The following is a 71,785-nucleotide window of genomic DNA, read 5'->3' as shown; positions in this document are numbered from 1 at the left end:
TCAGGCCATTAAAATCTAGAGCAATAGCCCATAAGCATAAAGTACGGAAAAATAGGGTTCTAAATTCCTCCGAAGACCACTCCTTGTTTTCAAAAGTCCGATCATTGCACTCTTGCCATATACACCACATAATACAGATCGGGATCATTTTCCACACCGCCTTGATTTGTTGAACTCCTCTTGAAAATGTCCAGCTGGCTATTAGATCTACCACAGTTGCAGGCATAACAAAAGATAACTTTATCCATCTAAAGACTTCCATCCACAAGGCTCTAGTTGTCTCGCAATGTAGCAAGAGGTGTTCCACTGACTCGCCAGATCTCTTGCACATGCAACACCAGTCTACTCTAACTATCCGGCGCTTCCTCAAATTGTCGGTGGCCAGAATCTTCCCCAACGCTGCTGTTCATGTAAAGAAAATCGCTTTCGGGGGCACCTTATTTCGCCAAAGTCTCCTCCATGGGAACGAAATATTAACGGCTTGGGAAAGGGACTTATAGTATGATCGAACTGAGAAAATACCCATACCCGCAGAAGTCCACCACATCTTATCAGCTTGTTGTCTATCTGGCTTAAGTCTTAAGTCTTAAGTCTTATCAGCTTCCATATTTACAATCAATTACAAGTTTCCATAAGGCTTAAGTCTCCGTGTTATACCTCCATAGCCACTTCCCAAGCAGGGCCCGATTGGATATTCTTAGATTTTTTATACCCAAACCAATTGACGAGATTGGCCTACACACCTTATCCCAACTGACCAGGTAAAATTTGAATTCATCCCCTATCCCACTCAATAAGAAATCACAATACAGTTTATCAATCCGAGCAGCTACCCTTGCAGGCAATTGAAACCAAGATAAGAAGTATGTAGGTAAGTTAGAAATGATACTCTTGATGAGAGTCAACCGGCCACCTTTCGACAAGTACAATCTTTTCTATCCTGCCAGTTTCCTTTCTATCTTCTCTATGACTGAATCCCATATGAATGAGGCCCTTGCAATAGCCCCCTACGACAATCCTAAGTAGGTCATGGGAAGAGAAGCTACCTTGCACCCAAGAATACTAACTAGCTGCCTTGTCTTGCTCACGTTCCCCAATGGCACTAACTTTGACTTGTCAAAGTTAACTTTCAGGCCGGATGCTACTTCAAAACATAATAACAAAGCCTTCAATGCTCTCAACTGGTCACGATCTGCCTCATAGAATAGGAGCGTATCATCTGCAAAAAGTAAATGAGATAAAGTAATAATGCCCCTGTTGGGATCACCAATCGAAAATCCAGCCATAAACCCATGCGTAACTGCAATTGATATCATCCTACTCAAGGCCTCCATAATGATAACAAAGAGAAGTAGGAACAAAAGATCTCCTTGCCTTAAGCCACGAGAGCTACTGAAAAAACCTGTAGGACAGCCATTTATCAATACTGAAAATCTAGCCGTAGTAATGCACCAACTCATCCAGGAGCGCCACCTAGCCCCAAAACCGCACCTCCCCAACAAGTACAAGAGGAAATCCCAATTTACATGATCATATGCCTTCTCCATATCTAGTTTGCAAATAATCTCTGTGGAGCCAGCCTTTAATCTGCTATCCAAACCCTCATTCGCTATGAGGACTGAGTCCAAAATTTGTCGCCCCCTTAACAAATGCATTTTGTGGCTTCGTGATGATTTTGCCCAAAACCACCCCCAATCTGTTAGCAAGAACCTTGGACATAATTTTATACACCCCATTCACAAGGCTAATGGGTCGAAAATCCTTAACCTCCAACGCTCCAATCTTCTTCAGGATCAACGCAATAAAAGTAGCATTTAAGCATTTCTCAAACCTTCCAACCGAGGATACACTTATCTTCAAAAGGCCTTTCCAACCAAGATGCTTCCTGAGGCTCAATAGTGTCAAAGACGAGGCCATCCAACTTTGGTCTCCATTCCTCATGTTCTGTAAGCAGTTTTTCATAGAAATTCACCTCATGATCACTAATTACAAGGGCCTCCGTGCACTCTATACCATTAATATTCAGCATTTCAATAGTATTAGTTCTACTATGAGAGTTAGCAACTCTATGAAAGAACTTTGTGCTCCGGTCGCCTTCTTTCAGCCGCAATACTCTCGACTTTTGGTGCCAAGAAATCTCCTCTAAGGATAGTATTTTTTCTAGTTCTGTAACCAACTCTGTCTTGCGCAATAATTCTTCTAGTAACAGGGCTCTAACCTTAAGAATCCGCTCAAACTGATCCAACTCCTCCACCATAAGCTTCTTTCTCTCCCCTATATCTCCAAAGGATTGTGAATTCCAAAACTTAAGATCATTTTTCAAAGCTTTTTAACTTACAGGCTAGGATGTACGAGGGGTTGCCGAGAAACTGGTAAGACCACCATTGCCTAACCTTATCCACAAAACCTTCACTTTTCAGCCACATGTTTTCAAACTTGAAATAACGGCGGCCACATCAAATGCCACCACAATCCAACAAGATAGGAAAATTATCCGAGCAAATACATGGCAATCTCTTTTGGGACACCTCCGGATAGTGCACCTCCCACTCTAGTGAGATTAAAAATCTGTCCAGCCGGGACCAAGTCTGATTATTTGACCAAGTAAAAGAGCCCCTCAATAGAGGAATATCTAACAGGTTTAAGTAAAAAATATAGTCTGAGAACTCTGTCATAGCTGGGCACATCCTACTCTCACCAAATCGTTCACTAAGAATTTTGATGACATTAAAATCCCCTCCTATACACCAAGGAAGTTTCCACCAACTATATAACCCAACAAGTTCCTCCCATAATAAGCGTATAAGCGTCTATCGTTGTCTACATTAGGACCATATACACCTGCAAAAGCCCACACAAAATTATCTGCCACACTCTTAAAAGAGCATGCCATTGTATACTCCCCCCCACAAACTCCTCCAATTTCTCAACCACTCTTTTATCCCACATCACTAGGATTCCACCCGAAGCCCCATTCGATGCAAGAAAGACCCAATCCGCATAGGTACAACTCCAAACACTTCGAATTAACTTTCTAGAAACATTTTTCAGCTTAGTTTCTTGTAAACATACAATGTCCACTCTCCACTCTCGCAACAAAGTTTTTATACGAAGTCGCTTATTCGCCTCATTTAACCCACGAAAGTTCCAAGACACAATTTTTGGCTTCATAAAGGATATGCAAGCCCCTTCCCTTTTGATCTTTCACGGCTCGAGCTTCCTTCGTAATTCAATGACCACTTTAGGCGCTTAAGCTCTCACTGTTTTTTTTACCCAGCTTTCTTTGACTGTGTATGACCCTCATCAATGGCAATAAGTAAAGCCAAAAACTGCTCTTCATAACCCACACAATCCATACCTATCCAATGATGCATATCTTTCACCTTTTGAAGCATCCGATCCGATACATTCGATTCATTTGGTAGCAAACGGTTCAACGGAATAGGCTCCCCTTCACTGGAAGCCCACTACATATTAGGAATCACCCCCCTATCTTCCTCCCCAAATAAGTTTTTTCCCTCCCATTCAACCACAGCATTATTGATGGGAAATTGAGTCTCAGGAACACTCTCTACCTCATAACCAGTTCCCTGAGAAAGCCCATCATCATCACCCACATCCACCCCTACCCCCTCAAACCTTGGAACAACGTAACTCAGTTCATGGCACGGTAAAGCTTTCGAGCAGAACTCAAGATGATCCTTGAGTTGTAGATGGGCCTCCAACTGAGGAGTTGACCCTCCCAACATGGTCATCAGCGTTTTCTGGCTGCCTGAAGCTGCAGCGGTGTCGCACGATGGTGGGAACTCCACCCCCTCCATCGCAGGCCTCTCCTCACCGAGCCTCCACTAAAGGCGAAGGAACCATCAGCGCTTCTGTTGCATCGACGTCCTTTGAAGCATCGACGTCCTTCGGTTCTGTTGCATCGACGTCCTTCGAAGCATCGACGTCCTTTGAAAATGGACTCGACGGTTCAGTTGTCGTGCGTTGTAGTTCAACCAGACCAAATTCCGGGAGTATAGCCTCCGTCGGTGGAGTCGTCGCATTCACCGGGGCCACCTAAGTCTTCGCCGGCACTGGTGGCTGAGACCCCCCCGTCGATGGGCCTGAGGTAGACGCAACCCATCTCCTCCAAACAGGCCTCTTCTTTACCTGCGTCCCCCGATAGTGAGGCCCACCACGAGGGCCGGCCCTAGTTTTCCTTTTCCTAAGGCCTGCTTTAGTTGCATGGGCCCCTTCGGTTCCTGGCCCAACACAATAGCCTGCTTCCCATCCCCTTGGCCCACACCCACTTCCACTAAAACTTCCTCTTGAACGCACCGTTTTAGCATATTAATATTAGATTGCAAATCCTCTATGTGCCTCTGCATCTCCAACACAGCCCGAAGGAAATTTTCCTTATTAAGACCGACATTTCCCCTGCCATCCCTCTCCAACCTCTGAGCCCCTACTGAAACAACACCACCTTTAGACTGCAACGGCGCTTCTCCACTAATTCTGACAGGTTGTCAGGATGGGTCCAAAACCTTCGGTTTTTTTAGAGCTTCCAGGTATGAACTATTGGAGGGAGGAGCTGTCGTCGTCACTAACAGAGCCGACCCAAAGGAGTCACCTTCTCGCCCAGCATCCCTCAAAACCTCCACCATCTTCCTCCAACCCATTCCGTCCCTATCTTCAGGAATGAATATGCAGTTCCGGCGACCTCCTCTACCGTATTTCACCAGTGCCATGAAAACACCCTGAAGGTTTGAGCACCTATGTGCTATGAAGCCCCTGTCCCCTTCCCTATGCCCTGTATAGAACTCCTTTCTCCCAGCCATTAAACAATTTTCCAGGGCTTTAGTGAACCATTGAGCCATGGCCAACTCCAAACTCATCTTCTTCACCAACTTCCACCCTCTTTCGGTAAGGAGCACCCTGTGCCCATCCCTTAAAACCTCAAAAGACTTTCTTTCAATATCAACTACTCTCCTAAGACCCATAGCCTTCCCTGCTGAAACTAAATCCCACGATCAAGCTCCCACAAACACCATTGGGACAAAGTAGAAAATTGTATAAGGGATGATGTACGGAGAGAAAATTTTAAGAGAGAGACTCAGCTAGAAACTTCTAGATTGAGAAAATTAACAATCGTAAGAGCTTGTATTCTGACCATAGGATATGCTACCATTTATAGTTTTTGAGAAAATGTTTTTTTATTGGAAAAAGTAACCATATCCTAGCTACAAAAGGTCGGCCTTACTCATTTGACAGTTTATCCAATCTCACATAAACATATCCGCGAGGAGTTGTCTTGAAAGCATAGAGTTTCATGTCATCGCCAAACTGCAACAAGACGTCAAGGGCAATTGAGAGAGCCCCCTCACCCCATGGGACATCTTGCAACACAACACCGCCACCATCACCTCCATCACCAATCTATAAACCATTTTCATCCACTAAAATGTTAACTTTGTGTAGCTGAATGAAATTTGAGATGTAGATCGTTGAAGCCAGAACACTGTACCTCAGGCTCAGCCTCCTCCTCCTCTTCCCATCCATCTGTGGATTCCCCCTCTTCATTTGTCTCACCTGCAAATAAAAAACAAAAATTGAGCGAGGATAGCATTACAGTATCTATGGCCAGGAAAACAGAAAGCTGGAACTGAGAAGTTTACACGGCTACTTCTACTCATGAAGTCTAAGCATGCATCAAGAGCGAAGATTACATCTATAATTTCCGCATTGAACATGAGGAAAAAGACAACCATTGAGTGCCGACTCTATGTGGCATATATGTGTAATACATTAAAGAACTGTGTCAACAGCCAGAAATATAGCTATGAAGCTGAACATAATTGGTCAAATCTTAAATCCTTCAATGAAGCTGATGACAAAACATGTATTGTTTTTTTTTTCCTTTCCCAAGATTTATATTTCAAGGAAATTCAGAAAAAGTACTAGTATCCCAAGATCAAAATTAGTATATTTAATAGTACAAGACTTTTAAAATGCCAAAAGTATAAAACCCACAGCATGGTTTCAAATCTTTATAAGCGAGAATAAGAGATAACTTAATGGCAAATAAACTGGTTTATATATGTTTCCAAAAAAAAACTGGTCTATACATATCCGGAGTATTGGATTTTTATCATATACCGGAATAACATGCCGAAGAGGTACATATCAAGGTTCTCGAGTTATTTCCAAGCCTTCAAACCCATCATACAACAGCGCAAAGCAGCATTTTCGTTCTCAACGAATTACATGAGAACACTAGAGCTCTTTCTGCTCGATGTAGGAAAACAAACCAAAAGGAAAAAAGAAATAAAGTAAAGTAATTTCAAAATGTCCCGAACCCAGAAACAAAAAATAGAGGCTTACATTGAAATGAGTCTTCTTCTTCGTTGGCCTCGAACTCAATATCTTCTTCCGAGGACGAGGAGCTGTTAGTGCTCGCAAACCGAAGAGTAACAACAAACGAAGAAGAATGGACAGAGGAGTTGGGTTTGAGAGGGAAGCGAAGCAAACGAAAATGACAAGGGTTTGGAAGAAACTGTGTCTGGGGAGGGAAGGAGGCTAAGAAAGAAAGCCTTTTTACAGACGACAAGGATGGGGAGGAAGATGAAAGCGAGCTGCCAGTTCTACGAAGAAGAAGTAGAGCCTGAAGGGTGCTGCACTTCATTGTCGTCGGGGCCCTCCAACTCAAAGCGGTGCTTTCCAGTTTCCAGTTTCCAGCGCCTCTAAAAGCATTGGGGCGGGCTGGGCTCAGGAGTATTAGGGCAGTTTGAGAGAATAATTTTGTGTTTTGTTTGAGTGTTTAAAATATTAAGTTTTAATATTATTATTATTTTGAGATTTAAAAAAGTTGAATTATTTATTATATTCTATATGTGAATTTAAGAAATGTGTAATGATGAGATGAGATGATAATTTTGTATCTCATCTCACATCCCAAACTTACATCTGCGTTTGGATGTTGAGCTGAGCTCAATTGAGTTAAATTTTTTATAAATAATAATGAGTTAAATAATAAAGAAAATTATATAAGACACATCTAAATTGAGTTTAAATGTTAAGATAAGTTTAGTACTTTTTATGGAAATTTGAAAAAGGATGTGGATCACACGTATAAAGATGTTTTAAGTTGAAAAAAATTGTAGATCCCATGTGTAAGAATGTTTTGAGTTAGAATAAATTTAGTAATTTGAGAGTTAAGTATTTAGATATTAGACTCAATTTAAAATTAGACTGAACTTAATTGAGCTCAATAACCCAACAAGCCTTAGTAATCGTCTAGTCATTATTTAAATTTAAAATTTGATTAAAAATTGAAGTTGTAGCTAAAGTGAAAACCATTAGAAAGATTAATGAGCGGTCCTACTCTGCTGCTCAGACTGCACCGCTCCATCTTAACGTTAGTTTAATTTTTTTTAATTTTTGTATTCATATTTTTTTATCATTTTAAGACATTTTTAAAAAATATAAAAAAAAATATACTAATAATCACTTTTTTAACTATTAAATTAAAAAAAATTAAAATCCATAAGGTATCAAAATGAGGAGGCAAATGGAATGGACTAAGTAACATTTTTCAAGATTAATTTATATTGAATTATCTATCTAAATGTCAAAATAATAATATAATATTATATATTTCAATAATAATTTTTTATATTTTACAAATACACTATATATTAATTAACTGAAGTAGCCATTGGGAATATTTTTAGTATAAAATTATTATTTCTCAACTTTTTTTTTCCTCAACCTAATTATCTAATAGTAGCCAATGAGGATTTTTAAAAATAAAATATTATTTTAAAGATGAATAATGACTGATCAAATTTGGAGAAAATGATAAATTTATTGTAGCTCAAAAGTGGGGCCTTGAAGTTTTGACTATTCCAATATAGACCACTTTTGAACAACTTAGGTTGCATTTAGATAATAAGGTGATTTTAGATATTCTGTGAATGGTAATGAAAAAGTAATAATAGAATATTGAATAGTAATAAATAATAGAATATTAAATATTAGTAACTAATAGTGAATAATAATAAAAAATAGATAAATAATAATAATAAAATAATAAATAATAGTAAATTATCCAAACTAGCCCTTAACCAAAATTTGACTAGACACTTACATTTAGTTAAGCCAATACCAATGCTCACCAGATTCGGCGAGCTGATCATAAACCTTATTATAAATATTAATTGCATCAATTTTTTCATAAAATAAATAATTTTTATATAATAACGTTATAAGAATATCATTATTTTATAAAAAATAATTTTTCCATTTAAACTTTCATATTATTCTTATAATAATACCATTTTCAAATCCAAACCTCCCTCTATACTCATTCAAGAATATTATTAAAAAGATTATTAAATATATTCTTCAGAGACCAATTATTTTATTTTTTTAATTTTATTAAAACATTTACCTTTTTTTTAACTCTCATATTTTTTTGAAATCTACAACCAAAATTCGATTAAAAATTTAATAAGATGAGAAGACACACTGGCCAAGAAAATAAAAGAAATAGAAATCGGAAAAAAATTATTGATTAAAATTTTTTTTCCAAATCCTATTTACCCACAACCTAATAACACAGTTTTCTCCCTTTCAAATAAAAAAAAAACCACAAAATTATATAAATGAAGAAACAGATTTTCTTAAAAAAAGTACAGAAGTGGTAGAAATTTGCCTATCTACAACCGCAGAATAGTTCTAAGAGTATCACAGAGATTTTGAATGGTCTGCTGCTCCTCTGTTGCCTGCAGCTCCTGAAGTGGCACGTGAAATTCATAATTTCTATGTTTATAATTTATTGTTTAAATAGTATTATTTTATTTGTGTTATTTTAATTATGTTGTTTATATTCTTGATATTTTATTTTTAAATGTGTTATTTTATTATTATTTATTTTGGTAATGTGGGGTTTTTATTATTATTATTTTTATTAGTGTTACTATTTTAATGTAATTTTATTTGAAGTGGGTTTTATTTATTTGGACTTTTTATTTTTAAATTCTGTGTTTTAATGTTGCTGGGCCGTGTGTGTGTGTTGAGAGTGTAGCCCAGCCCAATTTTGACCCAGCAGCCAGCCCTGCACCCAGCCCGTATATCATTTAGAGCCCAGCCCGTGCGGCTCGTGTAAAGCCCAGCCGTGCGCCTGAAGACCAGCTCGAGCGAAGCAGGGCCCAGCCTGTGTGAGAAGTAGCCCTCCCCTTTTGCTAGTGGAACGGCATCGTTTGGGGTTCCATCTCTTTCTCTGCAGCGCCGTGTACCAGCAGCCTCATTCTTCTCCTTTCTTCTTCATTTCTTCTAGATTCTTCTTGTTTCTTCTTTTTCCACCGAGCTCCATCCTCCACGCAGCTGCTGCCGAACGCGCATGGTCACGCATCTTAGCCGTGAGCCACCTCCTCCTTCCTTCTTCTTTCTCCGTGTCGTTTCGGTAGTGGCTCCAAAAGCTAGTTGTCCAGCTGCCCTTCCACGCGGCCATCTTTGTCCACCTTGAGCTTCATCAGATGTCTCTGTGTCCTTCGGCAAGGCCTTCTCGCATCTATTGTCAAGCCTTCGCAACCCGTACTGCCACGGCTTGTGTTGCCGTGTTTCTCCTCTTCAAACCGTGCGACACGCAACTCCTCTAAACCACCATTAGTAGTCTATAAATAAGCCATGATTTCTATAATTAAACCTTCCGAAAATCTTCATTCAAGCTATTTCCTTTTGGTAGTTGAGTTTGAACTTTGATTTTTGTTTGTGAAATTCGAAAGCTCGAGGCTTTGGCAGTGTTTGGTTTTGTTTTAAAACTTGTGAAAAATTCAATCGGTTTGTTAGTTGTTGCCGTGTATCAAAACCCAAGTTTTTGGACACTGTTTTACTGTGTGCCGCCGTTGTGCCGCCACCTTGAGCAACAACATTTTCGAGCGATCTTTCAGATTTATTCCAAATCTTCGTGTGTATGTAATTTTTCGATTTAATAATATTGTTGTATTTGTCGTTTATAAACTGTTGATTGTATTGGTCTGTTGGAATTGAGCCTTGAGCCGTTGAAGCGTTGGGTTATAAATTGTAGTTGTTGGAATTGGGCCTTGGGCCGGATTGGAGGACGAGTTACGCGTGTAAATATACAACTGTACTTATGTATTTATTTAAGATAATTAATTGTGTATTCCAATTAAATAGTGAATTGTATATTTGTCGTTTTATTAAATTGTGCAGTGATGTCACGTTGTCTGTTGGAAATTGATACTGTTGCGTGAGTGCGTGTGTTTCACGACCCCAAGCCGAGATGAGGCATTATCTCGGTGGAGCTCCTCTGGTCACTCAGGAGTGTAACAGACTTACGTGACGTCCCCTGAGTTGTGGCAGGGCGACGACGGGAACGGACGAGATGGTAACGCTCTCGTACCGATTCCGTGACCTTTTGGCTGGCGAGGTTAGAGGATGCTTGGCCATGTACACGCTGAGGGTGGAACTGGGCATCGCTCATTACGAAGTCTCATGCACGGACGTTACCAGTAATGTGACGAAGAGAGCTAGGTCGTGCGGACGTTCCATAGGGGAGACTGTGGCACATGCTTAATAAAATAATGGTTATGATTGGACCAAAATGAGATTTTTGGCGTGAGTGGTTTAAAATGGTATTTTGGGAAAAAGAAGATGAGATGTTGTTTTGCATATTATGTCTGTATGGAGACGTGTGTTATTTTTTTATATCTCTTGGATGTTATTTTGATTAATTACTTGCTGAGATGTCATAATCTCATTGTGGTATTTTACCCTACGGTTCCGTCTTATGGTGCCGTAGAGTCTGACGCAGAGCCCGAGTTTGAGCTTGAGGGATCAGCTCTGCCGGAGATTTGATTTGCTGAGTTACTGTTCAACGTTATGTGATTCGTTTCCCTTATGTTATTTCCTGTATTTATTTTATCTGTCGAATGACTGTATAAAATTTCTAAACCTTTTTACAAATTGTTTAAATTCTGGTACTTAATAGACTTAATTATCTGCTGTGTTTTTATTGTACATTATTGCATGTGCACACACATGGCACTATCGTTGGGATGTGTGACCGTGTTGTCATCATCCTAGCGTCTCGATTCTCGTGTTTCCTTACATGGGGGTCGGGGGCGCCACATGGCATGTCTTCATAACACCTGTCACCTGCAAACAGTTGCCCACTAAGAAATGCAGCAATTTATGTGATTGTCGGTTTTAATTCTAGTGGTAAAGAAGATAAAAAAGAAAACAAAGTAGGAAAAAAAGTAGCAGTGGGAACTGACTAGCTGTAGCCAAATTTCTCTGATCGCACTAAATAATTGCTCTGCTAGAAGTCAATTGGACCAAAAACATGCAGCAAGTATGGGTGGCAATATGTGACACGACCCGTTAACCCAATACGAACACGACACGATAAAAGCGGGTTAGGGTTTAGTCTTAACAGGTTCGGGTCAAAACGGGTTGACCCGTTAAGACACGATTGCTTAACGGGTCACTAACAGGTCAACCCGTTATGACCCGTTAAGAAAATTAAATTTACCTTTATACCCTTAGACCTAAAGGGCAGGGAGGACACTCCACTTCCTTCTTCAAGTTCTAAATTTGTTTAGATCTGTGTTTTTAATTTTTTATTATATTTGAGATTGTAACATTAATATATTTACATTGTATGTTTTGTTTATTATATTTGGGATGTAATTTTAATAATGAATATTATTACAAATTGTGTGGATCATATTTGTTTAGATTGTAATTTTAGACTTGTAGTTAGTTTTTTATTTTTTATAGATATTATTTATATTTAAATATTTATATAAAATCAATTAAGTCAAACGGGTCGTGTCGTGTCGTATCGTGTATGTCCAACCCATTAACGTAAACGGGTTGAAACGGAACGGGTCGTGTCGTGTCATGTCATGTCAATTTATTTCTTATTCATTAACGGGTCATAACGGGTCGTGTCGTGTTAACCTGTTATCTTATCGTGTCGTGTTCGGGTTTGAAATTTTGACACGAAATCCTTAACGGGTCGTGTTCGTGTTGACCCGTTAAGTGTAATATACATACCTTGACACGACACGAACACGACCCGTTAACACGATTTGACACCCCTAGCAGCAAGTAATCAGCAACAAATATAATTGGAAAAGAGAAGCCATACATTGTGTGGTATGCTAAAGCCTGTGCCAAAATCAGTAGGGTAGAACTTGAAGTGAGCCTTTGGTAAACACTTGGAGGCAGTGGCATCTGCAACACATCAAATGTATAAGAAACCCATATTCCAACGGCAGGGAGAGGAGAGAGAGACAGAGAGGTGTAACCTCATTTTGTACCCTTCGACCCTTTCTAGACTGCCCATCACCAGTAAAGAGCTCCTGCAATGCCTCTACAGCGACATTTCCGTTGTTATCCCACTGCATGCTTCCGAGCGCATTGTCTGACAAGAGAGTAATAGGGGATATATCAGCAGCCCTCAAGAATGGAATTGGTACTGTATTGCCAGCTGTGTATATGGACCAAAGCTGAAATGGCATTGACAAATAGAACTGAGGTTAACAAATCAGCCACAGTAATAATAATTTCAAAGGCTCTAACAGGAGAGATAAATAGCCTAGTCAAACAAGCAAGAAGTCAAGCAGAAGGCCAGAATCCAAAGGCATGAGAAGCACACTACTTTCAAAGCAAATGATATAAAAACATAAAGGAAGACAGTAAGCCATCTTAATGTGAAATTATACTTATTCTAAAAATTTAAACTGATAGAAAGAGGTAGATTTTATTATTTATTTTATATCTTAACACTTCCTCTCATGTGTGGGCTAGACTCTCTCTCAATAGGTGGCCCAACACGTGAAATATTTAATTAAATGAGATAGAGTATAGAGTCAAGGTTCGAACTCAGGACTTCTGCTCTGATACCATGTGAAATTACTATTTATCCCAAAAGCTTAAACTGATGGGAAGAATTAGATTTTATTATTTATTTTATATCTTAACGCCTAAATCTCCAAACAATAAATTCTAAACAATGCATAATCTGTATATCTATTCTAATAATACAACTAATCACAATAACTCGAATCTTTTCGAAACTTTCAAAGAGTTATAAAGTCATTGCTTACCTCTAAAGCAGTTATAGGATAAAAAAATACAAGTCATTTTATAAGTTGGGTAGATATAAAAATTAGAATAAACACCACCTTATCTTGCAATGCAAAAGCTTTTTGGCTAACAATATCATTGTTCAATGTGCTCCTGATTATACTACTGCCAACTTCGAGCTTTGTCTGACAAAGACCTTTCGTCTTGAGGTTTTGCTTGGTAGAGCTAGATATGGTGTGAGGAGATGCCTTATTGGCTAGTGTGACAAAATTTGATTCTCCTACTAAAGTGGGCTAATTGAAAAGAGTTGTGCTACATAGAAGCCTCATACCCTACACACCACTTAAAAATATATGATTTTACTTTTTTATCCTCATATTTCATATTGAAATTCAATATGAAATATGAGGATAAAAATGTAAAATCATATACTTTTTAAGTGGTGTGCATGGTGAGGGGCTTATGTTTAGAATTTTTCAATTGAAAAATGCTTCTTGTTTTATAGGCTGAGAGACTATAACAATCATCGGATGATTAAATACATTAGCAGGTAAGCAGATGTATAGGTTCTAAAACAGGTTTCCGGATTCAATAAGTATAAATGGTCCCTTTCCAGGTATTTTTTTTATCATTTCAGAAACGGGAAAGCCATTAGTAGTACAGTTTCAAAATAACTTGCGTTCTGTTTTGAAACCCGAAGGTGACATTAACATCATACAGCAGACTAGTAATTATCACTGATCATTCCTTGCGATGGCAAGTTAAAGCATGCAATCAAACATTAGGAAGGATCCAATGCTATTAAAGAAATATGAGTATAGGATCTTTTATTTCGAGGATTGGTTGTATTACAATTTTTTCTCTGCCACAAGTAAGGTTTTTTCAAAATAATTTCAGGGCTTCGACTAAAAAAGACGCCATTAAAGAAAAAAAAATCAGTTCTGTAATAGTTCATCACAAATGTCCAATATACTTCAAACGAGGTTTTTTCTTCAAGAAGTAGTGACTCCATGCCCCATGAAGAAAAGAAATGAAACTTCACACAACTCACAGACCCAGATTGACATATGGTTGAAGTTTCATTTATAAATTAGTTTACATAGTTCCATTTACTTAAAATCCTCAGGTTCAAGTTTTTTTTTTTATAATGAGAGAATTTATTCCAAGTAAATAGGCGTAGCCCAAGTACACAAAGGAAGTATACAAATGGTACACCTAAATACAAGCTAAAGAAAAACAGAACCAAGGCAAAATATTACAAATATTCGCATCCCTTATAAGGTTTTTCACCCAAAAACTTATAGCGTCAAAGAAAAAATCCCTGAATTCCCCCAGAGAACATTCGCAATCTTCGAAACACCTCCCATTTCTCTCTAACCATAAGCACCAAAACAAACACAAGGGGATCATCCTGCACACTGCTGCACTACCTCCACATCCCACTGAACCTTGCCAGCTAGCCAAAGAGTCCACCACACGCAAAGGCATCACCTAAGCAATGCCTACTCTTGCAAAAATCTCATTCCACAACTGGTTAACGGATTCACAAAATCACTACACGCAAAGTCACCACCACATAATGAAGGAATAGATGGTTAATAGATTCGTCACTTTTTTTTTACACATAAAACACCAATCAATCACAAATAAACTTATTTTTCTCAAATTATCCGTGGTTAATATTTTCTCAAGAGACACCAGCCAACATAAAAATTCAACTTTACTAGGTAGCCTTGCTCTCTAGATACATTTCCAGGGGTATACTTTATCACCATGACTATACTTTATCACACACTTCCCAATCCTGTAAATCTCTGGTAAATTCCACATTCCAATGCAACATAATATTAGAAAATTGAGAAGAGTCAGCCACTGCAGCCCCTTTGTTTCTAGCAATCCTAAAAAGATTAGGATAAACATATTTAAGAGTTGAATCCCTAATTATCATGCCAGAAATAAATATTTGTCCCGTCCCCCACTTTGAAATTAATGTTGCTGACAAAATCCCCCCATCCCAATCGAATGGACTTCCACAAACCCACCCCATACACCTCTTTTACTTCATTAGTACACAAATTACCTCACATCCTCTCATATTTAACATCCACAATCTGCCTCCATAATGCATTACTCTTGTTGTTGTACCTTCAGAGCCACTTTCCAAGAAGAACTTTATTGAAAAGCTTTAAATTCCAAACTCTCAATCCTCCACATTACACCAGGATACAAACCTTGTTCCAACTCATCAAATGAAATTTTATTTCCTCCCCATTACCGTCCTATAAGAAATTTCGAAAAATCTTCTCAATTCTTGTAGCTACCCCTGCAGGTAAAGGAAAGAGGGAGAGGAAATATGTGCGTAAATTAGACAATGTGCTTTTAATCAATGTGACTCTGCCCCCTTTTGACAAATAAAGCTTTTTCCAACTTGCTAACCTCCTCTCAATCTTCTCAATCACCCCATCCCAAATAGAAACTGATTTGTGAGGGGCATCCAAAGGTAACCCAAGATGTTTCATATGTAACGAAGCTACCTTACATCCCAAAATATTGGTTAGATCCAAAATATTTCTAACTGTACCTACTGGAATAATTTCAGACTTAGTTAAATTAATAATAATAAGGCTTTTAAAGCTCGAAGATGATCCTAGTTGGTATCACTGAAAATTAAAGTATCATCTACGAAGAGTAAATGTGAAATAGTAATGCTGCCCCGTGAAACATCACCCACCATGAAACTCGACACAAAGCCCCCTTCCATAGCCGCTTCAATCATACGACTCAAGGCGTCCATAACTAAGACAAAAGGAAAGGAGATAAAGGATCTTCTTGCCTCAAACCATGGGAGTTGTTAAAAAATCCAACCGGAGAGCCATTCACCAATATAGAAAATCTGGCTGTCGAAATGCAATGTCTTATCCACGAGCACCACTTCTCCCCAAAACCAAATCTACCTAGCAAGTAGAGTAGAAAATCCCAATTAACATTGTCAAAAGCCTTTTCCATGTCCAATTTGACTAAAATTTCATATTGCCCCATCTTTTTTCTACTTTCCAAACACTCATGAGCAATTAAGATCGAATTAAGAATTTGTCTTTTCCTCACAAATGCATTTTGAGACTTCGTTATAATTTTATCCATAACGGTTAGCTATGTCAAGTTTGGTCTAAATACCTCTTCCATTAGGTTTCTTTCATTATTTATAGAAAAAAGTTACAACTTGCTAGATATTTCTTCTGCTAATTTCTCTGTAACACGTTAAGTCTATTTATAGTTAGCCTAATTCTCTGCTATATATAGAAAGACCTAAATTATATTCGTAACATCCCCCCTCAAATTGATGCCGGTAGATCCAAAAGCATCAATTTGTCAACCAAGAACTGATGATGGTGCCGAGAAAGAGCTTTAATGAATATGTCTGCAGTTTGACGTTTAATGGAAATGTGAGGGAGAGTAATCACATGTTTGTCAAAAGATTCACGTATGGAATGATAATTGACTTTGATATGTTTCGTACGCTCATAGAAGACTGGATTAGCGGCAATCTGAATAGCACTGGTATTATTAGCATGAAGAGGAGTGGGATGCAGAAGAGGAAAACCAAGTTCATCTAATAACCCACGAAATCATGTGATCTCAGAGCATGCGGAAGACATGGCACGATACTCAGACTCAGTAGAGGACTTGAAAACTTGATCTTGCTTTTTACTCTTCCAAGAAATGAGTGCATTGCCTACGAACATGCACCAGCCGGTAACAGAGCGACGAGTATCCGCACATCCAGCCCAATTAGCATCACTATATCCCACCAACTGTACGGAAGATTCTTTATGAAAGAACAACCCGTGTGTAGAGGTGCCCTTCAAATATCAGAGAATGCGGCAGGCAACGGCTAAATGAAGATGTCATGGAGCCTGCATAAATTGACTCACTTGTTGCACAGCAAAAGAAATGTCAGGACGAGTAATCGTCAAGTAGTTCAAACTCCCAACAAGCTACCGATACAAGGATGGATCTGATAGAAGCTCTCATTCTTCCTGAAGAAGTTTAAGATTTACCCATAAGGAGTAAAAACAGAGTTAGCCGATTGGAGACCACCCAATGAAATAACGTCCTGCATGTATTTGTGTTGGTGTAACAACATACCAGTTGGAGTAAGCTGCATCTCAAGGCCAAGAAAGTATTGCAGGGGACCAAGATCTTTCATGTGAACTGAGGCATTGAGATGCTGTTGTAATTGTTTAATTAACTCAATATCTGAATCAGTAATCACAATGTTATTGACATATACGAGAAGCAATACGATTCCTGCAGAAGTCTTGCGAAGAAAAAGAAATGAATCAAACTGACTTTGAGTAAAATGAAAAGCAAGCAGGTTAGAGTAAAAAAACTTTCTTGAAGAAAATAACTTCAATCAATTAATATAATAACGTAAATTAATTTAAAATAAATTCAATTTTTTTTTAAAATTAACTTAGAGTAAAAAAATTTCAAGTTTTATAAATTTAAATTTATTTGTAATTAAATTATATAATTACGTCAGTTAATTAAATGTATTTTCTTCTAGATTATAAAAAAATGTCATGTTCTAAGATTCAAAGAACAACAAGAAAAAAAAATAGTTGGATGGTAAAACAGTAGTAAAGGAGGTATAGGGGTATCATTACCCCTATGAAATAGGGTGGCAAATTGTGTTTTGGAATTGTGTTCGTCTCGTGTTAAGTTATGAATATTTGATAATATAAGTCAATCTGAACCCAACTCGTTAAGCTAAACGTGTCAAACTTCTAAATCCTAACTCAACCTATTTAAATAACGAATCGTATCGCATCATCCATTTTGACCAGTTTAATAATTAATTAGAAATATATTAACACGACACGACTCATTTAAACTCATTTGTTTAATGTAAATGGGTTGAATTAAAGCGCATAACTCATTTGATCTGACTAACATAATTTCACATAGAAATTAAAATCTATATTTATTAATAATTACAATATCTTAAAAAATATATATCAATATTTTTAAAATTTTAATATATAATAAAATCAATATTACAAACCATTCAATTATAAATATGAGCATAAATCTAAAATTATACTATCAATAATAAAAATAATAAAAACATAAATATATTGAAAAATATCAATATTACAACTTAATAATAATAAAATTTTAATTTTAAAAGAAATTTTAAACGGGACAAAACGAATTAATTTCATGTTAAACAAGTGTACTCGTTTATAAATCGTATCTTAATGAGTTAATTCGTTTTGATTCGAATTTATTAATATCAAACTAAATCCTTTAATTTCGTGTCGTATTCCTATTGAGTTGACAAATCGTGTCACATATTATTATCCTTAGAATATTAAAATAAAAGTTGAAAATTCAATAAAAGTTAAAAGTTAAATATTGAGATGAAAGTTACATATTGTCATTAGATGAATTAAGGTAAAAATTAAAAGTTAAATAAAATATTATCAGAATATTATATTTTAATATCATTATTATTTTAAAATTTAAAAAAATTAAATTATTTATTATATTTTACCTGATAATTTATAAAAATTTTAAAAGAAGAGTGTTAAGATTTCATTTAGTAAGTAAACTCATCTTAACTCATTTTAATTAATTATTATAATTTTTTAAAATTTCAATACAAAATATAATAAATAATTCAATTTTTTTAAATTTTTAAATAATAATAATATTAAAAAATAAAATTCTAATAATATTTTATCATTTCAACTAAACTTTTAACGTCCAAACGCAGCCTTACTCATAATATTTCTCTCTCACTCTTCATCTTTAATGCGCGACTCGCCGCCCGGCTACGGTGATCCTGCCACCAGTCGCGCCACTATAGCAACATCAAGCTGCTTTCTTCCCAACTTGAAATCATTCGCACTTGCACCCAAGGTGAGGTTTCTGTCACTTTGTTATCGATGGCTGGTTTCGGTGTGAAGCAGGGAAAAATGCATTGGGGTATTTTCCTTGTATGAATATTCAATAAGAGATTTGATGAGGAATCCTGTGAGATGGAAATAGGATTGTCTCTCGTGTGGAATTGGTATATCTGATTTTTCTTTTGGATTTTGAGTGAATTCTGGTTATGGTTTTGATCTTTGATCTTTGTTTTTGTGCTTTTGACCTCCAAAGCTTGCCTGGGTTGGTCATTTTGTTGGATTAATTGGTAAAATCTGTTGTAATTTCGAATGCGTTTTTGCTTGACGAAATTCAAGTGTCTAGTATTGAGATTTAGAAATGATCGACGGAGATTGTGATTAGTCAAAATGGGAAGCTTTGAGTTTTTTTTTTTTTTAACACTTTCAGTTCTGGTTTTTGTGCTTTGATAAAATCAATTAGGTGGGAATATGGTTGGTTGGTCAATTTTTGGAGCTTTGGAAGAATGGGGAAATTTTCTGGTCATTTAGGTTTGGAGACAATAATGAGAGAGAACATTGATCTTGCTTTGCGGGAGAAGAAAATTTTGAGGGGGTTGAATAGCTTTCCACTAAAGTCATGGGGGTTTGTTTTTAGTAATGGAGGTTGAGTTGGGAAAAGTTTGAGTTTTGTAAATTTGTACAATGTCTAATTGCGGCCTAGATTTTAAAATTTAAGTTTGTCATCTGTTTAAAATCTCTTCCCATGTATACCCAAGTATTTAAAACAGCATACATTCCATAGCTTAAGTCAGAACCCTAGGTGTATTTACATCCCTGGGTCATTTGCATCTATTTGTTTATATTCTTCTGACCAAAATCTATATACAGAAAGATAAGTGCTATTCATCATCCTTTCATCACTCCCCAATGTGGCCTTAAATGATTATCTTTTACTTATTTCCCAATTATTTGATGCCACATTAGGTGGATGATAAAATGATGCTGGTTAAAATGCTTGATATAATTTAGTCTGTCCAATCGTGTGACTTCCTTTTAATATTCATGTTATTGAGGTATTGAATTTGATCTTTTTTCCTTCTTGTTTTGGTTTAGGTTTTGTTCAAATTTGAGAGTCAAAAGAACAGTGAGGATGATAGGAGGTGGTCGTATCCGGCTCAACAGATGGCAGCAGGCAGCTGTTGCTGTTGGTTCAGCGGTTGGTGCATTGCTAGACCCACGAAGAGCAGATCTGATAGCAGCCCTTGGGGAGACTACCGGAAAGCCAGCTTTTGAAAGAGTGCTTGAAAGAATGAAGAGGAGCCCGGAAGGCAGGGTAAGACTATTCCCCACTGCTAATGATATACCTTATTCTTTTTTATTAACGGTGACATTGAACTAATTGGATGGCATGTTGTCTATTTAACTAAAATGTCGGAAGGTTTGGCACATTGGTGGAATATTGGATCAGAATTGTGACTGGCATGTTGATTGATTGTGTTATTGACATTTGTGGCCATTTTTCTGCCTAATCAACCCATTCGTGTTCTTCTGTTTGTCCAAAGTTTTATATGGTTTCTTTTAGTGACCAACATGTTTATAAAAACTTGCTTGCTGGTACCTTTGACATATCCTGGTAAATCCCACGTGTTACTATTAAACTTGTTTAAAGGAGATGCAGATATCTTATTTATTTTTGTTTAAAATATTTGATCGTTGATTGTTTCTGATCCTGCGATGGAATTAGCCCCCCCCCTCCTCTGTGCCATTTAAAGTGTTCCCCATGATGCTTCAATATACACCATGCTAATGCTGATCAATCCATGATCGATCCCTTCTTTCATATGCTGAGGGAATGAGAACCAAATTCAAGTGCTTGTGCAAATGCATTGCTTTAGATTTATCTCCATTTATAACTGACCAATCTGTACGGTTTACTCCGTTTACCACTCATGAATAGACAAAATGGACCCAAAGACAAATTTTGGGAATTTAGTTTTCCATGTGAAACTACAGTGAAGCACCTAGACATTGTCTTGTACTATGGGCAGATAAAAAATACATCATCAGTGGAAAGGATAATTTTCATAATGTTGTCTGTTTTCCCTTTTACCTAGCTGATCATGCTTTTCTCTCTTTTCATTTGCTGCTGTTATCATCAGGACCTGAAAATTCCTTTGGCTGCAAGGATTGGCTTTAGTTATTTTGTTCATAACTAAAACTATTTTATTTCCTTGATAGGCAATTTTGCAGGATCAACCACGTGTGATATCTGTGAACGTGGGGCATGCATGGGAACTACCGCCCAACACATTCGGTGCTGCTTATGCAAACTTCATGGGATCAAGGAATTTTTCCCCGGACGACCGACCACCGGTGCGGTTCATGGAAACAGACGAGTTGGCATATGTGGCCATGCGGGCTCGTGAGGTGCACGACTTCTGGCACACCCTATTTGGCCTCCCCACCAACTTAATTGGCGAGTCAGCACTCAAGGTGATAGAGTTTGAGCAAATGTGCCTTCCCATGTGCCTGCTCTCTGTCTTGGGGGGCACAGCAAGATTCAGCGAGAAGCAGAGGAAATTGTTCTTTCAGCACTACTTCCAGTGGGCCATACGGGCTGGCATGGAGTGCACTGACCTCATGTGTATATATTATGAACGACACTTTCATGAGGATTTGGAGGATGTTCGAAGGAAATGGGGGATAATTCCTGCTCCTCTCGCTCCTAAAGAAAATGCTATTTGAGCAGTGGCGGCAGTGGCGGCAGTGGCGGCTAAGCTATAACTAGTTGGCCAGATAGAAAAACCGGTCAAGATGTATTGCTGAGAATTAAGCGATAAATTTTCTGCAAAGTCCTGCAAATGCCTAGTTGGGAAAGAGACCGATTCTGATTGCCAACGAAATAATCTTGTTAATTTTCCATTTGTTGAAAGTTGAAACTGATGCCGTGAGAAGGCTCATGTGGCCAGAGGATTGTGCTTCACGGCTCAAAGAAACAGAATGATTTGGAGAGATAACAAGGAAAAGAAAATTTACTAAATTGCATGAAAATTCATTGCAAAATAAAATTATTTCAATGGCGATAAATCTAAAACAGTGAAGGGAAACCAAAGGTAGAACACACGGCTACCACTCACCGTCCCCAAAGAGTATGTTTTTGGTGGTCCTTCAACTGGATTTTCTTAAAATTTTCCAATCGTTTTGTTCTCTATTCTTTAATTTTCCTCTATTTTCCTTGTGTTTTTTCCCCCGAGTTAAAAATTCCCGATATGTCATTGTCTACCTACCCACAGCCACCATGCGTTGCAACCCAGATCCAGATGCCTGCCAATACTCCCAACAGTTCTTATTTCTTTCACAAGGGACAATCAAGTCAAGTGCATAATTTTTTAGCACAATTAGTGGGATGGCACCAAAAACCGCCTCTTATGACGAGAATTTCCTAGATTATGCCAAGAAATACAGGCTTAGACCATATTTTTTGGACCATTACCCTTCTTTTTATTGTATGTTTATTACCTTGTATTTGTTTGTAAAGCATGTGAAAAGCGTCCAAAAAGAGAGACCCCATAAGTATGCCTACCTACAAGTCTTTGTTTTAGGCTCTTATCCCAACCAGTCTTCATTTGATAATGTCATATCTTGAGCAAATGGGCATCGAGTGTGATGCAGTCCCACTCTTAACTTGATCGTCTCTAGCCTGTCACCAAACACAGTTTGCCATAACATGAGACAAAGGAGTACCGCCGAAATCTTCCCTTCTTTTCATAAGTCCAAATCCTATCCATTTCATGACAAGTACCCTATAATATGTAGGATGAAAATACAATATGGTACTCTCTAGCTCACAAAACACATGCAAAACTGTCTACACAGATGGGAAGATGCCAAAATACAACCAAATGTATTACAGCTACACAAGGGGAGCAATGCCATATGCATGGACATGGTTAAGACAGATTGAGGTACCCTGACCAGACATGCATGCGATATACATGATGCAACTTACAATCTGCCCCCCCACAATCTGCAAGATACTGTACCACCGAGGCTCTGCTGCACAAGGATTCCTAGACTTGCTTTGATGACATTTGCGCTATCTCTACCAGTATTTTGTGTAGGGACTGAGGCCTCGAGAAGAAAGGTGCATGATCAGAACCTTTTAGCCAAAACACCTGCTCTGGGGGATTTGTTTTTATCATGTTCTCTTGCAGAGAAACTGATACTGCACTGTCTTCTTGAGTAACTAAGTAAAATCTCCTAACAGAGCCATAGTTCTTATCAGAAAGCACGAGCTTCTCCATTACTGGTGGAAAAGGGATTGGCCTCATTGAAACTAATGCCAATGTGATATCCTGGACAGAGGAGAATAAATTATAAAAGCTTTCATATCAGACCTGATCCAAGAATGTTTAACTCCAGTCACAACAATATGGTGGACATACCTTTGCGGGACTTTGATTGAACAATAGGTCTCTCACCAATGTTTTGTCAAGATCAATAGCAGTTGGAGGCTGACCTTTGCCATTAGCATACAAAAACATCTGAGCCTGCCGCATCAGATCATTTGAACCTGCCTGCAATATCATGCACAACCACTTTAGTATGACAGTCTCATGCTAGCAAACAATTGTCGAGAAACTAAACTTAAGAGTTTCATACTAAATTTTAATGAATAATGATATTGACAACTATTTTACAATCCATTTAACAACCAACCAATGTGATAGTGTCGTTTCATAAAAAAATATTTAAGTGCTTTTTCAAATTTTGAGTTTCCCATCTGATTTGAATTTTAAATTTTGCATAACCGCTTTCCATTATACACAAGAGTTACAAAATGAGTTGTATTTGTATCATTACTCAATTTTAATTGCAGATGGATGCAGCCTATTTCAAATGAATATAGAGTGGACTGAAACTACTGCAATTGCAATTAACAATAAATTGGAGTGTAACATTAAATGAGCAATGCACTTCTTATATTTGGACCGCTGGTATTTAAGTATATTGAACTAAGAATTAAGGAATGAAGAAGGAAGCAGATTAAGGAGGCATATGTTGTAAACTATCTAGAAAACAGGAAAGCTTGGGAGTCACCCGGAGAAATTAGAGCAAAGCTTTCCCTTAATTATATGGGTGACATTATTCTCTATTTTGTTTCTACACTTTCTCTGAGCCCGATAATTATGGAGTGGAGGCCAACCTGTTGGGAAAACATCTCGAGGGTACTCTGCCCACTACTCAACATTGCTGCAGCTATAAAAATTGCTTTTGAGATCTTAGATGGAAACAACTCCATTACATATGAAATACAGGCACCGCCAAAATCATGCCCCACCAACATCACCTGCATTTAGAATAAAGATTTTAGTTCTAGTACATCTGAATGAAACATTACCAGATGTATTACCACAGGTTTACTATGATCAATGCTAGTTACTCTCAATTATTCACGGGAAACTGGAAAGCTAGCTACAAAGTTTCCTAATTTTATAGAGGCATATGAACTGTCAGTGAATATCTTGTCCAACTGTATTGCATAATGTTTGTTTGGAATTAAAACGTGAGAGTCTGAGAGATTGGAATCTTAAGCATGAATAGAAGAGAGTAATATGATAAGGAATCTATACACAAATGAAGAATAAAATAGAAAATGAAGAATGATAAAGTGAGGATAAGCTTGAATAGTCCCTTTCAGTGTTAGTCATCTCCATATGAGATAAAAGCAATCTGAAAGTGTTATCCTTATTGCAATTGAGAGTAAAAAACCAAGACTAACTTGTGAAAGAACACCAAAGATCTCAAACGTACACAACTTTTTACCCTATAAGCATATATGAACGCAGACAAAAATAAACACTATGATTATTTATCTAACACGCACACAGAGGAAGAGAGAGAGAGAGAGAGAGAGAGAGAGAGAGAGCGAGAGCAAAAACCTTTTCGCCATCTCCAAGTTTCTCTAGGATATCTGTGAGTGGCTTTACATACTGTGCAAGACTGGTGATGTTGTTTGTGTCATATGAATGAATTCCAGCTCCAGTTAAGTCAACTGCATCAACTTTGTATCCCCCTTCTTCCAAAAGCGTCATAATTTTATACCAACACCAAGCACCAAAGCCACCTCCGTGAACAAGGACAAAATGATTGGTTTCCAGACCATCAGCCTTTACATCCTAAGGGATTAAAATCAGAAAATAAGATGATGACTGATATATAAGAGGAAGAATTTACTTTCTTGGATGACAATCATCATTTTTTCCACCTCCTATTGAACAAGCAGAGTAAAAGTACAAAATCGAAATGACCAAGTCCAAGTATTTGAGCAGCATTAGAGTCCAAAAATCATGGAGATGTTACTGCATATCCATACATAATGATAGGAAATAGATAAGGTGAATTTTTCACAAACTCAATCAAATGCTTCCCGATCACTAGCTAACTAAATCCATTAACCCTACTTATTCAGTCCATCGTGCATCAAAACTACAGTCAATTATATGCATACTTTCTAAGCACTCTCATTAAATTTAGACTCCTGGAGCCAATAGAGAGTTCTCTGTTCTATTTTTTTCTTTTCTTTTGTTACATTAGACTGTAGAGTTGGGAAGGATCCTACTTGCTTGAACACCTGAACTTTGAAGAACTGTATATTGATTAATTCATCAAGGTTTATGGATGGATCTCTCACCCATAAGGAAAAGCGGTGGCATAGTTTTGTGGGTAAACTTGTCTCTTTTGACAGGTTAGAAGGAAGCTGCTTTATCCAAGCCCAATCATGTTGTAAACGTCAAGTAACTTTTTGGCAAAAGCATAGTGATCAAAGGGTAATGGACTTCGCATCAACCTTTTTTATATCTTTGAATCGTCAGTTTTGGCAACTCTTCGCCAACAGAAAGGAGTCCGTAATCATGGAATCCATGCATCTTTTCAGCCATAATATATGATATCTCCAACTAAAGTTTGAATTTCACCAAACCCGTCCAATTTTAGTCGTTGAAAAATGCTCGACCAAACAAGCCATGTAAAAAGATGAGAACTCGTGGCGTAATTAAACACTAAACAAACGTGATGGAATGTGATTATATGGCATATTTTAATCATATATATATGAAATAGGATATTATAATTTATGCCGAAAACATAATCGTCCTATATAGAATTAATTAATGGCCAGCAGGCTCGGGCTGCACTTTGAACTGGTCTTTCCATCTTACTGATTTGACCAACTCAGTCAGACAGCACTATTCCTAAGGATGCAGGCAATGAAATGAAGATTAACTAAAACTCTAATTCCTATTCTTTGACATGAGCTTCAGATCAAAAGGCTCACACACAAGATATAGTTCCCAAAACAAGAAATTGAGTAATAATAGAGTTAGACTGGAAGATCAGTTTTCACAAGGCCAAGGGAAGAAACCATTTTGAAGAAAAAAAGAAGCACAAAACTATGATCAAATGTAGGAAATAATCTGACGCATAGAACATCCAAAAACCATAGAAAAAAAAAACCAATTTTAGGGAAATTTACGCAAACCTTATTGATAACAAGCTGATGAGGCTGAACGAGAGAATCAGAGCGTGAACGCTGCCTAGAACTCGAACTCTTGGGAAGCTTTTTAAGAACACCAGGAGATGGATTAGGATAAACGACAGAAGTGGAGCGGTTAAGGGGCAGAGAAATGTTCTGCTGATGTTGGCGGAAGAGAAGAGCGGCGGCAATGGCCTGCTGTCGAAGCTGAGCATCTTCATCATCGAGTTTATTCCCCTGCTTGTTCCTGCTAGGGGAAGAAGAAGACGAAGAACCGGTTTTACTCTTGCGTAAAAAGTTGGGTATGCGTTTGGAGGGTTCTCTGGTGAATCTGACCTCCTTGGGAGCGAAGCATGTCCACGAGTTTCCCATAATTGAAATAATTAACGAACCTCAAATCACACGAACCAAACCTTTTATGGCCGGATACTGTGTTTATGTTCTCGATCAGACTCTACGTGCAAGTGATCAGAATTCGAGAGAGAGAGAGAGAGAGAGATGAAGATTAATTGTTGTTCAAGATTGCTCCTTGCAAATAAACGTTCTTAAAAGGCAAAGCCGAGGAGGAGCACATGAGGCATGTAGTAACAGCAACAGGGTGTCCTTCCTCGGACACTGCCGGCAAATAAAGGTTTGTCTTGTAACAGTTACAGAACTGTACTTTCAATTCTACGCGCAAACTGCAAACTACTCGTTTAAAGAGAAAATATACTTACAACTGTGAATTGCGTAATCGCCGTGTAATCGTTTTGAAAAAAATGAATAAAATATAGGACTCACATGAAAAAAAATAATTTTTTAATAGTGGATCCCACTCTTTTTCAAAACGATTACGCGGCAGTTACGCACTTCACGGTTGTAGGTAGAATTACTCCTCGTTTAAATGCTATGGCTTTCTTTCTTTCTTTTTTCGTCAAAGTTGGCTGCCCCGAATTAAATTTTATTTATTTGTTTCGAATTTATTATTTTAAAATTACTTAAATATTTTGTTTCAATCTATATCATTGAATATAATACGTTTAGGAATGAAAATCATCATTTTTTATATCATAATTTTGGAATTATTTTATACATTTAATTTAATATACGAGAAATGAATAGTGAACTTGATTTGCATTTATCACACTTTAAGAAATCAAAATTTTAGGACTATAACTATTTTCATCCTCAACAATTAAAAGAAAAAGAAACTAAAATTTGTTTCAGACCTCGTTTGTTTTTAAGAAACTTCTCAATTTATCTTATTTTATCTCATCTAATCATTATAATTTTCTTAAATTCTCATACAAAATAAAATAAACAATTTAATTTTTTCAAATTACAAAATAAAAATAATATTAAAAAAATATTTTATAATAATATTTTATTTAATTTTTAATTTTAATCTCAACTCATTTCATCTTATTTAGGAAAAAAAATCGAAAAATGGGGATTATTTTTGCTTGTATTTTTCGGTCTCCAATGTTTGGGGCTAGATCAACTTATAAGATGTAAATTTTAAATATTTATCAATATACTACAGTTTTATTTATTTTTATTTTTTATGAGGTTGTTATGTTATTACTCATTAACCATCAGATAATCTTATATTTTAGAATAACAAGTTCATGGATTAATAATTTCAAATAAAATTGGAGTGAATGATACAAATAAAATCCAATACTGGACTTGAGACTTGAGAGTAGTCGGTAGCACAGACTTGGACAGAAGCTGACGAACCCCGTTACCGTGAGCACCACTCGCTTCACTTTTATATGGTTTATTTTCTTTTTTCTTTTTCTCGAGTAATTCTATGTATATTTGTAGTGTGTAAATCGTTTTAAAAAAAAATAAAGTTTATTATTAAAAAAATAATTTTTTTTTTTATATAAATTTTATATTTATTTATTTTTTTTAAATAAATTATACGATACTTATACATTTTATAATTTTAAATATCATTTTTTTATTTTATTTTAAAGGAGATCTGTTTTAAGCCACGAATTTTCCTTCTTGGTTCTTAAAAAATAAAAACAAGAAAAATACAACAGCAAGCCAGTCCTCTGGGTCGTTGACAAAAAGGTTTGGTGCGCAGAACATCGACGACTATCTACAAAAAGGGGTTGAAAAACGATGTCCATCTGTTATGAGACGATCACTTGAAACTCCCGCTTCAACGTTGAGACACAGAAAATTGCAGCAGGAAAAAACAAAACATGAATAAATAAATCAATAGAAAAGAACAGAGTAAGACTTTTTTTCTAACACCTTGCACCACCGGTGGCCTTCGAAGCTTTGCATACAATGAAAGCTAAAATGACTGGAAAGAAGGGTTTCATAACACTGAAATTAAATATGAGCAAAGTCTATGATAGATTAGAATGGAGCTTCATCAGAGCTGTGCTTACCAATATGGATTTTTGCAAACAATGGATAGAATTGACGATGAAAAGCATTGAGACAGTATCATATGCTATCCTAGTTAATGGAACCCCTCAAGATTCTTTCCATCTAACTAGAGGGATTAGATAAGGAGATCTCTTATCACCTTATATTTTCATCATATGTGCTGAGGCACTTAGCAGTCTGATTAGGAAAGCTGAAGAAAGGGACTCATTCATGGGGTCCCTATTGCAAAAAACAGACTCAGAATTTTCCAATTATTTTTTTTGCTGATGATTGCCTTCTTTTTTGTAAAGCTAATGCCACTGAATGGGGCAGACTTTTTGGGTTATTAAGAGCCTATGAATCAGCCTTGGGTCAAAGGCTTAATTTGGAGAAAACCTCTATCATATTTAGTAAGAATACAGCAAGGGCCACACAACAGTACATCCTATCTATTGCTGGGGTGAGGAATGGTATGTCATATGAGAAATATTTGAGACTGCCCTCAGTAGTTGGAGGGAATAAAGCCAAGACTTTAAAGGAATACTGAATAAACATCTGATTAAAAATCAGTAATCATAGAGTCAAAGTGCTATCTCAAGCAGGGAAAGAGATTTTTATCAAAACTGTCATCCAAGCTCTTCCCACCTACACAATGTTTGTTTTTAAACTCCCTAGTTTCCTGCTCAAAGACATCAACAAGGTTATCAACAACTTCTGGTGGGGCAATACATTGGATTTCATGGAAAAATATGGGAAAGGCTAAATCCGAAGGGGGTATGAGCTTGAGGGATTTTGAAGCTTTTAATAAAGAAATGTTGGCTAAACAATATTGGAGGCTAATCCAACAACCTGATTCCCTTGCTGCTCAGGTGATTAAGGCCAAGTATTATCCAAGCTCCACCTTTATAAAGGCAAAATTAGGCTCGAAACCTTCCTATATCTGAAGAAGCTTCTTAGCAGCTAAACCATTAGTAGAGGCAGGATCATATTGGAGAATAGGAAATGGTCATCATGTTTAGGTTTGGAATGATAAATGGATATCCTCTCCTAATCCTAGCAAGGTCCAGAGTACTGTTAGTGTACTGGAGAATAATGCAACAGTTTCTACTCTAATTGACCCTATCATTAAGCAGTGGAAATATGAACTGCTGCAGTAGATTTTCAATCACAGAGAAACTGAGTCCATAATTAAAACTCCCATAAACTACCTCAATAACAGAGATAAACTTGTTTGGCTAGGCACAAAAGATGGTGAGTTTTCAGTTAGGAGCGCCTACCACAAGGAAATTGAGAAAAGCCATCATGTTTCTAGTCAAGTTTCAAGTAGTTCTTCCCTCAAAGGTTTTTGGCAGCAACTATGATAGTTAAAAGTGCAGCCTGGAGTTAAAGTTTTCCTTTGGAAATCTTGTCTAGAGGCCCTCCCAACTTAATCTAATCTCTTTAAGAAGAAGGTAGTAGAACACCCACTATGCCCTATATGCAACCTGGAGGAAGAAGACTCATTTCATGCTATATGAGGGTGTGCCAAGGATGTATGGAGTCAATGTTCTAAAAGGTTACAAAAGTGCCATCTACCATACATGTCAATGCTTCAATTCCTCGAAGCCTTATTTCAGACTATGGAAAATAAGATTATCCAAGAGTTTGCTGTGGTGGCCAATAAGATATAGTGGAGAATGAACAATCTAGATTTTAAAGGTGTTTTTGCTCACCTAAAGGTTATTGTGCAAGAGGCAAGAAGCATATTGGACGTGTTAAATGAGGAAGCCTCCAATCAGGGTTGTAGATCCAGTAACATCTGTATTTCTGCAGGTTTGGCAAGCTCCTCCATCAACCCCAACCCCAGTAGTTGCTTTTGGATCTATAGTAGAATGAATCTTAGATTGTACAACGATAGATTTTGTACAACATGCAGGGGAGGTTAGATTTATACTTTTAAGTACGTTTAAAATATTTAATACATTACCTTTTTATATGTTTTTATCCTTATAGGAGGACCCCTCATATATATAGAATATTGCAAATAAAATCCAAGATAAGGAATGGACGATAGTCTTGGGCGCACTTATGAACAAATTTGGGAAATTGTGCCAAATAAACTTAATGTATTATCTGTTAATAATGTGCTAGGCCCTCTCTATGCAGGATGGAAGCGGAACGGGGTAGCGGGGGCGGGGCCTCGCTGCCCACCTCTATTCATTCTTGTCTCAAAAATCTCTGTCCCAACATCTATCTTCCCACTTCAGCCCCTTTCTTTTTCTCTCTTGTCTTCTTCCTTCCTTTCTCTCTGTTCCTCTCTTCTACTCTCAGGTGGCTTTCCTTGTCTCCAATTTTCGCTTGTACTCTCAGGCGCACCTAGGCCAACAGCAACACGACAGTGCCGTCTTGCGTATCTTAACTTCGCATCACTCGGCCAAACAAACAAGAATCTCTACTTTCTCTCTCTGTTTCTTGAATTTTTTTACGAATGCTTACAAATCTGAAGGTTTCCTTTTCACATGTGGAGCATTTTTTTCATTTTATTTTATGCGCTAGGCTGTTGTGATAATTATTTTGGTTGCAATTTTTTTGTTTTTTGAATGGTTATAAATCTTTACCTCTGTGTTTCTTATTTTTTGATTTATTTTTTATATATGATTTTCTATTGTTTTAGCATACTTTTACTGTATTTGATATTTGTTTGGATATGATCTGAACATGTGTAATTCGTGGGTTCTTGAGTTTTTTTTTTTGTTACTATCAGTTTTCTTTTGAGTTTAACGAATATCTGTAGATGTACACGTACTAACATATTTTGAGTTTTTTTTATTTTATTTCTCTCATGTCACTGCAATATTGTTTCACATCTGAGTATCTTACTTGTATTTTGTTTTTGAGATAAAAGGACTCAGAAACAGCACAATAAGAAATGGAAATCTGATTAGATTCAGTCCTCCTCGACTAAATTTAGTCCAAATACTCCATGTAACTTTTTTATTTCTTAACTATTGCACGTATATGTAAATAACTGAAGAAATAATCAGAAATATTTAAATGAACATAAGTTAACTGACCTGTGAAACTGGAGAGCTGAGAGGCAAATTTAGAACCCTGAGTGAACAGATTTTGGAACGTTAAAACGGGAGCTTTTAATTTTATCAGATAGCAAACAATAGGAAATAAAGAAGATGAAATTTGCTCTTATACGAAGTGGCAAGCGGTTGAAGCGGTAGAGAAAGACAAAACAAAATTAGATTCTTATAAACAAAACAGCAGAAAATAAAAAAAAATGAAGATAATTCTTGTACAAAGGAGAAAGCGGTGGAAGCAGTGAAGAAATCTAAAAAAATATTAGAATCCGATAAGAGCAAAACAGTGGAAACGGGGGGTAAAAAATCTAAAATCTGATAAATATGAAAAAAATTAAAACGGAATTCGAGAAGGTGGTGGAAAACGGGAGAATAAAAATTAATTCAAGAAGAACAAAAGAAAGGATAAAATCGTAAATTGACTAAGAATGGCAACAGGGACAGAAATAATGTCGGACGGAAACACCTAGGGAGAGGATAAATAAATAAAACACGAGGGATAAAAATGGAAAAAAAAATGGACGCAGACCTGCTTATTGACGCTTATTATATATAAGATAAGATAAGATATATGTAGAGAGAGAGAGAGAGAGAGAGAGAGAGAGAGAGGCACAAGATACATCACAGCACTCAGGCAGCAATTTCCCTATTCCTTTAAATCAGAATTATGAAGTATCTAATAATATCAAAGTCTCTTGCAAACCCTTGTGACTGGAGACTATGGTTACTCATCAATGCTCAAGGCTGCCACAACCTGATCATCAAGATCAATAAAAACTTCTGCAACGAACTGAAGTATGCGCGTATCTCTAAGCAAGCAGGGGGACCCGAGGAAGCAGCAAATTGTTTGGTCTGCTGAGATGCCTTAGAGCAACAGCCCTCCTGGTCTTTATATATTATGATACAGAAGGCAGGAGTAGTGAAACATTGCCTTCAGTCAAGTTGATGGAAATTTCGATAGATAACTGGGAGCCACCTTCGAAAGAAACTCCTCAATGTAAATAGACCCAGAAAATATGCACCAGAAAGTTAGAAACCCCGCCCAGACAAGCTTTTTTTAAAAGAAAAATAAATATCTGCTACAAAATTCCAATTCTCCATTCACCTTTCACGTTGCAGTAGAGGAACCAAAACATCAAACTGCAGCATCCAGCATGATTTAGAAGACAACGATTGGCATCAAGAATTGTTTTCTGAAAGAGTGCTTTAAGCAAGGTAGCTCATAGAATAACTCCAAAACTTTTTAAGTTGCTGCATCTAAAAGGTAATGACTTGATTGGTGCAATATATGTGTTGAACTAAGTTTGTCTTCTGATATTGAAAGCCAATATGGTAGGCAACATCCCATGTCAGCACGTGTTTGTAAAAGTACCTTTGAGTTTTGCTTCAACCTGATTCATTCATGCGAGGACCGAAGCAGATAGAACATCATGATAAATTAAGCATTCCAATGGGTGAGATATAAAAATAACAGACCCAAAAAGATAGTACAAAAATGATCAAATGGACTTACCAGCTAATAATATCAAAACCAAGATTTAATTTTGTGTGCAATAATAATGAGGAGCCAGTTCAGATAGCCACAAGTAATCGATTCTACTAATGTTGCGGATGTACTTATGATTAGTTTGGACTAGTTCGTTGAAAACTATACACTCTGGTTTTGCTCGGAATAATACAGAAGAAGGGTGGATCTGCACCACCTGACCACTTGCTAAAGCCCTGTCATTTAATTACAAGTGTTAATATTCCAATTAACAATGGAGCATCATATAAATTAACCAAAATAACCTTTTTGAAGGGTACAAAGACTAGTGGAACCCCTTAAGATCTACCAGATGAATTCCATAAAGGATTCACCTTGATAAAGAGTAATTTGAGATCTACCAGAGGAATTTCAAATACGATTCACTTAAACGTTACATTCAATACCTATATGTTCCCTCTGGCTGCCTCAAAGCTGCATTGAGGAAAAATGAAGCAGCGAGACATCTGCGGAACTGAAGCATGTCATCTCCACAAGAAGCAACACGAAGACCCATTTGTTCAACATGACCTCGAATTTGACTGCAATAAGCACCTAATAAATTAGGGGTGGAGATCTGGTGGAAACTTCAATGAATCAACTATTAACAATCTTTTATGGAAAATGAGACCTAAAAGATACACACATAAACCCAACAAGGATGACAGACAACCAACCTGTGAATGTCACGAGCATGTCTCAAGGAACGACTATTGATGAAATTTTCCTTGCACCACTTGCTCAGAATTTTGTCCTTTTTCTCTTTGCTGAGCCCCACCATTCTCTTATCCAATAACTCATCAGAGGCATGGTACACGTTAACCAAACTGAGGTGGTCTCCCTCTGGACTTGAAAAGCGTCTCATTGCAGTTCTTGCCTGGCCACATGGGGGACAAACTTGGCAGAATAACTACGAGTCCAAATGCATAACAATTTTTCTACAATGGTCCTCTCTGTATTGAGATAATATACACCAAAATGGGCGATAACAGAACAAGATAACAAATTCCACAACTTATTTACTCAGCAAACTATTTCAGTTCGCAATTATTGCGCATACTGCTGTTCCATTACTCATTGAAGTATTAAACTCCCACACAACAGATCTACAATATGTTTTTTTTTTATAATTAAACGATTATATGAATAGTAATACGAATAGGCATAGCCCAAGTACACAAGGGGGTATACAAGAGATAACACCTATTTAGGAAGAAGAAATAGAAACAAGAAAATCATGAAAATCGAGGCCATTGAAATCTACAGCTTTGGCCCAAAAAAACAATATTCTAGCAAACAGATCTGCACGATGTTACTGTGCCCTTCAACACCCTTTTGCTAATACTCATCAAATTTAATGCCTAACCAAACTAAACCATTTAAATATAGATTAAATTCTGCTCACTAGCACTTGCTTACAAAACTTATCATCTGACTAAAGCAGATAATATTGAAGTATCATTCAGTCACGTTCATATCATTGCCTAGCAACAAAACCAATACAAATATTGCCATGAATCATTAGAAGCTGCAATTCATATGCACTTACCTCTTCTAACTTCTCACGAGGGCCATAAAAAATAGATTCCACTGAGAGCATCGCTACAGTTATCAACATTTCTTCCAAGCAGTTGAACTGACTAGCCAAAATAAGAGCTCTGGAATAAACAGGGTCTAAGGGGAGCTGAGCCATTTGACGGCCTACTGGATCTGACAGTTTACATTCATCTGTTAAAGCACCTAGCAAGAATAATTGCTCCAATGACTTGACAATAGATGCCCTGTTTGAAAGTTCAAAAATGTTAATGTACCAAGGGACATAATTGAAAGATAACAAGCCTTTGTTTATTGGTATAAGGCAAATAGAACAGGATATTAAGTGATATCATTAAAACAGCTCAAGCCTTGCAGAAAACAATGCAGTTTCTGCAAGAGAGGATATTAAGAAACAGAAGACTACCCATAGCATTTCTCTGAATCTACAACCCTGCTTTCATGAAGCCAACTATCAAAGACAATCACTTAATGATTAATGATGATACTCATAATCACAAGGTACAGTTAATCCACTCCTGCAGGACTTGAACCAATTTTATTTTTTATTTTTGACAAGTAAACGATTGTATTAATATGAATAGGCATAGCCCAAGTACACGGGGGTATAGATGAGGTAACACATATTTAGGTAACACCAATTATAATACATAAACAGGCAAGTTTACACCTCCGAAACCAACAAAGGATTTATATTTTTCACTATATTTTATACTTGCTAAAATTTTACATATGTTTTCTTTTTTTGATAAGCAATTTAACGTATGTTATCCTAGGAAATTTAAAAGGTTGGCCTTGGGTTTTGTGTTTAATGGAGTTGAATGAGAAGATCCATGTGGCCAAGTATAGCCATTCAGGTCATCATAATAGACAAACATGCAGAAAACCCCCACATACAAAAAGTATAGCAAAATGATGAACCATCTACAAATATTGACCTTGACGGTTTGTCCATGAAGTCAAACCCAAGAATATCATCGACACCCAAAGCCTTGAGCTGCAAAATGACATTAGAGAGGTTGCATCGTTTTATCTCGGGCTTTGTTGAATCCTCAAGTTTATCAAATTCACTCTCCGGGTAGAGACGAAAGCACTTTCCAGATCCTTCACGACCTGCTCGTCCACTGCAGTAGGAATTCAGCAGTCATCGTAGATTATTAGTTTGTAAACATCCTTCTGAGAAGCCAGGGGTATACCAAACTAACCATGGATCCTAACATAAAGAATGGAAGGAAGAATACAAGGAAACGCATATGGAAACCAGGCGGAGAAAATAATAAAGAAATGATATCCATTGTGTGTGTACAAATTAAAACTAATAGTGCAAGTGACAAGCAATGTCACAAATTGTTTGGCATAAAAGCCTTATACTAACTGAAAATGTATGATTTGTGCTTTTAGGTGTTATAAGCTAACAGATATTAAAAAGGCGTAATTGATGGTGACAGGTATTATTAACCAACAAACAATACTTTCTTATTTAAGTTGAAAATTGACATTTAATCATGAGTGAATGATTATGTTAACTTTAGTAACTAAGCACTCAAGAGAAAAGAAAGCTCAAAGTTAAAGCTCTTAATAATTCTTCAGGATTATCACACAAACTCAACTTCCTCAAATTCGTATGTAATTATTCAACCATAACTGTCAAGCATGATCAACTATGCTTACCTCCTTTGAAGAGCCTGTGATTTTGATATTGGAACAATGATCAAAGATTCCATTCCTTTGACCGGATCATACGACCGTGCTTTTACAAGTCCAGGATCTATAACATACTTGATTCCAGGTATTGTCACTGATGTCTCAGCAATATTTGTTGCTAATATTACCTAAAATAAACAGCGAAAGGAAAATGATTAATGGTTAGTCAGATGAAAGAATGCCTAAATTTTTCCTGGTAGTTAACATTTTACACTACATAAACCACCATCATTACATTCTTATCATCAGCATAAAATGCAGTCAGATAAATGATTGAAAAGTTAACTTGAGAGTTTTATTCATAAAGATAGGAGTTTTTTTTTAAAAGAAAAAATTGAAGTACAGCTGCAAGCTCATCTCAACATTTTTTAACCTATATTTCAAGTATAGTTTGGATTTTTGTACTTGAAACTAGGGGTGGGCTCCGACTCCGACGGAGTCGGAGTTGTCGTTTCCGACCTCCGACAAAAGTTGGAGCCGAATTGCCCCTCCGATTCCGACTCCGAACTGAGTCGGAGTCCGATTCCGATCGGAGTTCGGAGCTCCGACATCCGATCGGAACTCCACGTGCTCGACGTGGTGCTCAAGCAGAACCCATCCAAAGAGGTTCGCTCGACGTAGCGCTCGAGCAGAACTCTTCCAGAGAGGTTCGCTCGACTTCCGCTCGACATATCGCTCGAGCCAATGTTCAATACAACGTGCGCTCAACTTGCGCTTGACAACTCGCTCGAGCGCAAGTGTTCAATATAAAAAAAATTTCGGAGTCGGAGCTCCGATTCCGACTCCGACTCCGACTCCGAATAGTTATTCGGAGCTACTCCGAATTCCGACTCTGAGTCGGAGTCGGAGCGGAAGTCGGACGGAGTCGGAATTTTCGGAATTTTGCACACCCCTACTTGAAACAATGACAAAGAAGTAATAGCATATTGAAATATATTATATATAGGAGAGATGAATCAGGTTGTCTAACCTCGTACTCTTGAACATATATAATAACCTCTTTTATTTCCAAAAGATTTTTTTTTATAAGTAGAATGAAATTTTATTAAACCAAGTAATTAGGCTCTTTTAATTTCAAAATAAATATAGTGCCCACAACCATCGCAGCGGTGTTAGTATAGATGGTGGTTATAGCAACGCTGATGGTAGTGATAGTGATTGTAACTACTTATAAGGCTAGGAATCGTCTTGTCCTATGCCAACACTACTACGACTAATACCTAAAGGGAGTTGTTTTGTTAGCACTCTTTTTCTTTGGGTCACAGCTGTAGATTGTCGTGGCCCTGATTTCCATGATTTTCTTGTTTCTATTACTTCTCTCTAACTAGGTGTGACCTTTTGTATACCATCTTGTGTACTTGAGCTATGCCTATTCATATCAATATAATCGTTTACTTATAAAAAAAAAATGTTACAGCATGAATGTGCACCATAAAAAAGAATGGTCATAAGATATTCTAAATAAAAGCTGACATGGAACGCTAAATACCTTACGGAAACCGGCTGGAGCATGTCTAAATGCTCGCATTTGCTTTTCTGAGGGAAGAGCTGAAAATATGGGAACGGTTAACAGCTTTCGACTGCCTTCAGGTAACTGTTGAAGTCGCTCTTTTACAAGTCGTTCAACTGATTCAATCTCCTCTTGCCCAGTCAAAAATACAAGTATATCACCAGGGCCTTCCTCCAGATGAATCTAATAAGATGCAAATACACACATAAGAAGCCATAGATGAACTCTTAAATTATCTTAGGAGGTCAAAGAACAAACTGATGTACTTCAATAATTTCAGAGTTGAACTTCATGACAAAATAGGAAAAATATAAGTTTCCAACGATCCTATTAACCCCAATCTTGTAGGTTGAACTTAACTCTACACGATACTTTCACATCAAAGTACAAGCACAGAAAGTAAAACCATACAATATATAAGCATAATTAGAACCGAACTCTGATACTTTGATATTGCAAAAATACTCATCGTCAAGATCTATGATAATTGAGAAATCGCCAAAGAACCTCATCAAAAACATTAGAGCAACTCGCATGCAGAAGTTGGGCTATCGGAACACAAAAGAAGATATCTATATAACAACCTGGAATATGGTAATTAAGGCTGCGTCTAAATAATCCGGCTCAGCATGATGGGTGTAAAATGTATCCACGGGAAATTGTCGCCCTTGGACATGAACAGCTCTTGCACCGCCGAAGTACTCGGAAAAACCACGTGCATCTAAACTCGCAGACATGATAATTAACTTCAATGGAGGAAATTTTCTGCTTTGGCATTGCTTGAGAAAAACACCATTGTCCTTATCCGACAGAGTGCCATTGTTTTCCTTATTTTTTTCAATATTAACACGGTCATTGAAAGATTTTGACCTTGCTCGTTGTATATTTTTAAGCAATCCCAGCAAAACATCAGTGTGGACAGTCCTCTCGTGGGCTTCATCAACAATGATGACTGAATATCTAGAGAGATATGGATCTAACAATGCTTCCCTGTAAAAGAATCAAAACTCAAATCCATTCACATATGAGAAAAGCTCATCAGAGGTCTTGCAGATAAACCCTATTACAAGTAAGAGATGCATTTAATAATTTCACCATCCTCAGCCATCTTCACATCATTTTTTTTTTTGTTCAATAAACAAAATTTTATTCAGCATGAAATAGACAAAGGCCCGAATATACAGGACATATACAAATCCTTATTTACCAAAATCACTTACAAAATTCTCTGTCCTCCAGTACTGGTTCTTAATAAGCCTCCTTTCACCAATCTCAAATTGATCTATTTTTTAGAAGATCTCATGAACTATACATATTTTTATGCTGTGGACAAAATAGTATAATCTGAGAAAATTTGAAAACTTCTTCTAGCATATATCTTTTATCCACTATTGCCAAAATAGTATAATCTGAGAAAATTTGAAAACTTCTTCTAGCATATATCTTTTATCCACTATTGCCTTCCATCAAACGTAACATGCAACAGTCAAAATCTCTACAAAAATCAAGGTCCAAAATTAATAGGCAATCAATATCCACTCTGACTTTCCAAATGGTTGAACCAGCAAACAAGCAATATGTTTAGTCAAAATGATCACAAAATATACAGTCAAAAAATAAATAAAAACTTATCAATCAAATATGTAATGTCACAATGACCCATAAAAAATAGAGCAAATCACACTTTCTAGTTTCTACCTTAGTAGCAATCCATCTGTCATGTATTTGATCCTCGTTGAGATGGAAGTCGCATCCTCAAATCTAATGGAATACCCAACCCTTTGGCCCAACTCCACGCCACATTCCTCAGCAACCCGTTTTGCAACAGTAACAGCCGCAACACGTCTAGGCTGAGTAATCCCAATAGTTTTCCCATCCCGACAAAATCCCGCATTAAATAGAAACTGTGGCAACTCTACAAAGTATATCCCAGTGTAAAATTAAAGAGGAAAACTGATCGCCATAAAACTTCAAACATAGGAGAAGGGGTATGATAAAACATACGGGTAGTTTTTCCACTTCCAGTTTCACCAACAATAATCAAAGTATCATTGTGACGGACCTCATCCATAAGTCGTTTCTCGACTAAGAAAAGTAAAACCATTGATAAGCAAATTTCAAGGAAAAGAATAAAAAAACAAAACAGAAAAAACAACCAGAACCAGTCTTAGCAAATACCGGAAGCGATCGGAAGAGACTTTCTATGTTGCGCAAGATTTTGCTTCCTGCAATATGATCAAAATCAAATTAATGTTTCTTCATTCTAAGTCCATACAGTAAAATAGAACTAAAAATTCGTATACTTTTTTACTGTCTCTAAAGAGTTATCCGTTCGGCTAAGCGTAACAACAATACAAAAACTGGACTTAATTGCCACAACAATCAAACAAAAATCATGCAATGTTTACAAATACAAATACATATACAAAGATTTTGAAGTTTTCTCCTTACCCGGAAAAGGCGTCGAGCTTGCGGTCGTGAAGTTTATTAGGGTTTTCGGTAGGGTCTCGGAGTCGTCCTCCTTGAGCCATTGAAGGCATCCTTATCAAGTATCAAGCTCACACAGAGAGAGAGAGAGAGAGAGAGGGAGAGGGAGAGCTTCTCTATAGGTTAAAAAGTCTCAAATAGGCCAAATCGCAATGTTCAAGGTCGGCAAGCTTCGTGCGGTGCTTTCCTCTGCTCTGTTCTTAAAACCGCGGTCCGTGTCTTTGTGTAAAGGGATAAGAAGTCTAAACCTAGCCGGAGATCTCACCGGATTAGTTTTCGGAGTCGGAGATTTTCTTTTTGTTCCCAAATTTTAATTTTCACCTGGCTTTTCGGGTTATACCAATTGAATTCGATCGGGGCAATGATTTGGGTTCGGGTGTATACTTGTGTTTTGTCGAGTCTAGAAGTGAAGTTTAGGATTGTAGTCGGTACAGACCGATTTTAAATAAAATTTAGGATTGAATTGAGATGTATGGATTTTATATTTTTAAAAATTGATTATGCATCAATTATTTTCATAAATTTCAGTTTTATAATTTCTCGATCTGGTTTAGTTCAATTTTCATTTTAATAAAATTTAAATTTGTTATAAAAATATTTTTATTAAAAAAAATTATTTTAAAAAATCTGTTTTATTAAAAATCTATTACTATTTATAAAAATTTGCTATATAAAAAAAAATCTATATAAAAAAAATTCTATCATAAAATATCTATTTTATAAAAAAAAAATCTGTTATGCAAAAACAATTCTGCTATAAAACAAAAACCGAAACAAGAAGTCTGCTATAAAAAATAAATAAATAAATAAATAATCTGTAATATGCAACTTTAATAAGAAAAGACAAACAAATAACTAAAAGGAGAACCGTAATGGAACAATTAACAAACAAATTATCTGTATTCTTTCGGTAAACTTTATTTAAAATATTATAAATTGAATCAATTCATAGTTTTAATAATTAATAAATAACATCACATTAACAGTCTAAAGTACTAAGTACTAAGAGACTTAATTAAAATGAAACGAGGGTAGTAAGTTAGTAACCACAGACTTTTTTTTTTTTCCCCTCAAACCAACCGTATATTAAACAAAAGGGAATACAAAGTTATAGAGTTATTACAGAGCATAAAGAAAAATTATGGGGGTCAAATCCAATATGAGACCAATAGAGAGTCATGAGTAACAGATCCTGGATAATACGTAATGAGTTAGCAACTCTTTGAGTAAGCTCATGTGCCTTATGGTTGGCACTTCTGGAGACATGTAAGGATCTCCAATCTGTGAACTGACTGAGGTGATGTCAACAATTCTCAATGATGTTTTGGATGGACCAATCAATGTCTTCGTGGCTATCATTGATGGCTTTGTGTACAAGTTGAGAGTCGCATTCTAAGAAAATAAATTGAGCTTTGAGCACCAGAGTAATTGCCAGTAATGCTGCTTGAGCTTCACCATAGAGAGGGGTAGATGTTTGGATGCTTTTTGCCCATGATTTAAGAATTTCTTCTCTTGAGTTGCTGCATATGCCTGCAATAATGGTGGATTTTTCTCGGATTGTTGCATCATAACTGACCTTCATGAAGCCGAAAGGAGGGGCTGACCAAGTTGCACAATTGGGATTTTTTGGCTTTTGTTGCCAGGCTGTTATGTGTTCTATAGAAAGGTAGTTGACTAGATTTGAGATCTCTAAGGCTGAAGGGATTGTTTGTCCAAGGTTGGCTTTGTTGCGATACATTCAAGTTTGATCCATGGCTATGGAGGCAAATATTTGGAAGGGATGGGTTTGGTTGGGGGCGACATTTAGAGTAGGATGGGGGAAATTATCAGGTTGATCCAGTTTTGTATGGGTTGAGTTGAGAAAGTTTCAATGTCGAGGGGTCATGGGGATTGATGCCAAATAACACGGGATAAATGGCAACTAAGGAAGGTGTGCTCTAGTGTGTCGGGGGTGGAGTGGCATATTGGGCAAAAGGTATCAGCTATGATTGGAAGGTGAAGGCAAGAGGCTATATTGGTTTTTGTGGAGAGGGAGTTCCAGTTGACTTTCCAGAGAAGGAGTTTGAGACGAGCTTGTAGTTTGAGTTTCCATAATTTTTTCCATTGAGTTGCAGGTAGATTTAGGTTTTAAGAGGGTATTGAAATGCTGGAAATGAGATTGTATGCTAATTTAATGGAGAACGTTCTTGAGGGGGATGGCGCCCAGATGAGTTCATCATTGTTGTCATTTGCAAGGAGATGAATGTTGAGAATTAAGTTAACAATATTTGGTTCAAAGGATGAGAAAATTTTGTGCCTATCGCATTGCTTTGGATGGTGTTGGATGAAAATAGAAACAAGCATTGAGGAGTCTTGATTGTGGCGGGGGGGTAGGTGGGGAGGAGTGGGGGATCCAATTATCATGGAAGACCTTAATGGATCTTCCATTTTTTACCAAGAAGAAAGCACATTTTTTATGGCAAGTTTTGTTTTGCTTAAGCCTTTCCAAAACCAAGAATCTGAAGATTTAACCTTTGAAACCAGAAAATAGTTATTTTTCATATATTTTGCAGTGATAGTTTTGGCCCAAGCTTGTTGGAACTGGTAGAGAGTTGCCAACTAAGTTTGGAGATGAGTGAAAGGTTTAGTGAACGCGTCTTTCGATTCCTAGACCTCCTAAAGGCTTAGGTTGACAAATTGAGTCCCAGTTTTTTAAGAAGAGGTGCTTTGCATTGTCATGTTTGTTACCCCACCAAAATTTCATGAGCATGAAACCAAGAGAGTTGCAAAGGTTTTTAGGGAGAAGGAAAGAAGACATATGGTATGAGGGAATGGTTGAAGCCACTAAGGTGATGAGTGTGGTTCTGGCTGCTTGAGAGAGGACTTTTGCTTGCCAACTTTCAAGTTTGGGAATGATGCAGTTTTTTATGGCTTTGAAGGCTTCATTTTTGTTTTTGGAGAGGAAGAGAGGTAGTCCAAGGTGTTTGGTTTTTGCGGGTAGTTTTTTTAGATGTAAGATGTTGAGAAGAGCCAAAGTGGTTTTAGAGGGGGTGTTCTTGCTAATGAAGGCCGTTGATTTACTATTATTTTATGCTTTGTCCAGACCAGACCATGTAGATAAGGAGAGTTGATTTGATGATGTTTGCTTCTTGCAGATTTGTTTTTGAAAAAATGATGAGATCATTTGCGAAGAGAAGGTGTGTGATTGGGAGACAAGAGTGAGCTATTTTGATGCCATGAAGGTGTTTAATGCTGTAACTTTGATGAGTAAACGGGATAAGACTTATGTGCCCATGATGAAAATGAATGGGGATAGTGGATCTCCTTGTCTGAGTCCACGAGTGGGGGTGAAATAACCATAAGGAGAGCCATTGAGAAGAATAGAGTATTTAGGCATGGTGATGCATTCTTTGATCAACTGAATCCATTTTTGGCTGAAACCAAGGCATTTCTTAACGTAAAGGCATTCCATTCTACCAAAAGCTTTCTCCATATCCACTTTAATGGTCATGCTTCCGTTTTTCCCTTACTTTTTTGTAGATTTTATGGAAGATTTCATGAGTTATAATGGAGTTTTCTTGGATAATTCTACTCGGGACAAAAACAACTTGCAAAGGGGAAATGAATTTGTGAAGCACCTTTTTGAGTCTATGTACAAGAATTTTTGAAATAATTTTGTAAGTAACATTGTACAAACTAATGGGTCTATTAGGGATGAGGGCACTATGGGTGTGATTCATTTCTTTGAGAAGATGACCATGTTGAAAGAAGTACTTCACAGCTGCTATGGTATCTTTGCTTGTAATCTGCCAATTGGTTTTGAAGAAATTTGCTGTCATTCCATCTGGTCCTAGGGCTTTGTGAGCCCCCAGGGCAAACAGTGCCTCTTTGTCTCTTTTGATATGGCAGAGAGACAGATTGTCAGTAGGGTCAATAACAGAGGGAAGGAGATTTGCAAGATCATTAGGAAAATGTGGATTGCTTGATGAATAAATCTTCTTGAAGTGCTATAAAAAAAGTTCTCCAATGTTTGTACGGCCTGTTCTCCAATTGCCTTCTTGATCTTTTAGCAAATCAATTGAGTTCCTGCAGCACCTGATGACAGTACAAGCATGAAAATATTTTGGGTTGAGGTCATTGGAGGAGAGCCATTGCTGGCGAGACTTTTGTTTCCACAATGATTCTTCTCTTTTTAGTTGCTCATGGTGAGCTAGGCATAGAGCTTCCTCTCTTGCTTTGTTTTCTCTAGTGGGGTCCAAACTCTGAATAAATTCTATTTTTGTGTTGAGTTCTTTGATTTGTTGCCTTATATGACCAAAGTGCTTGTGATTCCAATCCTTGATGAAGTTTTTCACCACCTTGATCTTTTGGGTGAGGACAAAGAGTGGAGATCCATTAATGGGGTAGTTCCAGGCAGCTGCTAGTGTTGTTAAGCAACGTGGGTCCCTGAACCAGAAATCTTCAAATTTGAAAGGTTTTTGGAGATTTGAAAGAGTTCCATTGGTATTGAGTAGGAGGGGGTGGTGATCAGAGGAAGTTGCCGGGAGGTGGGTGATATTGGCGTTGGGAAAAATGATTCTCCATTGATCATTTGCTAGCCCTCTATCTAGTCTCTCTCAGATGTTGGCTTTCTCCTCCCTTTTGTTGGACCAATTGTATGGGGAGTTTTGAAACCCTGAGTCAATGAGGCCTTCATTTTGTATGAAATCAGTGAGATAATTTTGGATTGTGGATGGGGAGGGGCACCCCCCCTCTTTTCTCATGATGCGCACAAATTTCATTCATGTCGTCTATACAAATCCAAGGCCCTTGATTGATATTAGAGATGCTTGTCATATTTTTCCAAAACATTTCCTTCTATTTCCAATAACTAAGTCCATAAATAAGAGACATCCAATAACTAAAAGAAGTGACACCATAATACATCAAAATATTATTAGTATTACTGGAAATGTTAATCACATCAAAGTGAAGACCAGGTCTCCTAGTAAACAAAAGCCCTCCACATTTACCTATTGGAGGGGCATATTCTAAAAAAGTGAAAACCTATGCTTCTTACAAGTTCTTCAGTGTTTTCAGTTGTGGTTTTTGTTTCACTCAAAAAGATAGCATTTGGATCATAGTTTCTTATTATTGCTCTCAGTGTTCTTGTTGCCGAGGGACAAGCTAAACCTCGGCAGTTCCAGGATAGAACCTTCATGAGTCTGTTGGGGCCTTTTTTTGGCTTGCCCCTACCATTTCTTCGGTTGCTTCCCATTCCATTGTTGTCCTTGCCTTGTGGGTGAGGACCACTCCTTTGTAGTATTGATGTGATTTGCGTAGGTGTTTTTTTCCAGCACCATTTCTCTTCTTTGCTATATCTTTCTTGATGTTTTGGAGGAGTTGGTCCAGCGGTGTGCTATCGAGTTCAAACTCTGACGAGTGCAACTTCCGCTTCTTTGTGGCAGAGTGTGGATATTCCTCCTTTGGGACTTTGAGTTGCTGAATTTCTATAGGATGACTTTGTGGTTAAATGGAGGATGGGTTAGATACTGGTTGTGGGGCCAATCTCCTATGGAAAGGGGCTGTTCAAAAAGGGGAGACGGCAATTCATTTGCTTTTTGAGGGGGTGGCTCTTCTACTTCCGTGATGGAGAGGTGGATTGGGTCTTCAGGTAATTAAAATTAAAATGTAACAAAAACCTCTTAGAAATACCTGATTGGGAATATATAAATTAGGAGGATATTCTAATTTAGAATATATATATATATATATTTATATATAACCATTTAATTAGATTAAACTATTAGAGTAAGTAGTACTGCCTCGTGTGAACATGTCATGGAAGAACTTCCACGTGATAGGATAAAGTAATGGCCAATGGCAATAAATTGGTGGGTGATCATAGTGACTAGGGCTGTACAAAAAACCGATAAACCGACCTAGACCGACTCAGACTGGCCGCCGGAGCTCGAAACCGGCCGAAACCGGTGAAGAACCGGTCGGCGTGCGGCAGAAAATAGTATAAACCGATATCGGCCGGTTCGGCGTCGGTTCGAACCTGGTTCAAACAGCTGAACCGGCCGATTAAAGAAATTTTTTTTTTTTTTTTATATATTCTGTATTCAAAACGACGCCGTTCCACTTAAGTTTAAGTGGAACGGCGTCGTTTTAAGTCTGCAGTTGTGTTTTAACATAACTGAAACGACGCCGTTTGGTATTAAACTAAACGGCGTCGTTTTATTCTTAACGTATTAAAAAAAAATTAAGTAGAACGACGCCGTTTGGTTTAGACCAAACGGCGTCGTTTTGAAATTAGGTCGTCTTCTTCCTCGGGAGTCTTCTTCCCAGTGACGCATCGCCGTTTTCATCCCCGCTCTCTCTCCTCTGCGACACACTCTCTCTCTCTACTCTCTCAGACGAAACTCGCCGATGAACCGACCGTGAACCGCCAGAGAATTGCCGGTGTCGAGACGGCCGGTGTTTTTCTCCCCATCGATCAGTTTCGGCCGGTTTCCTCCCCCAAAAATAAACTATCGGTCGGTGTCGGTTTTACCCCAAAACCGCGCCGATACAGTCGGTTTTCACCCCTAATAGTGACAACTTCAAACAAATTGAAGCAAAGATCATTTTGATTTATAGATCTAATAAATTGGGGCAACACCTTTTGAATGGGCGGCATCAGTCATGATAGTGTGTGTGTGTATATATATATATATATATATATATATGCAATATTATTCTAAATATAAAATAGAAAATTAACCCATCATTCAAACGTGAAATGTCCCCTAAGAAGAAGACAATTTTTTGTTTAAATATTCAATGGGTGACATGAGTCTTCATTTGACCGTTGGCCTAACAAGTCTACAAGTATGAGAGATTGCTTGCTAAAAAAGTGAGAGAAGCCCCAATTGATCTCATATGTCTAAAGAAAAAGCATATGGGCAATCTCTCACCAACCATATGTCTAAAGGAAAAGCATTGCCCAAGAGATTGCTAATGCTAACTTCTAGTACTTTCAAGTTTATATCCTGGTAAGACGAGAGAGAGAGAGAGAGAGAGAGAGTATCGTGCAGGGACTGGAGTATGTAACGAAGGCACTGGGCTACTGGAGAGGAAGGGGGATGCGCAGCTGCGCTAGGGTTTTTTAGGAGAGAACTGAAAGTGATTCACTATTTTTTCCTTTTAGGATCTAAGTGATTTAATACCATATAATACTATATTTAGTATATATATAAGTGCGAATAAGCAGGCAGAGTCGTCGACACTTTTCTTTTCGATTTTGTTCTCCATTTTTTATTCATTTTCCCGCTTTTTTCGGAGGGAACGAAATCTGAGTGATTAATACCATATAATACTATACCTACTATATATATAAGTGTGAATAAGCAGGCAGAGTCATCGACACTTTTCTTTCCGATTTTGTCCTCCATTTTCTATTCATTTTCTCGCTCTGTCCTTGACTTTTTCTACGTTCTGAATTTTTCTTCGGTTCTACCATTTTTTTTTTCCAATTGTTATCTTTTTTATCACCGCCTGTACTGACTGGTTTTAAGTCTAAATTTAAGTTTTTTAGACGGAAATGCCCATAAGATGTTGCGTGTTTATTCTAGATTACATTTCCGCTGTATACCGCTTCGTATAAAAAATCACCACATTCACTTTATATTGTTTGGTAAAATTTTGAGTCGTTTGGTTCATTCATCTTCTCAAATCAGCTTCTTTGCTCCTCACTTCGAAATTATCTTCTCTGTTGTTCAATTCTTTAGCTCTTACAATATGTTTTCTTATGTTTATTGTTGCAAATAAAATATTTTTGATAATTTCTTCTGTTATATATTTACACAGAGTAGTTAAATCTAAAAAATAAATAAATAAATTCTTGCTATAAAATAATTTTGGATGAACGAACAAAATATATAAAGGAAATAAGGAGAAAACAAAAAACAAAATAAACATTTTTGCTTCTACTACTATTGCTGACTCTTTGATTTGGGATTTTGAACTTTCGATAGCACATATAGACTGTTTCAGCTATGCTCAGATTTGGAAGAGAAAACAAATAATGTTATTTATTTCAATATATATCCAAAAAAATTCAACTGTAAAAAAGGAAATAAACCCCAAACAAAATAAGATAATTAGGCTATAAGAGAAAAAAAATAGATATGTTATTAACATCTCAGATAACAACATCTCAGATTTCATATTTGAGATAATAACAAAAAAGGAAGAAATAAATCTGCACATCTGACAAAACAAATAACGTAAGATATAAAATGAAAAAAAGAACTAAGATTTTCATATGTGAGAAATAATATCTGACATCTGTGTTTCTTCCGAAAAGAAAAATCTAATAAATAAAGCACATATCCAAACATCTACAAAACAAAAAATAAAATAAAAAAGAAAATAGAAACTTTTACAAACTCATTGGTTCTACAAAATGTCAAATCACAACAAAACAAAAATGATACAAGAAAATAACAAAATTGATATATGCACACGATAAATATCTAAATATGTGTTGAGATCTAGCAGGGAAAAAAACGCAACAAAAACGAACAATATCCATTCATTCTCTTTAGATTCACGATAGAAGAAAAAATAAACAAAACAAATGTCAAAGATAAACAATAAATAAAGATCAATCGAGAGGCAAAAAAAAAAACTATGAAATCTGAATACGATGTCTTCAAATATATGAAGATCTGTTGATATTTATAGGGAAATAAAATAACAGAAAATTAGACAACAGAAAAAAGAGAAAAACAGAGAAGATCATAGTGAAAGGTAAAAACAAATTAGGCACACTCAGAAAAAAATGTAAATTGAGTCACATTTGTAGGAAGAAAAAAATTTAAACACATAGAAAAAAATTTCAGCTCTTTTCCTAAATTTCTACATCAACTCAGATATGTAGGAAATGAATAACGTCTATACGTTTATCTACAGATGCATGATAGAAGAAAAAAAAAACAAAAAAAGAGTGAAAGAACATAGAAACAAGAGCAAAAAAAAATTTGAGATCAACAAAAAAGTAAAAAAAAAACACTAACACCACTCAGACTTGAACACGATCTTTTCAAATATATGAAAATATGTTCAAATCCATAGAGAAAAAAAAAATCACAAATAAACCAATTTCAAAAAAATATACATCGACTCAGATTTGTAAGAGGAAAAAATTTACGTGTAGATGTACAATGGAAGAAAAAAAAACAAAAAAAGAGTGAAAGAACAGAGAAAATGAGAGCGGAAAAAAATTTAGAGGTCAACGAAAAATTAAAAAAAAAAACTAACACCACTCGAATCTGAACACGATCTCTTCAAATATATGAAGATTTGATCAAATATATTGAGAGAAAAAAAAATACAAATAAACCGACTTAAAAAAAATATACATTGACTCGGATTTGTAGGAAGAAACAAATTTAAACACACTGAAAAAAAAATGTCCTTTGCTGTATACACAAGAACCATACTCTTTTCCTAAATTTTTAATCAGCTCAAATCTGTAGGAAACGAACAACGTGTTCATTTACCTATAGATGCATGATGAAAGGAAAAAAAAAAAACAAAAGAGTAAAAGAACAAAGAAAACCAGCGTGAAGAAAAAAATTACAAATCATCAAAAATTAAGAAAAAAAAAAAACTAACAACTCAGATTTGAACACGATCTCTTCAAATATGTGAAGATCTGTTCAAATCTATAGAGAAAAATAAATTCAGAAATAGACTAACTTCAAAAAATATATATATCAACTTTGGATCTGTAAGAAGTCGTAAGAAAAAAAACTATTCTACCAAAAAATTAGAGCCGAAATCTTAATATTCAAAAAGAATAAGGAGGAGCAAAAAAATCCTCCAGATCTGAAAAAGAAACCTTCAAATTTGTGAGGATTCGTAACAAAAACTCCTAAAGAATCAACAAACACAAAGTGAAAGGGAGATGAAAGAAATGAAGAGGTAGAAATTATTTTTTTCTTGGCCGAGTGATATGGAGTCAAGCTGTGCAAAACTGCGCTGCTGTGTTGGAGTTACCCTTGATGTGTCTGAGAGTAGAAGCGAGACATGGAGAGAGAAAGAGGTCTGAAGGTGGAGGGAAAAGCAAAAGAGAAAGAAAGAGAGAAAAGAGAGGAGAAAAAGAGAGCGGCGGAAGAATAACATTGGAGAAAGAACAGAAAAGAAAAAAAAGAGATAGGGAAAAGGAAGAAGGGTCTGGAAAGGGCCGTGAGGTCTGTGGAGATTTATTTATAGGGGAGGGGGAAAAAACCTAATATTTGTTCTAACAAAACGGCACTAAAACGGCACTGTATGGATTTGAAGTTAGGAAAGAATAGGTGGGCTGCATTGTTGTTGTTGGTTTTTTTTTTTTGTCTGACAATTATAGTTTTATAAAAAATCTGTTTAATTTAAAAAAAAACAAAATAATATTGTACAACTTTTTATGTTTTTTAAATATATATTGTATTTTTATTTTATTAATCGATTTCGTTTAATGATTTGTTTGGATATATAATTTCAAGAAAATAATTTTTTTTCATCTTGAATCAATTTTTTCCTTTAACAACAAATCTTATATTAATAACAAGTTTGATATTTTGAAGATTTAATATTGATTGTTGATTGTTGAATATTGAATTTTATATTAATACGAAATATGATATTGATAATACTATTAACATTTTTATTAATAACATTGTTAATAAAAAATTACATTCCCTCCAGTCTTTTATTCTGTTTAATTTTAAATTCTATAAATATTGAATTTATTTATTATATCTGTTATTATTCTTAATATATTAATATAGTGTTAATTAACAAATATTATATTATGTTTGCTACAATATTATATTCTATTCAATTTACAATTTTATAAATGCTTGTCTTATTCATTACGTCTGTTGGCATTATTAATATTTTATTATAGCGGCATTCAATAAATAAAATTCTAAATTTATTATATTTTGTTTCTCTATATGTTCTTTGTCATGGATTAGTTGATTTTGTTTTTATCTTACTCGGCGACATTTCACTACTTGTTCATCTATACTATTCCCACTGTTCATTTATTTATCCTCTACTTTTCGATAATTTTTATGAGAAAATATATTTACAACTGTGAATTGTGCAACTACCGCATAATCCTTTTTAAAAAAATGAATAAAACATGGGATCCATATGAAAAAAAATTATTTTTTTAACAGTAGACCCCACTCTTTTTCAAAACGATTACGTGGCGGTTGCACAAGTCACGGTTATATGTAGAAGTACTCAATTTTTATCTCTTGTACTTGAAGTGTGTTTTTTATATTTATTTTGTAATATTTATTCTGTTTATCCATATGTCATACTTAGATTGGTTAATTTAATATCTTGTTTAGAGACTTTTTTTGAAATATATGTGTCTTTTTTTTTTCTTTTGCTTTAAATATAAATAATTACTATATCGTCTGTGTTTATATTCTCATATCTTCCTATTACTTAAAAGCATCTATAATTGTTACTGTTTATTACTGTTCATCAACAGTAATGAACAGTAAAGAAGCTTTTTTTTCCTTTGCATGTTTTTTTCCGCATATCTCTATTACTGTTCATCAATAGTAATGATGAACAGTAATGAGTTTTTTTTTTTATATTTTCGCATATTTGTTTAGGTTTTTTTTTTTGTCCGTGTGAATGCCAATGTGCGACGTAATACCACAATCGTGAGTGGAGAATGAGAGAGAGGGAGAAAGGAAAAGTGGGAAAAAATATTAGTTTTTGGATTTTAAATTTCAACCCTTCATCTTTAATCTTCAGATTTAATCTAACGGTAGAAGTTTAAATATTGATTTAAAATAACATAAAATAAATAATTAAAATATAAATATTCTATTATACACTTAAAATTAACTTCAATATATAAAATACTAATTTTTCATCATTAAATAAAAGATAAGTTTTACTGGATATTTTTAAGAGAATAATATTATATCATACACTAAAAATCAACTTTAATTTATAAAATACTAATTTTTCATAATTAAATAAATGATGAAATTTTATTGTACATTTTTAAAAGAAAGAAATTATCTAATTAATTTGAATTTTTAATATAATTTAAATTTCATAATAAATGATAAACATAAATAAATAATAATTTTATTCTTATACATTAGACTATTTTAATATTCAAAATTATACTTTATTTTTTTCTTCAATTTGATAGATGCGGCAAACGTGCTTCCTTAAAAAATTTTTGATCAAACATGCTTCATTCAAATTGAAGCACATTTGATCAAAAGTGCTTCAATTTTTTTCTTTATGTATTTTTTTCATCATTATAAACATTTTTAAAAAAAATAAAAAATTCACAACATCATTAAAAAACACTTCTTTAATCACTAAATAAAAGAAAAAAAAAGTGAGAGAGGGAGAAAGAGAAAGCGAGATGAAAATGAAACTTTTTAAAATTTAAATCTAACCATTCATCATAACTCTCCAAATTTGATCAAATTGTAAAATTTAAATACTGATTTAAATTAATTTAAAATAGATAATTAACATATAAATATCATATCATAAATAAATTATCAAATTTAATTTATAAAATACTAATATTTCATCATTAAATAAATGATGAAATTTTGTTAAATATTTTTAAAAAAGTATAACTATATAAATAATTAGAGTTTTAACATAATTTAAATATGATAATATTCTTAATTAACTAAAGAGAACTGTTACAACTAACGAAAAAGTAGCCCGAAAATATATCCTGAATGTGTATTTCACTTTTTTATTTTTCTTTTCTTTTCTTTTTTTCATATATTTTTTTAATCATCATAAACATTTTAAAAAAAAATAAAAAATTCATAACATCATTAAAAAAACACTTCCTCAATCACTAGATAAAAGAAAAAAAAATTAGGCAAATGTCCCTTGGACGTTACCCTACTACTAGTATATATATATATGCATGCATATTTGTATGTTTGATACATTTTTATTTAATTCTTAGCTTTGTCTGATAAATTCGTGCAATATCAGTAATTTGCCGTAAGAAATGACAATTGGTGGGACAATATTAGTAGCAAAAAAAAAAACATTATACTACATTTTACAAATATCATCATTGTTATCTTTTATATAAATTTTCCTATTAAAAAAATTTTAAAAAATTAAAAAAAATTTTAAAAAAAAACTCAAAGAGAAATTGATATAATATTCAGTTGAAGGAGAATAAAGAAAACGTTTACTTGAAGAAATCACTTAATATGTTTGATGTAATGTTATTTAATATAGTTTAATAATAAATTTTATTTCTTTTCTGAGTTTTTTTTCCTTTAATTCGTACTTTAATAACTAATCCAAAATTAATAACAACATTGAGAACTTTTAAAATTTGTAATGTATTACAATTTGTTCAAAATGTTTTTTGTAGTTATAACTGATGAAAACTTATATTATAATTATAGGATTAAATTATTTAACACTTAGTAATGTACTTTCTAAGTTTAAAATTAACACACTATATATTTATTTTGGAAGTAATAAATATACGACATATACAATTGACTATAATTATTAAAACTAACAATAATAATAATAGTTTAATAAAGTGTATTTTATTAATAGATTTACTTTATAGATTTGCTGCTTCCGTTCTTCATTTACTATTCTTCAAGCTGGTTATTGTCAGTTTCTTCTATTTTCACTATTCTTTTACTTGTCCTCTACTTTCCGGTATGTTCTCTTCTATATCATCCGAGAAAATGTTATTCAATTTTTTTATACTTATATAAATGCACTTGTAGCTAAAATCAATTGTTGACATTATATTTTTGTAATGTTTCAAATTTTTAACTATAAACGGACAGAATTCTATCTGTATTTTTTTTTATTTTTTATTTGTTTATAATACATTATATATACGATATGCATAATGTTTATAACTATAATACAACGACTTACAAGAATCAAGTCACAACTATGTAAAGATATTTTTAAAATATATATTACAAGAGCGATAAGTTTCAAACGGAATATTTGAAACATTCAACTTACTATCTCAGAAACGACATTAACATAGAGTACATTCAGCTTGTTTCAATTGGATGAACTGAACCACACAAGACCAATGAATACTTCACGTCGGAGCTCCCTATAATGAATGCGATCGACTTTTATAATCGTCGAGCATCCCAACCTGGGTATCAAAGCAGCTGAATGGGTTTTGCTCCTAGTTCTCGTCGTCCCTATTCACACCAGAGTTCAGCTGGTTGGCTAAATGAATAGCTATGTAGCTACATACATTTTTGGTGAAATTTAGAACGTACTAAATTTGAATACTAACTAATAATAATCTCTTTGTTAATTTTATATGTCGAGTGTATTTCGAGGTGTATGATGTGGCTACATAGCTATTGATTCAGCTAATTTACTGAACTCTGGTGTGAATAAGGATGGCGAAGACCAAGAGCAAAACTGATTCGGCTACTTTGATATCCAGGTTGGGATGCTTGACGATTATAAAATTCGGTAGCATACATCTCAAAGTTTTCATGTTAAATTCATGTCCATGCATTCATTTATCTATAGATTGCTATTATTTGTGGTTTACTTGTATATGTCTGTGATAATATGTTGTATGTTGATTGTTTACTTGCTAAGATTTATTGAAATCTCATTGTGGTAATTTTCACTACCATTCCCCATCCGGAATGATAAAAATTGTTATAGGCTTAGACAAGGACCCTAATGACCAAGCAGAAGAGGACTATACCTCGTCAGGAGAGAATCGTACCTAAGATGATCATGAGTTTGCCCGAGCTTTCCATCTTAGAGCACCTTGAAACTATTGATCAAGTGATCACCGAGATACTCCAGTTTATTGAGGAATTCAAACGGCTCAATAATCGAGATAAGGATTGGACCTTAGAAAAGCGAGCGAAGCTTGAGCCCTTTTGACAGACAAAAATAATAAAAGAACAAAAAAAGAAGGGAGAAAAAAAAGGACCATGGAAATAGGAGTCAAAGAAAAGACAATGAATTATGATTTTTGTGAAACAATATTTTGATGGTCCGTATGTTTTGGGAAATTGTTTTTGTAAAACTGTAAGTTGAATGTTTCAAATATTCCGTTTGAAACTTGTCGCTCTTGTAATATATATTTTTAAGATATCTGTACACAGTTGTGACTTGGTTCTTGTAAATCGTTGTATTATAATTATAAACATTATACAGATCATGTGTATAATATGTGTTGTAAACAAAAAAAAAATCTAAAAATATAGATAGAATTATGTCCATTTATAGTTAAAAATTTAAAACATAACAAAATTGGTCAACAGGGCAAACATGTAGCACACATTGCCCTTACTAGTATATATATATATGTATAGTTATATATATATTTTTATAGTGATTTAACGTATTAAAATTTTTTTATAGTGATTTATATCTAATACTATAGTATAGTATTAGTAATAGTGATTTAGTATAACTATTTTAATATAACTATAGTCTATATTAGACTATTAGTATAGCTATATATTAGTATTAGTTATAATGATTTAGTATAACTATATTAGTATAAGTATAACTATAGTTTATATTAGACTATTAGTATTAGTATATATATTAGCATTAGTTATAGCTATATAATATATTAGACTATATAATAGTATTAATATTAGGCTATTAGCATAGCTATATATTAGTATTAGTTATAGTGATTTAGACTATATATTAGTATTTGTTAATTGTTATAGTGAGTTTAATTTATTATAACTATAGTATTGATGATATTATAGTGATAGTATTAGTATAGTAATTTATTATAGTGATAGTATTAGTATTACTATATCATTATTTTATATGTGATTATTTAGTATAGTGATTTATATACTAATGTATATATAGACTTAAAGTATATTACTAATAGTAATATAGTAGTAGACTATAGTATTATTATAAATATTAGTATTAATTATAGTGATTAGAATAACTATATATTAATATTTGTTAATTTTTATAGTGAGTTTAATTTATTATAACTATATTATTGATAGACTATAGTGATAGTATTAGTATAGTAATTTAGTATTAGATTACTATATCATTATTTTATATGTGATTATTTAGTATAGTGATTTATATACTAATTTATACATAGACTTAAAGTATATTACTAATAGTAATATAGTATTAGACCATTAGTATTAGGTCATAAAATGTAAATTGTAATTAATATAAATCATATACTAATATATATTAGTATTACTAACCTACTAATGTCTTTTGTACTTATAAAAAAAATATTGAGAATCTATTAGGCCATCAAAATTTAGTAATAATATTTGAGTGATTTTCTTTCTGTTTTGGTTCTTACTTCTTATGATAAAGTGTTATTAATAATTTTATATATATATATATATATATTATGTTTAAAGTATATGATTAATTAAATTTTCATGTTTAAGAACCAGTCTGGTCCGGGCCAAAATGTCCGGAACTGAAACTGGATTCGTTCCGGCCGATTTTTCAATTCTGAAAATCGATTTTGGACCGGGCCTGTCTAGACTGGTTTTTCGGATTTTTTTTACACCCCTAGTGAGGTTTGGATGAAGAATTAAGATGAGTTATGAAAGTTAAAAATCAAATAAAATATTATTAAGATATTATTTTTTAATATTATTATTGTTTTGAAATTTGAAAAAATTGAATTATTTATTATATTTTGTGTGGTAATTTTAAAAAATTATAATGATCACATGAAATAAAATAATTTCATTATCCGAACGAGCCAATGCTCAAAAAGAATTTAGAATTAGTTATGGACTGATTGATTGAATTAGGATACGTTTGAATGCCCTATTTTAATTTTTAATAAAAGAAAAGGGACAAAAACTCCTATTAAATTATACTGCAATTTGCAATACCCTCCCAACTCTCAATTGTGTCAAAAAATCCTCAAACTACCAAGCAATTATAATATGACCCTTTTTTCCTTACAAAAATAAATATTTAAATATTCAAAGAATTTAAATTAATAAAAGTTTTAAAAAAATTGCTCTCTATTTGTTGTGTTTATATATATTTGTTTTTTTTAATTTTTAATTTTTAATTTGTATCGAGGATATTTGTGTCGACATTTCATTCAAATGTTTTTTTTCCCCATCGAATATCCTCAGGATAAAAATTCTTAATATATAAGGTCGTGATAATGGTATTATTTTCTGCATAATCACAAACTCACTCATTTTTTTAGAAATACTCAAACACCAAATTAGGCAAAATTACAAATGCCATCAAACTCAATACAACCCGAGTAGACTAAAATCAATTTGAATCAACGGATTAAATAAGTTTATAAATTAAAGTAGGAAACGTATTTCTTGAACAAATTTAATGATCCTCAGCCCCCAACTTTCTTCAGTTTCTCCTTATTGTTCTAATTCGTCGATTAATTTGTATGACCATCCTCTTCGCCGCGGAGAAGTGGAGGGATGGCTCACATAGGAATATTGATCTGAATATCAGTAAGAATGGCCATACATCGGCTGCAGAGTCATTGAAGTATGGGCACAAGGGAGAAAGATGTGAATTATGACCCCAAAAAAAGCACACTGCTTCAGTGAACTCTTCATGTAGCAGCTAGTTTATGTTGGGTTTGACCTGTACGTTCGAGAAAATATTTAGCTGCAGCAGCAACTAGTAACATTAAGCTTACAACACCAATTTTAACTGAAAACAATGGACACATCGATTCCTTTCTCTGCTTGCTTTCTTGCGCGACACTTGAGGTGGTCACAGATGGGGTCTTCAGAAACGATGAATATGAATCAATTTCTGCCCTTGTGAGTGCCGGTTTCAATGAAGCCTTTACCGTCTGGAAATGACGATCACACACAACAGTGGCGGCAATATTTTCCCTCAGAGCTACAATTCCAGCTTCCCTACACAGTCCTTCCAGTTCAGCCCCTGTGAAAAGCTCAGCATCTACTGCTATTCTTCTGAGATCAACATCGTGGCTCATTTTCATGTTACGTGTATGTACACGAAGTATCTCGTACCGAGCTTCCAGATCAGGTGGTGGTACATAGAGCACCTGAAATTTCATCAAAGTAACAAGTCAACCTGGGACACTTGGCTAACTCCTGGAAATGTAGCTATTTAGCAACAGAGGGCACTTTGTTCTTCCCCCCGCTGTGGGGGACTAGAACTGACAACAGTATATCACACTAAAAAATTCCCTCAAAAGATTTTTCTTTTTTATTTGTAATTTAGTGCTACATCATGCAAGAAAACATGGAGGCAAACCAGATTCACCAACTCGCTACTAGGAAGCTCACAACCCCAGAGAGAGACTGACTTTACAAGTATAACGTTAGATATGCGAACAAAATTTCCTTACAAGATCAAAGCGTCCAGGGCGCATAAGTGCAGCATCAATTGCATGAGGACGATTTGTAGCAGCCAAAACAAGTATTCCCTTGAAAACAAAAGAAACAAATGAGCGTGTACTGGAATCACAAGAAGAAAGTGAAAGCTGTGTCCACTTTATCGTACATAAAATATTAAGGTCACTGGAAGATAAATAACCATTTGGATTTAATGCTCACTTTAGCTTCTTCTAAACCATCCATTTCAGTCAGTAGAGTAGATAGAAGCCTCTCTCCTACTGTGATGTTGCTGCTTGAACTCCCCCCTCTGCCATTAAAAAATACATATAGAAAAAAGCGGTTCTGTGTTTTGATTTTTTTTTTTACAAAAAAAATCGATGGCGTGGCCATCATGTGACAAGGCCACGTCAATGGGGCAACTTCATCAGTACACTTCAGATGGCAGAGTAGCAAGACTCAACTTACAATTAGTCAACTATTTTACCACTCTATTTAAAGTGAAGGGTAGTTAAGTAAAAGTGGAATTAGTTTTTAATGAAATGTCACAATTACATTGGTTGATTTAAACTGAATTGTAAAATAGTTATAAAAGAGTTATAGGTGTATCGTTACCCAACACATAAACAGACCAACTAACATCGTACTTAAGCCTGTGAGTCGTGAGACCAGACTAGCCAGAAACATAGCAAAAATCCTTATCCCCATCAGAAACCTGGGTTTTGGAATTTTGTGCACCTACTGCCAGTATCCAACCACCTAATTGTTCGGGTTCCATTTCAATGGGCAAGCACATACATGTATATTAGGAAAATGATTTAATATTTGGTGCCCTTGAATCATAGGGGTTTTCAGGAGACACAAGTAATCAGAGTGATTTCATCCTATCAGCAGGGTTCTAGAATCCTTGATAACCAATCACAAATGCTCAGGTTTGTGTTTTTCATGAGTTTAGACTCCGCAAAGCACACCCCGATACTGTTTGGTACATGCAAACTTCACATTAATGTCAAAACCTGAGGTCAGTTCTTTGAGCATGTACATACAAGACAAATGAATCCTGATTGAATATATACTAACCGCTTAGCAGCAACAACGTCAGCTTCATCGAAGAATATTATGCTTGGTGCGGCGAGGCGAGCTCTCTGAAATGTATTCCGCAACAAAGCTTCTCCCTCTCCAACATACATCGAATACAATTCTGCACCACTGTAACAACCATAAGCCAAACAAAAATCAAATCATAATCTGGTAAAGGATCAAATGTCAACACATATTGTAACAACTAACAACATGCATTTCCTAATTACAGCCCAGCAGTCCCGATGATATTCCAAGCAAGCACCATAAATTTCCTAATTACACTCAAATGCTCCTGTTTACTCAATGTACCCTATGTAGTGACCATGAAAAGTCTGAACCTCAAGGAAAAAAAAGAAGCTTGGGCAGCATGAGCTGCAGCTTTAGCAAGGGTGGTTTTTGAGCATCCAGGAGGTCCATGCAGAAGAATTCCACGCACAGGAGATATCCCCAGCCTCGAAAATGCAGCAGAATGTTTGATAGGCCACTCGACAGCTTGCTGGAGCTTTTTCTGCCCATGGATAAGGAATCCTTACAAATCCCACGAGACTTTAAATGCAAAACAAGAAGTCTAGGATACAAACCTTCAAATCTTTTAATCCCCCAATATCTTCCCAAGTTACCTTTGGGATTTCCACAGTAACACCTCTTGTTATGCTTGGCCCAACTATGGATTGTGCATGTTTCCAGTCTCCCATTGTTAAGCTGAGCACGCCAACACTTCCATTTGCATCAGAAGACTTTCTAACTGCAAACATGGTAGCCTCACGACATAAAGCTTCCATATCAGCTCCAACATAGCCATTGCAAGATGCAGCTATGGCCCGTAAATCAACACTGGGATCCAAAGGAACCTTCTTTGTGTAGAGCTGGAGTATTTAACACAAATAATGTTACAGCCTTGAGCTGATAATAGTGTACTTACCTATCATACATTCTATTAGACTAGCCACAAATAAAGGCAAAATAAATTTTCACCCTTCCAAGTCCATATTTGCTATCAATTTGGTTCCTGCAATGGCAATCCCAACCCTAAAGTTACTGATGATTACCATGGCCATTTCTGTCATTATTTTTTTTCAATAAACAATTCCATCAACATGTTTCATTATATGACTATCAGGTCTATATCCAGTTCATAAGATGAAACAAATAAAAAAGTGGAGAGAATTCTGGGGAAAAAAAGATAGAGATAGAAAGAGACAGAGATTGAAGGAGCCATGATGAACAATGCTACAAATCATCCATATACGCCTACCCCCCCCTCCCTCCTCTTTATTTGTTTATCATTTTATCTTACCAATACAGTGTAGCTTTCATGGTCGTGTGCAGCATTATGACATTTAACAGCAGCATATCAAGGAAAATAGAACAGAATGATAAAATTGACAGAAATCTGAAATTTTACGATTGAGATTGCCAAGATTAGAATTACAGAGGCCAAAGTCCAGCACTTTTAGAAGCTGATGTTCAGGGACGCTGCCAAACAACAAACCAGGGATGGCTTATAAATTTAGCAGATTCATGATTACCTTGAGAATTTGAAAGCGCTCCTCCTCAGTAGGTGTAGTAACTTCAATTTCAGCATCAAAACGCCCTGATCTTCTTAGTGCAGGGTCAATTACATCCACCCTTTGTACATATAATAATAGTTAAAAGCAAATCCAAAGTTTTAGGCAAACAGTGGAAAATTAAAAATTAAATAAAATATATAAAGGAACTGGAAATTAGATGATTTTTTTATCGATAAACAAAATTTTATTGAGCATGAAATAGACAAAAGCCTGACTATACGGGACAAGCTGGAAATTATATGATACTAAACCTCTAGTAGTGTTAGTTGAGCGCACTATTAGCAAATGAATAGCTACTAATATCGGCAAAAGATTAGCTAGGTAATTAATTAGTATGGTCTTCACATGGAATTTAATGGAAAGCATCAAAAGTTTAAACCACAACAATATAACAGTTATATCCGTCAATGAGCATGCAGGACAATGTACATTTCAAATTTTCCTTTTTATTTTTTTTTTGATGACGGGGGAATTACCCCACGGCAGAGCCCTTAGGACTCACCCATCCATGGAACCTAAACCCCCCAAGAGACTAGCACAGCAACCCACCGCCATGGTCTCCCACTTAAATTGCAGTTTGATCCCAGGGGGAATCAAACCTGTGACATGGGGCTCATGCACACAAGTTCGCCCTTACCCTTGGGCTACCCATGGGTGGGTTTTAAAATTTTCCATGCCATTCGATAATTGTGATTAGCAGGATCAATATGGATCAGAAGAAAAGCACAAAATTGAATTTAACTAGAGCTGGAAAGCCACACAAAAATGTGATAGGGAAACCAGCGTACATGTATTTCAAAATGACATCAGATATGGTCTTTAAGTTGACATCTAAATATATCACACGTTGATGAAGTAAAACTCGAAGAAGAAGTCTTATAGATATACAATAGTCAAGTTTCATAGGAAAATAGAGCGCAGAAACTATACAGATATGAGAGAGACAATAACCTGTTAGTGGATGCAACTACAACAACCTGTGGTACAGAAGTTGAGGAAGGTTTATTGGAGTCCATTAGTGTTAAGAGTTGAGAGGCCACCCGAACATCTTGCTCCCTTCTGCATTTGAAGTATACTTTATTGCATGTGTTGCAAATCATTATCAAAGGTTTACAACTCAGCTACATTACATGTTCCACATTACCTTATATATAATAGACAAGCATAGCCTATAAATTTGTTTCTGCAGTGTGCAGAAAATTTCAATGCAGATGTGCCCACACAGAACAGTCAGAAGAGAAGTATTGCAAATCATATAGAAATCATAAAAGCCTGAACTTTCGGCCTCAATAAATTTAATCAACATTTCATCAAAAATATCACCACGGAGATGATACTTACAAGCATAAGACACGTTTGGCTAGAGCTGAACAAAATTATAGTAATGAGAAAATCAATGCCAAGTCCAAAGGCTAGGAAACTCAGATGAACTCAACCTGACAAGGCCTTGACTGGCAACTCTCCTTATGTGCCCCGTCAGAGCCATCTCACGTCAAGCATCCCAACCCAAATTTAACAACAATAATCTAATAATGCTCCCCATGTTCTCAGAGCACATCTAAATTTCTCAATTTCTACACAATATTTACTTTTTCTCGTGTATTAATAGAAAGCACAATCTATGAAGTCCAAAGATTAAATGATGCAGTAATGGAACATCCATGTACTCCTTAATGCCACATCCATCTTCTCCATAACTTGCCTGGAATCACGACGAGGACAAAGTGCATCTATTTCATCGATAAATATAACTGATGGCTTGCCCATCACTGCCTGAGACGATGCCTCTGAAAATGCCTCCCGCAGAACCTTCTCACTTTCTCCAGCATGTGCTCTATGAACAGAATGCGGACTGCAGAACATACCCACAAGAAAAATTCAAAAATGATGAAACAGATGAATAAAGCATAAGGACATTAGTATAACCTATAATAGTTGAAAAATAATGAAACGATATAAAAATCAATTGTTTCAGAATCATCATAAACGGCAGTCTGCAAAAGTCAAAGCAAATAACAAGCAAGGTGATAATGCAGTACCTGATAATGGTTAGATGTGCACCGCATTCCCGAACAACTGCCCGCACCAAGCTTGTCTTGGATATGACAAAAATATAAAATTAGATAATATTATGACTTTTTAATATGCGGACCAAACGAAGCCATCATTTCGCCAACAACTATGAGCTACTCAGAGAAATTCAAGTAGAATGACCAACCTAGAAAGACGTATCATGTGGGGAAAAAAGGAGAATTTGAATTCAAAACATTAAAACCAAACCCTGTCATCACCATTCGCTGTGTAGAGTAACCCTCCATTTTTTTTTAGCAACAAATTCTTAGTACAAATCTTCAATTCGTTTTTCGTTTCTCCTTTTTCTTTCCAAGAACCAAATATAACTAACACAATTCGAACATACACACAGCACGCTACAACACACGGAAACGCATTCATTTTACCACGAATCCAATAGCAAAGCAGTAGGAAAAACATTCCTCAAACTTCACCGTAAAGCAAAACGCAAAGCAACTTTTTTTTCCTTTGGACAAATTAAATGGAAACCAACTTACAATAGAAAGTATGCAAGGTCGCAACAAAATACCTTTCCGGTACCCGGTGGACCGTACAGGAGCAAACCTCGGGGCCACTGGAAGCAAACCCAAAAACCAATTAGCACGAAACTAAAGCTAGTTCCTAAGGTAACCATCGAATACGGAATGAAAGATTGAGTGCGTTGTTGTTACTTTAAGACCGAGTTTCTGAGCTTCGCGAGAGTAATAGAGAGGGAAAGTGATGAGCTCTCTGAGAGCTTGGAGAGCTTCTGCATTTCCGGCAATTGCTTGCTCTGCTCTCCACCGGTTCTGGCTGTCGATGTTGTGGCTGCTGCTGGTGCCTTGGCTTTCCATTTGAGCGCCAACTGCTCAGAGACGAGAGGCTTTTGAGGTTTTATTGGGAGCTCAGAGGAATACACAGTTCAGAGTTGGGTCATTATAGTCATTTCTTACGTCAATCGAAATTTGGTCGGCACATAATTGCCTTATAAGTTATAACAAAAAAATCTTTTCAAACAAAAAAAATATGGAACGTAGAGTATGGTAGAGATTGTGTAACAAAATTCTAAGTTAGAACTCTTTTATAATTATAACTACGAGGGAAAAGTATCCGATTCTCCAATTATTTGAAATCTGAAAAAAAAAATAGAAACTAATATTTTCAAAACTTCATAGAAGGTGAGTGCTCGGACCTCGACGAGCGCAAAATACTAGTAGGTGAGCAAAAATTGCTCGAATCCATGAGCAAGCAAAGACTACTCAAAATCTGGAACGAGAAAAATTGCTAGAACGCAAGAGCGAGCAAAACTACTCCAACCCAAGGGCAAGCAAGCTCGCATAGTTGTGTTTAGGAGTGTAATTAGTTTGATTCGGTCTAATTTTGGATAAAATTTAAGATCGAACTAGTATGTATCAGATTTTATTGATTTCGATTCGATTCGGTTTGATTTTAATAAAATGTAAACTTGTAAAAAAAATCTATTTAAAAAAAAATTGCTTTAAAACAATCTGTTTTATTCCAAAATCTGATTAGTACAAAAAAAACTCACAAGATTGATGTTTAAAAGAATTCAGAAGATTGCAATATAAATGACAAAAGAAAAGAATTGCAATATAAATGCATGATCAGTAACCAAAAGTCAAATATTATATACCATATGTTGTCTAAACATACATACATACATATATATGGTTTTAATTGTTAGGGGAATATATGTTAGCTTATCCTGGATAAATCCAAATGAATAGAAGCTCTCTGTGCAATAAAACAAGTTAGCTAGATCTATAATTGGTTTGAAGACCAAGACTTGTTGAGACTGTTGAGGGCTAGTGTTGTGTATGGAAATGGACGGAGGGAATGGAACGAGTGTTACGTTGTAATATGTGCTGTACATAGATCTTCTCTCTATCAGTAATTATACGTTTGGATAATCTGAATATCTTAAAAGTGTTGAGAATATTTATAAATAATATTAAAATAATAATAATAAAATATTAAATAATAGTAATGAACCTTAAAACTTGTAGAAATTAATTCCTAGCAACCTCAAAATATTGTGCATTGTTGGGAATTAATATTTATATAATTATTTTACAACTTAATGTGATACTTTCGTTTCATTAAAAACATTATAATTTAAATTTATTTAAATTTAAATTTTACATAACTACCCTCCATTTGAAACAGGGTTGTAAAAAGAGTTAAAGCAAAATAACTTACCTCTATAACTAAATATGGGCAGCCTGCAATCTGAAAATTTGAAGGGCTACCATGCAAACTACATCAGATTAACACAAACATTTATGGTTGTACAGAAACCAACGCCACCAATAGCCACCAACGCGAACCGATCGACCGCGTCAGGAACCGGTGGAGAACTGGTCGGCATGCGGTGGAAATTTGAAGAAATCGACATTCAGCGGTTCGGTCCCAATTTGAAGTTGAACTGGACCTCTGAACTGACCGATATAATAAAACTTTTTTTGTTAAATATACCCTTATCGAAATGACGCCGTTCCAAGTTTAAGTGGAACGATGTCGTTTTAGTTAATAAGTATTACAACTGATAATAGAAACGACGTTGTTTGGCATTAAACCAAATGGTGTCGTTTTATTAAGAACGTAAGAAAAAAAAAAAAGTCTGCAACAATGCCATTCCACTTAAACTTAAGTAGAACGGTGTCATTTCGAGATGAGTCTTCTTCTTCCCCAGGCTCTTCTTCTCGAATCCGATCTCTGCAACTCTCTCTCTCTCCTATGTAACTCTCTCTCTCTCAATCTCTCTCATTATTCTCTCAATAGAACCGCCAGAGAACCGATATCGATTTTCACCCCTACAAACATTTATAAAAAGTTGCATCCAAGTTCATGAAAAACAACTAACACTTACATATATATACACACACATACATATACAGATATTACAAATCACTAGCTATATATAAAAGTCTAATTATGGTATGAGATATACACATCAGAGATTATTCCAAAGCTTTTTCATATGAGATATGTTTATGTTATAATTTATAAATTATAATATGAAATTATTTCATATATGATATATAATTATATATATTTTATATAAAAATTTCATATATAATTATATATTATATATAAAACTTATATATAAAATATTTTGTATAATATTAATTTTGTATAAAACTTATATAATTTTTTTCCCAACTGGTACGATCAGGTCCCGAAAACCACGAAATCGGGACTAGATCGAGTCCAGCCGGTTTACATAATACAAGAATAGATCCTAGACCGGACCGGTTCAAAACTGGGCCCACCGATCCGGTCCAGTCCAAACCGATCCTCTGATTTCCTAATTTAAACTTACACCCCTAGTTATGTCTGCTCCATAGGCGATGAAAGAGTGTTAAGACCCAACGACAATCAAGGACTACTCTCTTATGAATCCAATTAAATTGGGCTGGGCTTGGTAAGCTCCAGTTGTTATCTTTTATTTTTATTTGAGTTGTTAAAGTAGTTTAGTGGCCCATGGGCCTAGTTAATGTGAGTTAAAATTGGGCCATGGCCTTAGTTGGTTGCTGCCAAATTAAGTCATCATCTTCCAGTATATGAAGGGGAAAGAGGGTCCTTGTTTGGGAATTTGAAAAATTATTGTTGAAACAGTTTGTATTTTCTTTGGGAGGAATTGGGACCTTGAATACCCCAAGGCGTAGCCATTATCAGTATCTTCTTTGTTGTTAATCTCTTGCACGATTGTTACATTCATCTAGTATTATCTCTCTCGTGTTCTTGATCTCCTTTATCTTCTATATTAATGTTTCCTTCACTGGAGGATTCATTCCAAGTGGTATCTAAAGCCACCAATTCTTCAATGGACGGAGTAGACTTTAACAAACAGCAAGCAAATTTGCTACTGTTGATGAAAAAGATTTTTGATAAAATGTTGCACATCGCATAAATAATCAACTAAATGCAAGCAAATTACAAGGTTTTCATGCACCAAGTGCAGGAAACCTTCTTGGTTTGGGAAGACCAAGTTGCGAAAATGGAGGATGGAGAAGAAGAGGTAGTAGAGGTGGAGATCGCAGCAGTGCCCACGGTAGCTATTCCCACATAAATCCCTCTTCCCTATGTTCTGAAAAATCAATAACTGAAATTAAATTCTCTTCTCTCAGAAGATCAAACATTGCGACTGCGTCTTAATGAGGAAATTATTGAGTGGGCGTTCTCCAGGATTGCTGATGTGGAAGGGATAAACAAGATAGTGACAAGTGATCCAAGCTCGCTATTAGATAAGAAGGCAAGCGGTTTGGGTGAAATGAATGTGCTTGTCTTCGACTCGGGGAGTGGAACATTTGATGTCTCTTTCCTCACCATTGAAGATGGCATCTATGAAGTGGAAGCCATAGCTGGTGAATATTCTGGTAATAGGAGGGTGAATCAATTCTTTCAAGGATTAAAGAGAAATTTAAGAAAACTCCTCAAAAATCATGATAAGCGTCTTTGCTTAAAAATTGGGAGGAATTTGCTGGTTGCAGTAAAGGGGTGTCTCTCTTCTATTCGCTAGAATTTTCTTCATGATTCTAAATTGAGGTATTCGAGTTATTGGGCGTGGAGAGTCGTTCTCTTCTCTACTGCTCAGCTTGATGTAGCCACCAAACATGCGCTTTAGGAAATGGTGTTTGATGTTGAGTCAAAGTCAATGTTGCACATCGAGATGGCTAAGAAAAATCTTTTTATTCAAAGAGAAATAGTAGCAGATTCAAGCATCAATTTTGATGAAATTGTCGACTATGACTTTGCAGTCCGAGCGGCTATTTTAAGCGGTGAAGGTAAAGAGAAGGGGCAAGATCTGCTGCTTTTGGATGTCACCTCTCTCTCCCTTGATCTTGAAATAGCTGGTGGTGGATTGACTGTATTGATTTCCAGGTTGAGGCTAAACAGAGCATTTGTAAATGGAGTTATGGATCAACTCAAAGGTCCGACGAAAGAATTGAGAGAGAAACCATGGAAGAAACACCAAAGATCCGTGGGAGATGAAGCACTTCTTGGAGCTCTTATTGTGCCTGAGATCGATGTACACGGTGCCCTCCTTCCAAGTACGTATGGTTGTACGAGCAATGCACTCAACTTGTTCGATAAAATACTCCGGTGAGGTCTATGTTTTGGCATGTTGAAAGTCAAGGTGATAGAGAAATGGGAATCAAATTTCTTAGTACATTCTATTACAGTGAAGGAAGTCGATGAGCCAAAACCTAGTCTGAGGTTATATGGGTTTTATACACTACCCCTCCATCAAAATTTTATTCCCTCTTTAATGTTGCCGTTAAGAGACAACGTATGTTTTTTATGCCAAAGAACAGTTCCAATGAGAGTTTAACATACAAGGGTGCTGGTGCTAACCTAGGTCGCCATGGAACTTTCTGTATCATGCAGCTTGCACTTCCAGATGCTATATATATGGTTGATGCTATTCAAGGTGGAAAGATGCTTTTGAGAGCCTGGAAGTCTACATTCGAGTCTATTTACATCACAAAAGTTGTTCATGATTGCAAACGAGTTAGTGATGCACTATATTTTCAGTTGTTCAGTTTTTCAACTTGGTTAGGTGTAGTTCTTTGTCTGGTTTTTAACATGATCGTTGTGATGGTGTGCTTGTATCATTTTGGTGCTTATGTTGCACTCATCTACGTTTCTTTGAGTTTTTCATTGTTAGTAGTATGTGTTTTGGATAGCGAGTCTCTTCCCATCCAGTGAAGCCCATGGATGAATTTTGGGTATAGAGAATAGTTGGGTGTCTATTTGATGCAAGAGAGCTATTTGTGAAAATGTCAATTAGAAGTGATGTCCAAGGAAAAATGAGAGAATGCTTCATGTCCCAGGTCCAGGTTCTTACAAAGTTAGTTGGGCTACTTTTGAATGTCATGGTATTTGTTGTCCATTGAACAACAAAAAACATGCTGGAAATTAGAATGCAAAAAGGGAAGATAGCCCCGTCGGATGTAACCCTAGTTACTTGGCTTGTACAAGTTTGAACACAACCAAGTTCAGGAAATTGACAAACACGACTGTTGTGTTTAGTGGCTGCAATCCAAAGAGCAGCAGTAGTGATTTCAACTTTGGCCACATTTGCTTAGTTGGATATGAGACTAAAGTTTTTACACGTGCTGACCTTGAGGTTGCGTTTGGGTAACGAAAATACCTCAGCACTTTCCAAGTATTCTCATACTATTAGAAATACTCCACATGCCAAACAACTTAAAATATTCTCAATGGGACCCACAAATCCATTTCAATCTCTACTCATAATTATTCATAAACATTCTATAATATTTATTATTATTATATATAAATAAAAATAAAATCACTATAATATTTATCACTATTATATATAAATAAAAAATAAAATCAATAATATTTATCACTATTAAATAAAAATAAAAAATAAAATCAATAATATTTATCGCTATTATATATAAATAAAAAATAAAATCACTATAATATTTATCACTATTAAATATAAATAAATGTTAAAATCACTATAATATTTATCACTATTATATATAAATAAAAAATGAAATCACTATAATATTTATCACTATTATATATAAATAAAAAATAAAATCAATATAATATATAAATAAAAAATAAAATCACTATAATATATAAATAAAAAATAAAATCACTATAATATATAAATAAAAAATAAAATCACTATAATATATAAATAAAACATAAAATCACTATAACATATAATTAAAAAATAAAATCACTATTATATATAAATAAAAAATAAAATCACTATAATATATAAATAAAAAATAAAATCACTATAATATATAAATAAAAAATAAAATCACTATTATATATAATTAAAAAAATAAAATCACTATAATATATAAATAAAAAATAAAATCACTATAATATATAAATAAAAAATAACATTACTATAATATTTATCACTATTATATATATGAAAATAAAATTATTATAATATTTATCACTATTATATATAAATTAAAAATAAAATCATTATAATATTTATCATTATTATATATAAAAATAAAATAAAATCACTACAATATTTATTAATATTAAAAAATCACTATAATAAAATCACTATAATATTTATTACTAAAAATAAAATCACTATAATATTTATGGGACTCACACCTTTTTCAACTACCTATCCAAAAGTCAACAACTCAACATACTTCACACATCCAAACAACTCAAAATACTCTCAATGAGACCGACAAACTCACTTCAATCTCTACTCATAACTATTTACAAACATTCTCAACACTTCTCAAGTATTCTCACTACCCAAACGTACCCTTAGTCCTCCAATTTTATTGTGAATACTGGCAATAACAACAATAATTTTATTGTTGGTATTGATTTCACAAAGAGCAATGAGGGGACAGGTGCAAAGTCATTTAACAGGCAGAGTTTGCATCACATTGGAGATGAACCTTGGAATATGATGAAGAAATTTGAAGACAATATGCCTCTCTATGGTGCAACATCTTCCAGCAGGTTGAAACCTCCTCATCCTTCAAGTCTTGAACCGAGTGTTCCTCATTATTATCCAGACATCAGGCTCAATAACTCCAAGGACATGGCCTTTGTCTGTAGGCATCAGACATGTTGCGATTGTGGAAGTGCAAAAATGCCAGTAAAAATGAACCTTGAGGACAAGGTTCTTTAAAGGGAGGAATTTGTTATGAATCCAATAAAATTGAGCTGGGCTTGATGAGCTCCTACTGAGTTGTTATCTTGTACTTTATTTGAGTTGTTAAAGTAGTTTAGTGGCCCATGTGCCCAGTTAATGTGAGTTAAAATTGGCCCATGGCCTTAGTTGGTTGCTACCGAATTAAGTCATCATCTTCCAGTATATGAAGGGGAAAGAGGGTCCTTGTTTGGAGATTTGGAAAATTATTGCTGAAACAGTTTGTATTTTCTTTGGGAGGAATTGGAAACCTCGAATACCCCAAGGCATAGTCATTATCATT

At 35.3% G+C, this 71,785-nt stretch overlaps 6 protein-coding genes and 1 non-coding gene across 7 annotated transcripts in view; 2 read left to right on the top strand and 5 right to left on the bottom strand.

The window, feature by feature from the left end:
* LOC108989393 overlaps nt 1-6,740 on the bottom strand; it is an 8,014-nt gene extending 1,274 nt beyond the window's left edge. Inside the window, exons 1-3 of the mRNA XM_018962971.2 lie at nt 6,364-6,740; nt 5,507-5,571; nt 5,243-5,418 (exon numbers count right to left, since the gene is read on the bottom strand). Coding sequence (XP_018818516.1) covers nt 5,243-5,418; nt 5,507-5,571; nt 6,364-6,664 — 542 coding nt within the window. The 5' untranslated portion in view covers nt 6,665-6,740. The remainder of the gene's footprint in view (nt 1-5,242; nt 5,419-5,506; nt 5,572-6,363) is intronic.
* A 1,959-nt stretch (nt 6,741-8,699) lies between these two features.
* Nucleotides 8,700-17,305, bottom strand: LOC108989359. Its single transcript, XM_035686228.1, has 6 exons — nt 17,245-17,305; nt 17,098-17,135; nt 13,197-13,391; nt 12,318-12,518; nt 12,158-12,243; nt 8,700-8,802 (listed from the first exon to the last, which is right to left on the bottom strand). Exons 1-6 carry the CDS (start codon nt 17,303-17,305, stop codon nt 8,700-8,702), a joined length of 684 nt encoding a protein of 227 aa, XP_035542121.1.
* A 1,558-nt stretch (nt 17,306-18,863) lies between these two features.
* LOC108989389 (ubiquinone biosynthesis protein COQ4 homolog, mitochondrial-like) lies at nt 18,864-22,040 on the top strand. Its single transcript, XM_018962965.2, has 3 exons — nt 18,864-19,023; nt 20,103-20,322; nt 21,228-22,040. Exons 2-3 carry the CDS (start codon nt 20,140-20,142, stop codon nt 21,732-21,734), a joined length of 690 nt encoding a protein of 229 aa, XP_018818510.1. The 5' UTR covers nt 18,864-19,023; nt 20,103-20,139; the 3' UTR covers nt 21,735-22,040.
* On the top strand, nt 20,763-20,844 carry LOC118344916. The gene has a single exon (XR_004798646.1). It is a non-coding gene; the product is annotated as a small nucleolar RNA snoR53Y (small nucleolar RNA).
* Nucleotides 22,041-22,730: 690 nt separating the features above from the next.
* On the bottom strand, nt 22,731-27,144 carry LOC109015150 (putative methylesterase 11, chloroplastic). Its single transcript, XM_035686145.1, has 5 exons — nt 26,530-27,144; nt 24,932-25,168; nt 24,196-24,339; nt 23,435-23,566; nt 22,731-23,344 (listed from the first exon to the last, which is right to left on the bottom strand). The coding sequence occupies exons 1-5, from the start codon at nt 26,893-26,895 to the stop codon at nt 23,060-23,062; spliced, it is 1,164 nt and encodes a 387-aa protein (XP_035542038.1). The 5' UTR covers nt 26,896-27,144; the 3' UTR covers nt 22,731-23,059.
* A 5,435-nt stretch (nt 27,145-32,579) lies between these two features.
* LOC108989385 (pre-mRNA-splicing factor ATP-dependent RNA helicase DEAH10) lies at nt 32,580-41,092 on the bottom strand. Its single transcript, XM_018962961.2, has 13 exons — nt 40,703-41,092; nt 40,430-40,476; nt 40,256-40,336; nt 39,950-40,166; nt 38,836-39,241; nt 38,231-38,434; nt 36,709-36,869; nt 35,976-36,161; nt 35,033-35,264; nt 34,161-34,360; nt 33,891-34,025; nt 33,472-33,680; nt 32,580-33,349 (listed from the first exon to the last, which is right to left on the bottom strand). Exons 1-12 carry the CDS (start codon nt 40,789-40,791, stop codon nt 33,497-33,499), a joined length of 2,142 nt encoding a protein of 713 aa, XP_018818506.2. The 5' UTR covers nt 40,792-41,092; the 3' UTR covers nt 32,580-33,349; nt 33,472-33,496.
* Nucleotides 41,093-58,318: 17,226 nt separating this feature from the next.
* On the bottom strand, nt 58,319-64,677 carry LOC108989351 (cell division control protein 48 homolog B-like). Its single transcript, XM_018962910.2, has 12 exons — nt 64,487-64,677; nt 64,345-64,389; nt 63,782-63,837; nt 63,445-63,594; nt 62,694-62,801; nt 61,701-61,800; nt 60,753-61,037; nt 60,510-60,679; nt 60,169-60,297; nt 59,311-59,398; nt 59,103-59,180; nt 58,319-58,796 (listed from the first exon to the last, which is right to left on the bottom strand). Exons 1-12 carry the CDS (start codon nt 64,646-64,648, stop codon nt 58,332-58,334), a joined length of 1,836 nt encoding a protein of 611 aa, XP_018818455.1. The 5' UTR covers nt 64,649-64,677; the 3' UTR covers nt 58,319-58,331.
* Between the last annotated feature and the right edge of the window lie 7,108 nt (nt 64,678-71,785).

This window comes from Juglans regia, chromosome 16 (assembly GCF_001411555.2).
Source record: "Juglans regia cultivar Chandler chromosome 16, Walnut 2.0, whole genome shotgun sequence".
Taxonomy (NCBI): domain Eukaryota; kingdom Viridiplantae; phylum Streptophyta; class Magnoliopsida; order Fagales; family Juglandaceae; genus Juglans; species Juglans regia.
This window is presented reverse-complemented; position numbering and strand designations above follow the sequence as displayed.

Excerpts from the sequence above, each read along its gene's own strand:
- LOC109015150 (XM_035686145.1), bottom strand. The coding sequence starts at position 26,895 with ATGGGAAACTCGTGGACATGCTTCGCTCCCAAGGAGGTCAGATTCACC. Across the intron at positions 25,169-26,529 it reads ATCAGCTTGTTATCAATAAG|GATGTAAAGGCTGATGGTCT; the intron begins GTTTGCGTAAAT and ends TTAATCCCTTAG. Across the intron at positions 23,567-24,195 it reads TCGAGATGTTTTCCCAACAG|GCAGGTTCAAATGATCTGAT; the intron begins GTTGGCCTCCAC and ends ATGATATTGCAG.
- LOC108989359 (XM_035686228.1), bottom strand. The coding sequence starts at position 17,305 with ATGAAAGATCTTGGTCCCCTGCAATACTTTCTTGGCCTTGAGATGCAG. Across the intron at positions 12,519-13,196 it reads CTTTTGCATTGCAAGATAAG|CTTTGGTCCATATACACAGC; the intron begins GTGGTGTTTATT and ends ATGCCATTTCAG. Across the intron at positions 12,244-12,317 it reads GTCGAAGGGTACAAAATGAG|ATGCCACTGCCTCCAAGTGT; the intron begins GTTACACCTCTC and ends GATGTGTTGCAG.
- LOC108989389 (XM_018962965.2), top strand. The coding sequence starts at position 20,140 with ATGATAGGAGGTGGTCGTATCCGGCTCAACAGATGGCAGCAGGCAGCT. Across the intron at positions 20,323-21,227 it reads AGAGGAGCCCGGAAGGCAGG|GCAATTTTGCAGGATCAACC; the intron begins GTAAGACTATTC and ends TTTCCTTGATAG.
- LOC108989385 (XM_018962961.2), bottom strand. The coding sequence starts at position 40,791 with ATGCCTTCAATGGCTCAAGGAGGACGACTCCGAGACCCTACCGAAAAC. Across the intron at positions 40,337-40,429 it reads GTCTCTTCCGATCGCTTCCG|TCGAGAAACGACTTATGGAT; the intron begins GTATTTGCTAAG and ends TACTTTTCTTAG. Across the intron at positions 36,162-36,708 it reads TCACAGGCTCTTCAAAGGAG|TGGACGAGCAGGTCGTGAAG; the intron begins GTAAGCATAGTT and ends TTCCTACTGCAG.
- LOC108989351 (XM_018962910.2), bottom strand. The coding sequence starts at position 64,648 with ATGGAAAGCCAAGGCACCAGCAGCAGCCACAACATCGACAGCCAGAAC. Across the intron at positions 63,838-64,344 it reads GTCCACCGGGTACCGGAAAG|ACAAGCTTGGTGCGGGCAGT; the intron begins GTATTTTGTTGC and ends GTCATATCCAAG. Across the intron at positions 58,797-59,102 it reads GCCCTGGACGCTTTGATCTT|GTGCTCTATGTACCACCACC; the intron begins GTAAGGAAATTT and ends ATGAAATTTCAG.